Raw genomic sequence first — 69,487 nt, forward strand, 5'->3', positions numbered from 1 at the left:
CTCTGCCTCTCTCCCTGCTCATGCTTTCTCTTCTCTCTCTCTGTATCTCTGTGTCTCAAATGAATAAATAAAATCCTTTAAAAAAATAAATAAAAAAAATCATAAAAGGCTTAAAACACACATTTCTCCAAAGAAGATATGTGAATAACTAATAAGCACCTGAAAATATTTTCAACATTCAGTCTATAGGGGGAAATGAAACTCACAAGGAAACACCGCTGCACAGCCGCTATAATGTCTGTCATCAAACAGACAACCTCTAGGATGTGTCAGTGAGAACAGGGAGAAACAAACACTTTTTTAAAAATTGGAACATAATTAACATACAGTGTTATATTAGTTTCAGGTGTACAATATAATAATATGACAATTCCATGAATTCCTTAGTGCTCATTGCAATGATCGCTCTTAATCCAATTTATTGATTTCCCCTATCCCCCCACCCACCTCCCATCTGGCAACCACCAGTTTGTTCTCTGTATGTAAGAGTCTGGTTTTGTCTCTTTTTTTCCTATTCCTTCTTTTGTTTTGTTTCTTACATTCCACACACAAGTGAAATCATATGGTAATTGTTTTCCTCTCTCTGTCATATTTCACTAGTATTATAACCTGTCAGTCCATCCTTGTTGTTGCAAATGGAAAAATCTCATTCTTTTTTATGGCTGAGTGACATTCCATCTTATATATATACAAAGGGAAACCAAGCTCACACGTGGTACAGCAACTTTGGAGAACAAAGAACTTTGACAATTAAAAGTTAAACAGAAACTCACCAAAAGACCCAATGAATCCTCTGCTAGGAACCTATCTAAGAAAAATAAAAACAGATGTCCCCACAAAGACTTGCATATCAAAAGTCATAACAAGATGGCGGAGGAGTAGGAGACCTGGATTTCGCCTGGTCTCAGGAATTCAGCTGAATAGGGATCAAACCATTCTGAACACCTACGAACTGAATAGGAGATTGAAGAGAAGAATAGCAACAACTCTCTGAACAGAAAAGCGACCACTTATTGGAAGGTAGGATGTGCGGAGAAGTGAATCCGAGGCGATATTCAGGAGGATAGACGCGCGGAAGGGGGCCTCTGTCGACCGCTTCTGGCAAGTGATAGAGCAGCGGAACACAAAATCGGAACTTTTAGAAGTTGGCTCCACTGAGGGACGTCGTTCCAGTGGCTAAGCTGAGGGTGGAAACCTCATGGGACAGTGTGGTCTCAGGACCCTCAGGGTCACAGAAAGACCGGGGGTGCCTGAGGGCGGCAGAACTCCCAGGTATCGGAGCTGGGAAGCCGGCTGCAGAGACGGAGCCGAGGCGCGGGCTCGCAGCTCGGGGTTGCCATAAACTGTGATCGGCGACACAGTCGGGCCACTGCTCCTCCAGCAGGGACCCAACAAGCGGCAGAGCTGGGGAGACTCCCCTTCCTCCCCCGGAAGGAGCGGCGCGGGAGCACACCGCAGGGATCTGCTGGGTTTGGAGACTCCACACGGGTCGGGTGCCAGAGATAGAAACACTCGGTCACAGACCGGGTGAGCACGGAGTGCGGCCAGAGACTGGGGAGATGGGAGTGATTGCTTTTCTCTGGGGGCGCACTGAGGAGTGGGGCCCTGAGTTCTCAGCTCCTCCGGGCGGAGATTGGGAGGCCACCATTTTCACTCTAGTCCTCCAAAGCTGTACCGAGAGCTTGCAGGGAACAAAAGCTCCCTAGAGCAAACCCGAGCAGATTGCTTAGCCTGGACCAACACAGGCAGGGCAATTCTGCTTCCAGCAAAGACATTTGGGAACCATGGCAACAGGCCCCTCCCCCAGAAGATCAGCATGAACAGCCAGCAAGCCAAGACCAAGTTTACCGATCAAGGAGAACGGGAGAACTCCAGCGCTAGGGGAATACTGCACATAGAATGCATGGCGTTTTTACCATGATTCATTAGTTTTTCAAAGTTAATTTTTTAACTGTTTTTTTTGAATTTTTTTCCCTTTTTCAACCAACATCTTATCAATCCTTTTAAAAAAACATTTTTATTTTTCATTTTTAGAGTCATATTTTATCCCTTCATAGTAGTTACCCTTATTTTTGGCATATTATATAAGTTGTTCTCTCTTCAAAATTTTGAGATACAGTTTCTTCTAACAGATCAAAATATACCCTAAATCACTAGTATACGACTTTGTTTTAGTCTCCTGCCTGATCAGTCTCTCCTTTTTTTTTCTTTTTTTAAAATCTTCTTTCTTTTTTCAAACAACTTCTTATCTTATCAATTCCTTTTATAAAATCTATTATAATTTTCATCTTTACAGTCATCTTCCATCCCTTCATTGTATCAACCCTTATTTTGTACATATATGTCTTTCTTCCTTTAAATTTTAGGAGGCACTTTCTTTTAACAGACCAAAATACGCCCAAAATCTAGTGTGTGGCACTGATCTATGCACTAGCCTGATCATATATGATCATATTCTGTTCTTTTTGTTTTGTTCTCTTTTTGTTTGTTTTTATCTTTTTCTTTTTCTTTCTTTTTTTCTCTTTCTTTTTTCTTTCTTTCATTTTCTTTTCCCTTGGTTTCAGGTCTTTTCTGATTTGCATAGAGTATATTTGCTGGGGATGTTGTTAACCTGTAAGCATTTTGTTCTCTCATTCATCTCTTCTCCTCTGGACAAAATGACAAGACAAAAAAAAATCACCTCAGCTAAAAGAACAAGAGGTAGTACCATCTGCTAGGGAACTACTCAATACGGACATTAGTACAGATGTCGAACATAGAATTCAGAATCATGACTTTAAAGATACTAGCTGGGCTTGAAAAAAGCGTGGAAGTTATTAGAGAAACGCTTTCTGGAGAAACAAAAGAACTAAAATCTAACCAAGTCAAAATCAAAAAGGCTATTAATGAGGTGCAATCAAAAATGGGGGCACTAACTGCTAGGATAAATGAGGCAGAAGAGAGAATCAGTGATATAGAAGACCAGATGATGGAAAATAAAGAGGCTGAGAAAAAGAGATAAACAACTACAGGATCATGAGGGCAGAATTCGAGAGATAAGCAATACAATGAGACGAAACAACATTAGAATAATTGGGATCCCAGAAGAAGAAGAAAGAGAGAGGGGGCAGAAGGTATATTGGAGCAAATTATAGCAGAGAACTTCCCTAATGTGATGAAGGAAACAGGCATCAAAATCCAGGAGGCACAGAGAACCCCTCTCAAAATCAATAAAAATAGGTCAACACCACGACATCTAATAGTAAAACTTATGTGTCTCAGAGAAAAAGAGAAAATCCTGAAAGCAGCTCAGGCGAAGAGATATGTAACCTACAACGGTAGAAACATTAGATTGGCAACAGACCTATCCAGAGACCTGGCAGGCCAGAAAGGACAGGCATGATATCTTCAGAGCACTAACAAGAAAAATATGCAGCCAAGAATACTATATCCAGCTAGGCTGTCATTGAAAATAGAAGGAGAGATAAAAAGCTTCCAGGACAAACAAAAACTAAAGGAATTTGCAAACATAAAACCAGCCCTCCAAGAAATCTTGAAAGGGGTCCTCTAAGCAAAGAGAGAGCCTAAAAGCAGCACAGACCACAAAGGAACACAGACAGCATACAGTAACAGTCACCTTACAGGCAATACAATGGCACTAAATTCCTATCTTTCAATAGTTACCCTGAATGTAAATGGGCTAAATGCCCCAATCAAAAGACACAGGCTATCAGATTGGATTAAAAAACAAGACCCATCAATATGCTGTCTGCAAGAGACTCATTTTAGACCCAAAGACACCCCCAGATTCAAAGTGAGGGGGTGGAAAACCATTTACCATGCTAATGGACACCAAAAGAAAGCTGGGGTGGCAATCCTTATATCAGACAAATTAGATTTTAAAACAAAGATTGTAATAAAAGATGAAGAAGGACACTATATCCTACTTAAAGGGTCTATCCAACAAGAAGATCTAACAATTGTAAATATCTATGCCCCGAACATGGGAGCAGCCAATTATATAAGGCAATTAATAACAAAAGCAAAGAAACACATTGACAACAATACCATAATAGTGGGGGACTTTAACACCCCCCTGACTGAAATGGACAGATCATCTAAGCAAAAGATCAACAAGGAAATAAAGACTTTAAATGAAACACTGGACCAAATGGACTTCACAGATATATTCAGAACATTCCATCCCAGAGCAACAGATTACACATTCTTCTCTAGTGCCCATGGAACGTTCTCCAGAAGAGATCACATCCTAGGTCACAAATCAAGTCTCAACCGGTACCAAAAGATTGGGATTATTCCCTGTATATTTTCAGACCACAGTGCTTTGAAACTAGAACTCAATCACAAGAGGAAAGTTGGAAAGAACTCAAATACATGGAGGCTAAAGAGCATCCTACTAAAGAATGAATGGGTCAACCAGGAAATTAAAGGAGAATTAAAAAAATTCCTGGAAACCAATGAAAATGAAAACACAACTGTTCAAAATCTTTGGGATACACCAAAGGCAGTCCTGAGAGGAATGTATATAGCAATACAAGCCTTTCTCAAGAAACAAGAAAGGTCTCATACACAACCTAACCGTACCCCTAAAGGAGGTGGAGATAAAACAGCAAATAAAGCCTAAACCCAGCAGGAGAAGAGAAAGAATAAAGATCAGAGCAGAAATCAATGAAATAGAAACCAAAAGAACAGTAGAACAAATCAACGAAACTAGGAGTTGGTTCTTTGAAAGAATTAACAAGATTGATTAACCCCTGGCCAGACGTATCAAAAAGAAAAGAGAAATGACTCAAATCAACAAAATCATGAATGAAAGAGGAGAGATCACAACCAACACCAAAGAAATACAAACAATTATAAGAACATATTATGAGCAACTCTATGCCATAATGGAAGAAATGGGTGCATTCCTAGAGATGTATCAACTACCAAAATTGACCCAGGAAGAAATAGAAAACCTGAACAGACCGACAACCACTAAGGAAATTGAAGCAGTCATCAAAAATCTCCCAAGAAACAAAAGCTCAGGGCCAGATGGCTTCCCAGGGGAATTCTATCAGACATTTCAAGAAGAATTAATACCTATTATCCTGAAACTGTTCCAAAAATAGAAATGGAAGGAAAACTTCCAAACTCATTTTATGAGGCCATCATTACCTTGATCCCCAAACCAGACAAAGACCCCATCAAAAAGGAGAAGTACAGACCAATATCCTTGATAAACATGGATGCAAATATTCTCACCAAAATACTAGCCAATAGGATCCAACAGTCCATTAAAAGGATTATTCACCATGACCATGTGGGATTTATCCCTGGGCTGCAAGGTTGGTTCAACATCCGCAAATCAATCAACGTGATACAATACATTAACAAAAGAAAGAACAAGAATCATAGGATCCTCTCAATAGATGCAGAAAAAGCATTTGACAAAGTACAGCATCCTTTCTTGATCAAAACTCTTCGGAGTATAGGGATAGAGGATACAAACCTCAATATCATAAAAGCCATCTATGAGAAACCTACAGCGAATATCATTCTCAATGTGGTTTTGATGGGGTCTTTGTCTGGTTTGGGGATCAAGGTAATGATGGCCTCATAAAACGAGTTTGGAAGTTTTCCTTCCATTGAGAGCTTTCCCCCTAAGGTCAGGAACGCGTCAGGGATGTCCACTATCACCACTGCTATTCAACATAGTATTAGAAGTCCTAGCCACAGCAATCAGACAACAAAAAGAAATCCAAGGCATCCAAATCGGCAAGGAGGAAGTCAAATTCTCACTCTTTGCAGATGATATGATACTGTATGTGGAAAACCCAAAAGACTCCACCCCAAAACTGCTAGAACTCATACAGGAATTCAGTAAAGTGGCAGGATATAAAATCAATGCACAGAAATCAGTGGCATTCCTATACACCAACAACAAGGCAGAAGAGAGACAAATCAAGGAGTCGATCCCATTCACAATTGCACCCAAAACCATTAGATACCTAGGAATAAATTTAACCAAAGAGGCAAAGGATCTGTACTCAGAAAACTATAAAATACTCATGAAAGAAATTGAGGAAGACACAAAGAAATGGAAAAATGTTCCATGCTCATGGATCGGAAGAACAAACATTTTGAAGATGTCAATGCTACCTAGAGCAATCTACACATTGAATGCAATCCCCATCAAAATACCATCACTTTTTTCAAAGAAATGGACCAAATAATCCTAAAATTTGTATGGAACCAGAAGAGACCCTGAATAGCCAGAGGAATATTGAAAAAGAAAAGCAAAGCTGGTGGCATCACAATTCCAGACTTCCAGCTCTATTACAAAGCTGTCATCATGAAGACGGTATGGTACTGACACAAAAACAGACACATAGATCAATGGAACAGAATAGAGAGCCCAGAAATGGACCCTCAACTCTATGGTCAACTAATCTTTGACAAAGCAGGAAAGAATGTCCAATGAAAAACAGACAGGCTCTTCAACAAATGGTGTTGGGAAAATCAGACAGCCACATGAAGAAGAATGAAACTGGACCATTTCCTTACACCACACACAAAAATAGACTCCAAATGGTTGAAAGACCTAAACGTGAGACAGGAGTCCATCAACATCCTAAAGGAGAACACAGGTAGCAACCTCTTCGACCTCAACCGCAGCCACTTCTTCCTAGAAACATCGCCAAAGGCAAGGGAAGCAAGGGCAAAAATGAACTATTGGGATTTCATCAAGATAAAAAGCTTTTGCACCGCAAAAAAACAGTCCACAAAACCAAAAGACAACCGACAGAATGGGAGAACATATTTGCAAATGACATATGAGATAAAGGGCTAGTATCCAAAATCTATAAAGAAGTTATCAAACTCAACACCCAAAGAACAAATAATCCAATCAAGAAATGGGCAGAAGACATGAACAGACATCTTTCCAAAGAAGACATCCAAATGGCCAACAGACACATGAAAAAGTGCTCAACATCCCTCGGCATCAGGGAAATCCAAATCAAAACCTCAATGAGATACCACCTCACACCAGTCAGAATGGCTAAAATTAACAAGTCAGGAAACGACAGATGTTGGCGGGGATGTGGAGAAAGGGGAGCCCTCCCACACTGTTTTTGGGAATGCAAGCTGCTGCAACCACTCTGGAAAACAGTATGGAGGTTCCTCAAACAGTTGAAAATAGAGCTACCATAAAATGCAGCAATTGCACTACTGGGTATTTACCCCAAAGATACAAATGTAGGGATCCGAAGGGGTACATGCACCCCAATGTTTATAGCAGCAATGTCCACAATAGTCCAACTGTGGAAAGAGCCAAGATGTCCATCGACAGATGAATGGATAAAGCAGAGGTGGTATATATATACAATGGAATATTATGCAGCCATCAAAAGGAATGAAATCTTGCCATTTGCAAGGACCTGGATGGAACTGGAGGATGTTATGCTGAGTGAAATAAGTCAATTCGAGAAAGACATGTATCATATGACCTCACTGATATGAGGAATCCTTAATCTCAGGAAGCAAACTGAGGGTTGCTGGAGTGGTGGGGAGTGGGAGGGATGGGGTGGCTGGGTGATAGACATTGGGGAGGGTATATGCCATGGTGAGCGCTGTGAATTGTGCAAGACTGTTGAATCACAGATCTGTACTTCTGAAACAAATAATGCAATATATGTTAAGAAAAAAAAAAGAAGAAGATAGCAGGAGGGGAAGAATGAAGGGGAGTAAGTCAGAGGGGGAGACGAACCATGAGACACGATGGACTCTGAAAAACAAACTGAGGGTTCTAGAAGGGAGGGGGGTGGGGGGATGGGTTAGCCTGGTGATGGGTATTAAAGAGGGCACATTCTGCGTGGAGCACTGGGTGTTATGCACAAACAATGAATCATGGAACACTACATCAAAAACTAATGATGTAATGTATGGTGATTAACATAAAAATAAAAAAATTAAAAAAGTTATAACATAATTAGTCATAATAGAAAACATTGGCAACAATTCCAATGTCCATCCATTGGTGAATAAACAAAATGCTCTCATCCATGCAAGGGAATAGTATTCAGCAACACAAAGGGACAAACTACTTACAATACAACATGAATGACCCTCAAACACTTTACACTAAGTACAATAAGCCAAATGTAAAAAATGACACATTGTATGATTTAATTTCTATTAATTGTCCAGAAAGGGCACATTTACCAAACATAAATCCAGTCAGTGGTTTATCTAGGACTGGAAGTAGGAGCAGGGATTAACTGCAAGTAAAGAATCTTTTCTGGATGATAAAATTGCTCTAAAATTGTATTGTGATGTTAGTTTAAAAAGAATAAATTTACTAAAAACCAGGCAATCACACATTTACAATGGATGACTTTTATGGTATGTAAATTACAACTCCCTAAAGCTGTTTTTTTTTTTTTTAAATCAGGGTTAAAACATCCTCAGCAGTGATGTCTCCATACTTTTCTAACTTTTTATTAAAAATTAGAAAAATTATATTTCAAATCTACTGACTATATATATGGTGACTCTATATATAGAAGAGATTAAAGAGTTCTAATAATAATTGCATGGGGCCCCAGGAGTTAGCCAGACAGTCCCAGGCAAACTAGCATGTGGGTTGGTTACTTTTAGAAGGTGTCAAATTCCAATTTCAGTGCCTTCATCTACGTTTATTAGCACATATTATATGATGCAATTATGTGATGCAATTGAACTACTAATCATGTTAAGTCTTTCTGTGATTTAAAAGGTGACAAACTACCTTTTCCTCAGCATCACGACTGGTTCACTTCAGCTGTCTGACCACACATAACACCTTCAGCCCAATTGTCTGACAGAGGACTGTGCTTCCCCGTTCCTTTCACTGAATACACGGGGAAGCAGGACACGGTTAGACCAACACGCAAACCTGCAAAACACACCACCTTTATATCCTTTCAAAGTACATCTACCAAAAGGAGCTAATTTTCCAAATCTCTAAGATACTAAATTTCAAGCCTATCCTTTACAAGAAAAAGTGCTAAGATTTTAATTGTTGGTGCCTTTGATGTCTTTCTTTCTCTCTTCTCACCCATTCCTTCCACAGCTATACATCTACTCTGTGCCGGCTCTGCACTAGGTGCTGGAGAAAGAAAGTCAGGAGAAGGCAAGCAGCCCCCAGACGCCCTCTCCTCCACCAGGGGCCCATCAGCGCTGGATCCGTCCCAGGGCAGCAGGAGCACAGACTCCTGTTCTGTTTCATTTGTAGCCACTGCCCGAATGAGCCAGCTGTGCTTTAGAGTCGAATCTTACGTTCTAGGCACATTGATTCCATTAATAGTTTTTAATTTTAATTCTTCCCTAACTGGAATGTTCAGATAGTGAAAATATAATGCAATAAAGTAAGTCACTTTGAACACTCTTTCTCTGCCTGCTACTTACCTGCATTTTGTCTTGAACAAAGCAGTACCCAGCACAACACCCTGACAACGTTCTAGTTTTAGTTCAGCTCCATGATCCAAAGAAATGGTAATGCTCCCAACCACCACTAGGTGGGGGTAAAAGTCAGAGGCAGGAAGCCAATGGCTTCAGAACTGAAGCTTGATGAAGGATGTCTAAGTGGTATTCTTCCTGTATTATTAACCTGCTGGTCTGAACTTCTAAATAAATACATGCCTCTGAGAAATTATACTAGATTAGAAAGATAAAATCTATCAAAAACATGAACTAACATGTGAACTTCCTTTTTTGCAAAAAAACAAATCCTGACATACAATAAAACTTCCAGGAAATAACCCTCATAGTGAGGTAATCAAGAGTTTAACACTTATTTGAGTTTCTGCTGGCTGAGAAATATATTTTCTGCTAATTCATATCTATATTTCATCAGATTCTATGCTTTCATGGTTTAACCTACTTTTAGGTCCGATACCAATAGTCCAGAATATCAAATTACTTGGAGTTCCCCTGATTCGCTGTCCCGTTGCCATGTCTCTGATCACTCACATGAGTCTTTCTGCCTGGAATCTGCTCTACTATCTTATAGTGGGTGTGTTTATAAAATAATGCAGTCTCTAACTCAGTCTGCAATCCCAGTGGTAGAAACAGGCCAGGTCAGGGCTGAGGGCAGTGCAGCCAGGACAGACGACAGGGTTGGGGGAGAGTCCTTTAGAAATGCAGAGAACACCCTCCCAGCAGCCAGAGGGTGGGGGTGCGGTGGGAGAAGCCTTCTCTCCTGTGAGTGGAGAGTAGGACTGCAGAGCAACAGTGTGAAGGATAGGAAAGCAAGCTGAGCAATGGCTTGAGGGTTTGGGCATGCAATGTTTTCAGCAAAGCTAAGAGACACAAGGATACAGTACTGGGAGGTTGGAAAACTGGGTTAGGTTGGTGAAAATGGTGCTTGCTGCCAGACTAAGGACCATGAATTCCTTAATCCTTTCTGCCACTAAAGGCTTTTGGGCAGGAGAAGATGGTGATCAATGTTGTGTTTCTATTAATACTGAAAGGCTGCACATGGATTAGCCGTGAGCATGGACTCCAGCACTGAGCCAGGGTTCAAATCCTAGCTCCACCTCTTACTCTTTGTACCACCTTGCACAAATTATTCCCTTCTCTGTGCTTCCATCTGCTCACCTCTGAAACAAGAATAATGAGACTTTCACCTCCTAGAGTGGATTCAGGAACCCCTGGAACAATGCAAGTGTTCTATGTCACATGGCTCTCTGGTCGGGCTGGGAGAGGCTGACTGAGGCAGGGACACAGGAGGCTGGTGCAGGAACCACAGTAGGAAATGCTGAATAGAGGGTGGAAGAGACAGGAGGTGGTACAATGCATGAAACCCAGGAGGCAGGAATACAGAGGATGGAAATGGCAGGGTGAACGATGGGATGGGACCCTGAGAAAGGGAGGGTCTCCAGGGAGACTCTGGTCTCTGTCATAGGCAACCAGGTGGACAGAGATCCCTCCTCACACAGGGGGGTCCTGGAGGACAGTCAGGTGAGGGGGTGGCAGGTAATAAGAGAGCATCAAGACCCTTCCCCTGCTCTGCCTGTCTTCTGAGATGCACATCGCACGTCACAGGGTCTGTGCCCCTCGGGTACATTTATTTTATACTCTGGGTCTCACCACAGGTCCCACAGCAAGACCACGTCTCAGTTACTGTCGTATCCTCGGTGTCTGCTGTGTTCAATGTCTGCTCAGTGTTTTCAGAAATAGATTAGGGATGGCTGAGCTTTTGAATGATGAACAAAACACATTTGACAATCTTTTTTTTTTTTTTTTTTACCTGCTTCAGATTCAGGACCCAGATAAAACTGAGCAAAAAGAGGTACTTTGACAGTGTTTCAACCAAAAACTGTTGTGCTAATAAACTACAAACCAGTGCTATAAGGACATATTCCAACTAGTTTAAAAATTTCTGGCTACACATATGATTCTTTGACTCAGTATTAATGGCTTCTTTCCCTGGGGAATACTTTCCTCCCTGCAGAAATCAACAACATCATCAAAACCAAAGCCCAAAAGAAACAGAAAAAACCCTGATCAGGTCAGACAAATGGTGTAAAGTATGCATTTTGTTAGAGAAATATCAATTCTGAAGCATAATAAATGGATAGCACTAAATAAATGTAAAAAGTGTTAAGATGGTGAAGAAATATTTACTCAATAAAAAGGTTCCTGCCCAAAAGGAGGGAACTACAAGAGGACAGAAAAGAGGAGGAAGCCTGATGTGAGAGCTCAGCACACTCACACATGATGAGAGGTACCATCACAGTGAGGCTCAGGACCCCGGGGGAGGTAACAGGAGAGAAGCTGGAGGAAGCACCAACCTCATCCCAGGAGCCAGGTGCTCTGGGTGTTTCATCCATCTTGTGTTCTGCTTTTTTAGTGCCTTTGAATTTGACTGAATCACATAAGCATTCAAGCCTCAGTCACATTAATAGGTGATATGCTTTTAACCAAGCTCAATTTGATGTTGACACATAATTACGGAAGCAACTTCCATTAGCTCTCTCTGCCGCTGCTCCAGGATAGGTTTTCAGAGAAGAACAGAGGGAACAGATTAGAAGACCTATCTTGATCTGATTCAGGTGATTTTTTTTTAATTTTTTTGTTGTTATGTTAATCACCATATATTACATCATTAGTTTTTGATGCAGTGTTCCATGATTCATTGTTTGTTCATAACACCCAGTGCTCCATGCAGAACGTGCCCTCTTTAATACCCATCACCAGGCTAACCCATCCCCCTCCCCCCCTCCCCTCTAGAACCCTCAGTTTGTTTTTCAGAGTCCATCATCTCTCATGGTTCGTCTCCCCCTCTCTGATTCAGGTGATTTACAATTACTCTTGAATAATAATTCTGTACTTAGATATTTCTGCTCTGTAAATGAGACTACCCAATATAAAACCATTTAGAAAGTAATTTTCCTCCACTCTTCCTTGAGGTTATAATCACACTTAGCTTCTCTAGGACATAAGACCTTCTGTTCCTATTAGGCAGGGCAAACCGAGCCAAACGCTGACAGAGCATAATCACAGCATGTGTTGAAAAGGCCTGGATCTCTGCATTGACTCTTGATCATGTCACCAACAAGGGGGCGGGGATGGCTCCTAGGCATCCATTCAGGCCATTATGCAGAGAAGAATTACCCAATAATGAACCATGCAGCTCAGTCCATCATGGGGCTTCCTAGTCAATGTCCAGGGGTCTCAAAGCCCACAGGTGATGATAGCCCCCTGGCAGGGCTCAGGATCCCACAGAGCTAGGAATCCCTCTGCTCCTCACAGGAATGGGGGGAAGCCTGAGGTGACTGAGCATTTGTCTGGCTGGCTGTCTCCCTCCGCCCGCCCTCCATGTTCCTCCCTCACTCACAACTCGTCCCACTCCAGGCACCACCTGTGCTGATGGTGGCTGCTCAAAGCCACCGCCTGCTCTGTTGTGGCCACGGGAGACCCTGGAGGGTCTCTGACTCTTAGAGTTGCTGTCTCAGCTCAGTCTGACTGGTTTCCATCTCTCTGTCCCTGAGGAACCAGGCTGTTCAGATACACAAAGTGCACAGGGTCCCAGGACTGTGATCCCAGGGACAGAGAGGTGCTGGCTGTTTCTGGTGTTGGAATATGCTTTTCCCCAGGGCTCACGCTATCTTCTAGAGAAGCCTGGCCTGACAGCTCGAGAGAGGAGCCATGTTCTCTCCCCATCCTCTCCTCCACTTGCTCTGGATTTCTGCTGGGCCCTCTGAAGGATGGAGACCTGAGATCCCCCTCACCCCCGAGTGGGGCTCCGTTCCAATCAGCACTTCCAGGGTCTTCCTTCTAGCTCGGTCCCTAGCCAGTCTCAGGAGCCTAACCTGGGGAGACACTTACTGGTTCCTCTTTTGCCTCTTGAGGTGACACTTTGAGAACCAGGAACCACATCTCCATCCAGGCGAGGGGGCACGGAATGATGGGGAGCACACAGCCTAAAGCCCCTGAGAGAAAAGCTGAAAGGACTGATGTGACCAGGAGAGGGAAATGCAGTTTCCGGGAGCTCACACTGGAAAACAAGGCTTCTCCATTATAGACAGTGATGGTACAGAACACGTGGGAGGCTGGACGTGTGACAGGATCACTTTGGGAGTAAAAGGCACTGGTCACTGCTGTCGTCAGCTGACAGACACATAATCCAGCCCCATTCGAATTAGACATTTTACTTGGGGAAGACATCTGCCCCCAAAGACACCTGTCTGAGCCAGAAGCTCCCAATGCCTGGAAAAGCTCAGCCAGGCCCGGCTCCTGCCCACATCACTCTGTCTCCGGTCCCTGAACGCGCACTGGGCCATCGTGGGCTTCTCCGTGGCTCCCGATCCCTCCCTGGCTGCTGGTGCTCTCCCTCCTCCCAGGGTCTAGCAGGCTAGTGTCCTGGGAACCTAAGTTTTGTCCCCCACTAGGTGCAACATGCAAAGGCCCTCTCCCCACAGAAGGGACCCCTGAAATGCAGAGGCGGGGCTCCCCCTAGTGGTTGGGAACCCAGAGATCATCCCACAGGACCTTGTCCCTCATCCCCCAACTAGGGTTCCTAGCAACATGACACCTGCCCAGAGTGATGCCAACAGGAGCCTGACTGACAGAATGGGGTTAGGGGACATCGGGTGTGAAGCTGTGTAAGTATTAACACAGCTGCAGAGTCAGTATTGGTTAGCAAATCACCACACACACACACACACACACACACACACACACACATATACACACACATGCCCTGTAGTCAGAGTGAGCTTCCTGGAAGAGGAGGCATTTAACATTCTGATACTCATTAAGTTTACAGGCTGACATGAGGTGCAATATAGTACTAACATACATGTATCACTAAAACCCTGACAACCTTCATAATCAGTAATTCCTTTTCATACCAGCCACATTTTTGGTCAATATTTTTCTGACATTTTATATTTACAGGTATATAACATTAATAGATCATATAGAAAAGTCCAGTCACTGCCCCAATGTCTATACAGGAGAATTTTTAATATCTTTCACTGGATTACTCTTTTTTCCCTCCATAACTCTGTACTCAATGTAAGCTCATCAGGAAGGAACATCATTAGCGTTCTCCACTCGTTCACTTCACCAGTGCCCACTCGCGTTTCTTACAGAATTCAGTGTCAAATCAATACAACTCACTTCTTCATTTCCCCAGTAACTGATAAAGTCTCTACCACCCTGCTCTGCGTTCTGAATCTGCTGCAGGGATCGTATGTACACGTGCAAGGAGCAAATAAAGGAGAGACTGAGAGATGGATGAATTCACAGAAGTCAAGACACACTAATTGCAGGATTAGCCTGGACTCAAATCTCAAACTGAATATCACAAGAAATGAGAGAACACTTTCACGGTACTGGAGAGGGACAGGTTTTCTTAAACAGGACTCCAAAGTAGGCAAAGTATGTGCCAACAAGAGATTGACTACAAAGCTGAGAATCCCTAGTTAATGAAAGGCCTTTGCACAAAGTTTAGACAATTGATAGAATAGCTGAGGATATTTGTAACAACTAAAACTCAGAATGGATAAATATCTAAGAGACATAAATTCTTCCAAGTTACAAGTGATTAAAAATGATTACTACCATCTTAATTAATTTTTAATAATTTAATGTTTGTCATTGTATATTTGTATTTATATTTAATATTAATCAATTACTGTTAATAGTATAGAAAATGAATAACAATCTTTATTAGCTGGAAATGTTCCTAAGTGTTCTGCATGTTGTTCATTATTTAATCTTCATAACCCTTTGAGGTAGTTGCTGACTTTTCCTGTCTGCAGATGAGGAGCTGAGAAATAGCGGTAGGAGCACTGACTCCAGGGCTCACAAGCAGGACATGGGGGGCCTGGAAACAGTGCAGGAACCTGGCTCTGCTGTGCACTATAGCCTCTGTGAGCCAGCCTCCCCTTTGCTGCACCTAAAGAAGCTCTTCTCTGAGGGAGACACTTCATGGACACCAGGTATAAACAGAGACCCTCAGCTTCCTCATCATCAGACAGGAGCCCAGAACCTCCTCAAACAATGTGATGCTGTGTGGGAGCCATCAGGTTGGTAAGAAATTTGCTGTCAGATAACACAGGATGGGCAGTGTTTATGGAGAACGTGGATGTGTATTTCCTGGGACCAGCAACCCTGGGATGAGATTCCCGGGGAAATGCTTACTTCCAGCATGCAGAGCTCCTGAGCTGTCAGTGACAGCCTTGCTGGTGAAGCCAGCCTAGGCAGCAGTACGTGTGTCTGTCACGGTCAGTGGATGAATTAATGCAGTGGCTGTAGCCAGGGGCACCAGGAGGAGCACCAAGGAGCGGCAAACTGGAGGACAGACAGATGGACAGACACGGATTGACAGGAATGCTATGCCATTTATATAAACATAAATATGCATTATTCACAAGCAAATCTCTGTAGTTTTCACAGGTACATAAGACACCAAACATATCAGTCAATTCTCTCATTTGAGGCTGGGAATTTGGGGCCATGCAAGGAGGAGCTACTTACCTAAAACTACCAAACACACTGCATAGACAGTTGGGATAACAGATTTTCTGCCTAGTATTTTTGGGCCCTTGGACTCAGTAAGCTGAGTCTTTGATGGGATAGACTTCCCTCACCTGGGCTCCAACACAGAGGACTATAAGGCGTGTGTCATACCTGCAATAGCCAGCAGGGGGAGGTAGAAGTCAGAGTAAGGAACAAGTAAAATACCAGTTTTTAAGCAGAAGCTCATTATTGAAAACAAATGGAAAATCTAATAAGATCACAATTTGCATTCAAAGCAACAACTCAGAGAGGAGAGAAATTAATCCTGAATCAAAAACATCCAAGCAGGTTACATAGGACACAGACTTCGAGAGTCTGATTGACTTGAAGTTCTTGGTGTGCTCTTTCTTAGCTGGACAATCTCAAGTAAATTACTCAACCTTCCTAAGCCCTCATCTCATTTGCAAAATGGAATGAATAATCCCTGCTTTATGATACTTGCAGGGAAGGAATCGATATGTACAATGTTTTACATTCAATAAGGTGTATTTGACATTATTAATGGATCAATGATTACTGTTACGACCTTAAAAAAAATTAGTCTCTCTAAAAGACAAGCAACTATTAATTCACCAGTGCTAGAAGAATCTCTACTACGTTCTGAGGTCTAGCACCATTACCTGAATGACTGCTCTTCAAGAACAGCTTATGCCCCTTGCTTGCTGGCATGTGAGAGATATTCTCGAGTTCTGCAACCTTTCTGAAATTTTCCTCATGACCCCTTACTCTTTAGAGCTTAAAAATCACTCTCTCTTTATATCTGTTGAATTATATATATATATGGAATGGATGATGTGACAGGTTTTGGACTTTGTTAGACTTGCATTTTAATCAAGGCTCCATTACTTACGTGACTGTGCACAGATGAAATATTTTAAGATTCCAACTAGCTTCTGTCAAATATGGTTGTTATAACTGTGTTGACATGTTATTTGAGGAAAAAATTGTTATAAGAATCACATCATACTTCAGACTGACTGATAGTATTTATTTACAAAGCAACCAACTTGGTCCAATCCCTGGCCCATGGTGGATGGTGTCCCAGGGTGAGCATTATTATTCCCATTTACAGGGCCTTTCCCAAAGACACACATACTCCAAGTGGCAGGGCTTGGACTGGAGTGGTCATTCTGTCCTTGTCAATGTAATAAATCCTCCCAGAGTTAGGAGGTATCATTCAGACTCTTCCAAGTGTCCCATTTGGCAGCTACGTACTGAGAAGGACCTCTCGCCTCAGCGTACCATTGATCAGATGACATCGTTGGCTGCGCAGAGAGCTGGGCTCCCAGGTTCGGCCCCCTGACTGGACCATTCTTGAGGCCAGCAGGTCTGAGAGGCTGGCAGGAACGTGGAGTCGGTCTGAACCCAGCGTTCCCTGCAGACCGTGAGCACCTGGCAGCCTCAGAGCCTGTGGCAAAAGCAGGCAGATGGGAAGCTTTGGCTGAGGGTTCTGCAGTAGATTTCTCTTATTACCTTTTTTGTTTTAAGGACTCTCTTTCTGTTTTAGTGTGATGACAATTTTATATTTTCTTAATTTTGAAACTGCAAGTCTTCGGTACCAGCAAGTATTTCCGGGCCTGTAAGACTCTCTTTTCCACTTAACATTTTAGCACAGCTGCCCTAGACACCTGCTGAGGGTCTGAATGATGGCCCTGGAATATTCTTTTAGCAGAATATTCTAGTCACCACCTCACCAACTCAGCACAATCTCAAAGCCTGCATTTTGGGACACTTGAGCCTTGAATCTTGGTTATAGTTCATCATAACCAAGAGTTGGAGCTCAGGAACTGGGTCTGGTAGCAGGTGCAAAGGACCCAAACCTCCCTGCCCCAGCCAAGTACCCTTCCTTACCATCCCCACTGCCTTCTCCCTCCAGGCTGACGGGCTATCATTAGCATAACTAATTGCCATAACTATACCCAGGAGGCCCTGGTATACTTGGGACAACAGAAAAGAAACCTTCATTTCAGTTGGAAGTCAATGATACCTTTACTTCTGGAAACTTCATTTCAGATGCATTCCTCAGCTGACCCTTCCTGAGGCCCTGCCTTTACAATTTCTGAGGATCTGACACTGGAACTGCAGGCCCCCTGGTCTGCACTGGCCCCTGGCTCAATGCAGGCTTCTTCCTCTGGCCACACACACACACACACACACACACACACCTGATTTTCCATAACTGTAATATTCTCTATAATTCTACACTATGTGGAACCCAGAAATCATTTGCAACCGGTCCAATTTTGAGGTGAAACACCAATCCCCAACATTTCTTGAGCTTTTTCTATGCATCTGGGACAGGACACATGCGTTGCTCACACTTCCTGTTTACTCTGCAGGCAACTTTTTTTTTTTAAAGATTTTATTTATTTGTCAGAGAGAAAGAGAGCACAAGCAGGGGGAGCTGCAGGCAGAGAGAGAAGCTGGCTCCCCGCTGAGCAAGGAGCCTGATGCGGGACTGGATCCCAGGACCCTGAGATCATGACCTGAGCTGAAGGCAAAGGCTTAACCAACTGTGCCACCACGGCATCCCCTGCATGCGACCTAATTAGGTCCCTTTGACATATGAGGAAAAGGAGAACTTGCTTGCCAAGACTACACAGCTATCATGTCATGTTAGGGCATTTACATCTTCTGATGAGACCTCTGGGAGAAATGCTCCAGTGCTAGCTCAGGGGGCCTGCTGCCTTTTCAGCAGGGATTTCTGCTCTGTGCTTGTCCCTGCTTCCGGAGCAGCCTGCACACCCATTGCTCTGTCGGTACCAAGTGGCCCAAATTTGAGGCTTGAGATTTGTCTCCAGCCAGACCTGGCTCACATCCTCATCACCTAATTTGCCTTAAGCATGCTGCCTTGGAAGCGTTACTTAAAATACCAACCAGGCTTTCCCCATTTCTAAATTGAGGGTAGTAGCATTCATCCCACAGGGTGATCTTCAGGATGTGATCAAACAATGAGCAGAAACCAATTAGTGTTGTGCTCAGGTGTAGTTGATGTTCAATCAAGGATTGCTGTTATTGGTGGTGCTCTCCTTGCACTAACATCCGTCATTGTTTCTTAGCCCCCTAACCATGGATGTTCCCTCCCCTCCTTGTGGTCAGACCTGTCCCTGCCCTCTGGCCCCTCCCTCCCTTTCTCCTGCCTCTCTCTCACCAGTACCTGCAGGTGCCTCAGGGAAACAGAGGCTCAGATCCTAACTGCCCTCTGCCACCACCCAGGTGGTCTCCTCCCAGGAGGTGCATCCAGGAGGTCACCCTGGGTTTCTTTCCACCGGGTGGGAAGCAGAATCATGCTGGGTCCCCTCGTCCTCCTGCGCTCTCTCCTGTTTCCCAGTAAGTCCTGACTTGCTCCCCTGTGCAGGGTACCAGGGACACCCCAAGGCTCCTGGCCATTCCTGTCTCACCACTGTTCCCTTCTCCCTCTCTCAGGTGGTGAAGCAGGGCTCAAGCTGGATCAGCCTGCTTTGGTAGTGGAGCGCTTGGGCAGTTCACCGTCCCTGCATTGGGAAGCTGACACCTGGGTCAGCTACATCCACTGGTAGCTCCACCAGGAGGGTAGTGCCCCCAAGAGGCTCCTCTACCTAGACATGTCCAGATCCTATGTGCAGAGGGATTTTGTCCTGAAAGCAAACAAAGTAAGTGCCAAGAAGGGCAGGGAGAGCAACAGCTGTACTCTGTCGGTGCTGAAGCTGGAGAAGAGCGATGAGGGCGTGTACTACTGCGCTTCCTGGGAAGCGCACAGCCCTGTGCTCTCACCAGGTCCCTGAGCAAAAAGGTCTCTGTCTCCCAGGGCATTTCATGCCCTGCACCTTCCACCGGCTCTAGTTCCCTGGGGTCAGCCCTCAGCACCCCGGACTCTAGCTAACGCCCCCTCCGCGGTCCACTGCACAGAACCCTGCAGGCTAAGGAGCCTCTGGCGCAGACCCAGGTTGCTGTCCAGCCTGGAGGGACTTTTCTTTTTCTTTCTTTCTTTCTTTTTTTTTCTGAGAGCAAAGATATTTAGTATTTATTATTACTGCCTTTGGAAAATACATTGACTTTCAAAAACATATGTAAATCATCCATAGTAACCAGTAATAAATTTGAGTAATAGTCAAAAATTTATCACTTGTGGTTGAATCTCTACAAAGCTACTATTTTTGTTTGTTTAATGGACTTTTCAAAAGAGAATTCCTAGGTTTACAGAAAAATTATACAGAGAGTACATAGAGTTCCAACAATTCCTCATATAGTTGGAATCATACAGGCTGCATCCATTTCAGACTGGCTTCTTTCAATTAGCAATATGATTTTAAGGTTCCTCCATGTCTTTTCATGGACTGATAGCTCATTTCTTCTTATTGCTGAATAATATTTAATGGTATGGATGTGCCACAGTTTATCTGGTCACTTATTGAAGACATCTTGGCTGCTGCCAACTTCTGCTGATTATTAATAAAGCTGCTATAAACATTCATGTGCACATTTTTGTATGGACATAAGTTTTTTTAAACAATTTTTATTTAAATTCAATTAATTTAACGTATAAGGTATTATTGGTTTCAGAGGTAGGGGTCAGTGATTCATCAGTCTTATATAATACCCAGTGCTCATTACATCACATGCCCTCCTTAATGTCCATCAACCAGTTACCCCATCCTTCCACCCCCTCCACCACAGAAACCCTCAGTTTGTCTCCTGAGAGTAAGAGTCTGTTATGGTTTGTCTCCCTCTCTGATTTCATCTTGTTTTATTTTTCCCTCACTTGCCCTATGATACTCTGTGTTGTTTCTTAAATGCCACATATGAATGAGATCATATGATAATTGTCTTTCTCTGATTGACTTATTTCGCTTAGCATAATACCCTCTAGTTCCATCCATGTCTTTGCAAATGGCAAGATTTCATTTTTCTGATGGCTGTGTAATATTCCATTATATATATATATGTATATATATATATATACCACATCTTCTTTATCCATTCATCTGTCCATGGACATCTGAGCTCTTTCCATAATTTGGCTATTGTGGACATTGCTGCTATAAACATTGGGGTGCAGGTGCCCCTTCGGATCACTACATTTGTATCTTTGGGGTAAATATCCAGTGGTGCAATGGCTGGGTTGTAGGGTAGTTCTATTTTCAACTTTTTGAGGAACCTCCCCAGTTTTCCAGAATGGTTGCACCAGCTTGCATTTCCACCAACAGTGTAGGAGAGTTCCCCTTTCTCTGCATCCTCGCCAACATCTGTCATTTCCTGACTTGTGAATTTTAGCCATTCTGACTGTGTGAAGTGGTATCACACTGTGGTTTTGATTTCTACTTCCCTGATGCCAAGCGATGTTGAGCACTTTTTCATGTCTGTTGGCCATTTGGATGTCTTCTTTGGAGAAATGTCTGTTCATGTCTTCTGCCCATTTCTTGAATGGATTATTTGTTCTTTGGGTGTTGAGTTTGATAAGTTCTTTATAGATTTTGGATACTAGCCCTCTGATATACCATTTGCAAATATCTTCTTCCATTCGGGCGGTTGTCTTTCTGTTTTGTCAACCATTTCCTTTGCTGTGCAAAAGCTATTTCTCTTGGAGGGACTTTTCCAAAGATTGTTCAGGGCAGTGTTTCTGAAGCATTGGGAACAGAATCTCTGCTGTTCAATGCAGTAGCCATGAGCCATAGCCACATGTGGCTATTGAGCACTTGAAATGTAGCTAGTCCACTAGTCCAAGCTGAGATGGGTTGCTTATGTAACATACAAGTCATATTCTGGAGACTATAAAAAAAAGATGAAATATCTTAGTAATTTCTATATTGATTACCACTGAAACACTATTCTAGATATCTCGCAATAAATAAAAATAATCCTAGCATTGTATTTGTTTCTTTAATTTTTTAAAAAATGCAACAGTTAGAAAATGTGTCTCAAATTGTGATTTATATTTATTTCTACCAAACAGAGCTGTGACAGACTGGCGATTGAAGATTCTGGCCATGGCCAATGAAGAATGTGGGAATAAAATATTGTGTAAATCATTCCAGAGAGAGATTTACCATAAAATGATTGAAAACTGAGATTGGAAGTCAACTCCTGATTCAGTTTCTAAGTTGCTGCCCCACCCACTGCTAGTTACTTTGCAGGGGAGAGCCAGTGAGCAGAAGCACAGAAAAGAGTAGGGCTAACTTCTCAGCACCCTCATGCACTTGCATGCCTAGCACTCAACTCCTGTGGGTAGGAAATGATCCTCAGGCAGGTTGAGGATGAGACCCAGGGCCCTCAGTGCCCCACTTCTTTAATGTTACTCCATATAGGATTTGGGGGCCAGATTCCCTGGACCTCTAATCTCTCCTCTATAAAATGAGGTGATTTAACTGCCACAATTATGGGACTGATTTCTGTAATAAAGAAAAATTATCCCAATAAGATATTACTGATCCTCCAGCCCTAAGCAGGAAAACCCCTGCTGCCAAATGTGGGGAAGAAGAAAAAGCTCTCCGAGGAGGTCTAAGCTGAATTAATTGTATTTTCAATTGAAAATTCAAATTTTATGTACAACTTAATAGTATTGGTAAACATGATTACTGAAAGGAAAGTCCAAATCACCTGTAGGAAATTGGTCCCTCAGATTCATTAACTCCTCATCTGTCTCCCTGAGCTTCTGTTTTTGCAGTAGGAGGTTTATATTTAACACATGACTGCTTGTGAAAAAGCCCAACAGCCCTACCCTCTACTGAAGGCTGGGTCAAGGCTAAGACTTCCAGCATGTGCAGGAAGGGGTGGGGAAGGAGAGGCAGAAACTTACCTTTGCTCTGTTTTCGGGATGTTCCTTCATATGTCTTCCCCATTTCCTAATACAAATGAACCCTTTCCTCTCAGTGCCTGACTCCACAGAAAAGTGACTCTAAGACCTGACTTAATAGTTTGGTTAGAGAGAAATTAACTAAATATGAAGACACTGTCATGAGAAGTCATCCCAAGTCAATGAAAATCTCAGTTTTCAACATGGGTCCATAATGCCTTTGAGTTACAGACTTAGAGGACAGTGGCCTTGTGCACGGAGCAAACCACCTCTATGTAGAGGGAACAACAAGTCATATTTGGAGTCATTTTCTCCTCCTGCCCTTCTCTTGTGGATAAGGTGAACTTCACCAAAGACACTTTGGCCACACACAGTAAAGCCAAACCAGCCAGAGGCCAACCAGCCCTCCTGTCCTCAAGTAAATGTTTGCTAATTAAATAGTTATTTAAATGGCTGATTCTAACAATACTGAAAGCAACTTGTCAGAATGTACAGGACCAAGTACAGTGGTGACTCCATTAACGTCTGTTGAAGTGAGATTGGTATTTTTACTAGAGGGGCTCACATTACCTCATGGGTGGGGGATTTTGCATAGATGGATGCTTGAAATATCCTGATGATTTGGACTCAACTCATTTATTTCATTCCTGAGGTGGGTGAGACACAATGATTTTGAGTAATAAAGGCAACATTATATTATGAAATTAATGCTGAAAAAGGTCTAAGAACATATCAAAAAATCAGTTTTCATAGTTATATTATCCATTTCCAACTGATCACACACACTAGTACTGTGGGAAAAGTCATGTTTGTTACATCAGAGTCATCTTCTAAAAATTACAATTCTAAAAATTTCTGGGAACACCTGGAAATCTATGCTGACTGTTTTGTGTTGGGTGTTCTTTATGCTCCACCCCCGGAATGGGTTCAGGGACACCGTCTGGGGTAGAGGAAATTTGGAGAGGTCACTTCTAAACATTGGGATCAGGAGAGTTTTTACTATATCATTTCCATACCCTTATTGTCTCATAGAAAACTTGTATGGCTTTTGATTTTTATTTTAAAATTTATTGTTTAAAAAATTCACATGTTAATATTAAAACACTTGCATATTATTGAGGACTTGGACACACCATATGAAGTCTGATGGTTAGAAATGTGTGTAATAGCCTCTGTCTTGACCACTATTTCTCCCCTCTTCTCCAACAACCTTTGCTTCTTTTGCAAAACAAAATCTTGTTTTCTCTGCTGATTCATATTGACTCCATCTGCCAAGTTAGAGACCAGGTTCATGCTTGGAGAGCTCAGAGTAGCTTCTTGGTCTGAGTGGGTCTTTTCCCCAGTGAAGGACAGAGAGGGGCACAAATACTGAGTCTTCCTATTAACACTGTACTTAATTCCCTTGGTTTCTTTACATCTCTTTTGTCCACATGCAGATGAGGGAATGAGATAATCTCAAGCAGAATTGCACACAACCATAGTTTTGTTCAAGTAGGTTGTTTGGCACTTTTACTGCCTGAAAACATGATCTGCTACCATTCATAGAAGGTTGATAGAAAATTAGCCTCACATGTTCATCCGGAGATTGGGAAGAAAAACCGTGGGGGCACAGATTTCTCCTTCAGGCAAAGAACAAGCATGGATGCTTAGGTGCACAAAGGGTGGAATCTGTGAAATCTTCTGTTTCCTCCTCAGGATCAATGCACCACTTTTCTCCCCATTGCTATGTGCTCCAAGAACTTAACCCCTGTGGATTACAATAATGGGAACCTTTGCTCTAATTTCCAAAGGAAAGTTGGCTAATAGAAATTGAAGCTCAAAGTACCAACACCATGTTACCTGACAGAAGCATTTCTTCTAGATTTCCAAGCCTGTGGATTTAGAGCCTGGGAAAAAAGAAACAAATTCCTCCAGTGGGTTGATTGGTATAAAAGGGAATGGCCTCTCCCACATGCCCCTCTTTGTTCCTGAGCATGAAGCTCTGGGTATGGCAGGAGTTGTCACTGTATGTTGGCCCCTGTGAGGATGCAAGCCCCCTTCAGGGAGGGAACCCTAAGCTCACTCTCTCCCACTTCCCAGTCTCTTGCTGCTGCTTCCATTGGCTGCTCCCAAACAGCAACCAGAGAATAAGGAAAACCATCTCTGTAGTCCCTAAAGGCCCACCTCATAATGCCCAGGGCATGGTAAAGAGAGGTAGTTGTCCGTGTGAAGGAGCAAAAGAATGAAATCAAGCAGACAGTCAAATAAGGCAGTTATATTTGCCCCCCAAATAAATAAAACAAGTTGCAGAGTTGGGAGATTTTATCTAGTTCCTTTCATTTCTCTTTCCACAAAACCACTCTAACAGAACAGGATGTGCTCTGTTCCTTCATGAACAAAACATGAAGCTGGACAAGTGTTGAGAGATTATCAGTAACGTCTGTGCTTTTCTAGTTTATTAACTTAGAAGAGGGGGGCATGTAGATTATTTCTAATGCTTTTGTTCTTTCATTATATCAGGGATCTCAGGTATTTGTCACATTATTAAGTAAGTCACCATCACCTAAGTAGAATAAAATAAAGAGATCTCTGTGTTGATAAATGATCATAGGGCTTTATGAATCAGTATTATGATGAATCTAGTTCTGTGTTCTTGATTTTAATACAAAAAACAAGGGTGTAGTAGTGAACCAATCTTAACTCTTATGAAGAGAAAATAGAGACTTTCTTGTGCCACTTTGATAAAGTCAACTAAACTCCAGCCTCTCACATTTGTTATAATTGATTTATCTTTTTTGTCATTTCTTCATCTACCCTTCTGACACCTATGAGTCAAGATTTGACTGTTTCAATCACAAACTGATCATTCTTATCTACTGTAAATTCTGTTGCCTTTATTTTTTTAACTTCTAAATTGAAGTTACGGAGTGGTTGCCAAACCTCTGTAGTTATATTCTGAAAGAGGTAGAATTAGTATTTGTAGTTCATAGGTCAACAGATTTCTATGATTGCTTTCCTTTCGTCGAGGAAAAAGAATTAAGTTCTTTTGAAATTTAATAAACATAATGTTCTGATAAGATTTTAGTAATAGTAACTTTTACTGAGAACTCCTTATGTACTAGGTAGGCATTGTATTAAGCACTTTATATACTTCTTGTTATGTAATGCCTCAGTATCAGAGGAAATGGAGTCTGATGGTTATCAATGTACCCCTACAGATATCACTAACCCTGCCCTAAATCTCTGGTTTGACATAATTTCCCATTGACTTGCATTTGTATTTAGAGACTGTATGTTGAAATGGTCTGATTATCTCAGACATAAGGTGCTCAGAGATTTTCAATAACTGTGAAAAGCTCAATCTGAAGGTGCTAGTAGTGAACAAATTGGAATTCATATCCATTTAGCTGCCAGATAATATGCTAGATGTTGAGTCTGTCAAGGAAATCATGTGATCACCATAAAAATCCTGCAAATACACCTATTTTATGGAAGAAAGAATCGATGCTTAGACAAGAACAGAAGCTGCAGGGTGAAAACTTTACATCCTAAGGCGTGGTGTGAATCAGTAGTGGTGGGTTCAGAGCTGGTTATTGCACAAGATAGTTCTGATGAAGAGGCCGAATCCTAAAGACCAGCAGGACAAAGGGCTGGAAGAAGGTGGGAGGAAGACTTAAGAACTAACTCTCCTCCCATGTGTAGTGATGTCATCATGAGAATGAGCAGGAGACAGACAGAGAAACAAAGGATGAAGAATGTGCCAAAGGAGATTGTCCTAACTTGAAAGAGGCTGTTCCAACCCAGAGGAAATTATTTTCAATTGGTAAGTTTAGCATCTCCCTCCAATATCAGAATGCAGAAAGGATACATATATAAGTTATCAACATTAATGACGCTTTCCTCCTCGGCAACTCACCCAGAGTTGTAGCCTCCGTTGTTCTAACCAGTGTGCCTTGCTCAAGGGTGCCTATGGGAGAGGGCACAGTGGGGACCAAAATCCATCCCATTCCCACCCCTCTCTATACCCTGGGCAGGGCTAGTCGGCCTGGAGAAAAAGTGCCTTTTTCTAATTATTCTGCCAAGGCCGTGCACTTTTTTATTGTTAAAAAGGAGATTTCTGTGCTATAGATCCTCTGTTCAGGAGGTAGTAACTACATAGAGTTATAGAGACAAGATATGGGGTATTTAGAAAACAATCTGTGAATCTTCCTGAATCTAAAGAAGATAAACTAATCTAGAAAAAGGAACCAATGAAAATACTTTTGTTTGATCTAGGAACCAAATTTTATAATTCAAATCCTTGAGAGAAACTGACAGTCATGAGAAATGCAGTAAAACAGCAACAACAACAAAAGCTGGTGTTTGCATAGATCCTGGGAGCTCCAGACTGTGCAGTCAGAGGAGGTCAGTTGGAGCAACTCCAGAGTTGTCTTCTGTGGAGCAGAGATGCTGTCATCCACCCCATTGACTGGTGTGAGGACTATGAGATGAGAAATCCAAGACGCTTAGCATCCAGGCTGGTGGAGGACTCAACATTATTATCAATACTTCTTTTAAATTTTACATCTCTCTCTACTCCTTACTATGAAATAATTGGGACAATTAATTTAGAAAAGTCTTCCTTGAGGCACATTTGCAATATTTTCATCTGCACCAGATATACCTGTGTCCATGTCTCTGTCAGTTTCTGTCTCCATCTCTGTCTCTATCTACACATCTGTCTATGTCACTTTCTCCACCTCTGTCTCTATCATCTGTGTCTGTATTCATTTACTCCTGTCAAACTATCCTGAAATAGACTGGTGTGATTGTTTTTGCCACAACCTGATCAATATTCTCCAGAAAAATCAGAAACCTCATTAGAAATTGAGTGGAATGGTGGCCCACATTTCCTTCCTGACACCATCAGTCACACACACTGATCTGGTCCTCTGGCCATCAGGGTTCTCAGGTCTCCACCTTGTCCATGGAGGCAAAGCCTGAATAGACAAGATGGCCAGTTACAAGCAACCATCTATCACTTTTCTTTGAGATAATAAGTTCATTCCTCCATCTCTTCAAATTATGGGGGAACCCTAAGAAATTAATTAATGCCTTCTCTAAATATTTTGAGGAAAATTCTGTTTTGTTCTGTCTCTGTCTCTCTTTCCAGTTAATAGTCAAAATGACACAACCAGAAATATCTATATCCATAGTAGAAAAAAAGGGATAATTACATTTATATACCATATTCAACATTGCACCTGCCACCTTAGTCATTTATTGGTACCAACAAAAATGAATCAGGCTTTGGGTACCTGATACATATTTGGTCTCTTATAACACCTGTTCAGAGGCAATAAGATGAGAACAATAAATAGGCAGCACTGAGATATCCTGTCTCCTCTACTGCAATTGTTTTTATACAGTCCACAGAACACAGTAGATGAAACCACGTGCAAATGTACAAAATATTAGAGGAGCAAGACAGTCAGCCCAAAGAACTTCTCTTCAGTTCTGGACTTTATCCTTTCCACATGGGCAACCTCAGCCCTAGTCCCAGCCTCAGCCTCAGCCTCCACTCTGTGCTCCCTGACAGGTACCTCAGTCCTAAAATCAAGGGGAAAAAAGCATACAGTCACCAGCTATGCCTGCAGGATGTCAGCCTTCCTGCTCCAACTTCCCATTGACCTGATGGTCTCCTGATGAGAGCTTCTGTCTGGGGTTGTTGAGAACAGCCTGAGTCAGGAACCATCAGTTCTTTGTCCTGAGAGAGTTCTAGGGAGTATGGATGGTACAGGCTGCATAACAAGGGACTTGAAATGGAGGGAGGGCGGGTGACTGTGATCATAGACCTGACTGTGAGGGTCAGGTGCAGTGCCAAATGAAGGAAGATGAACACAAGTGCTGCTGGGATACAAGTGCTCCCAAGGAGGACCTATGTCTCTGGTGTCTGTGACCTTGCCAGGGTCTGCACATGACTCATCTCTAGTGCAGCCTCTGTACACCCTTGCTGAATTGATGGGTGAATCAATGAATCTCAGGAAGCATTATTGAGGAAGCACATTTAGAGTATTTCCTGTAATGAATCCTAAGTATGCATTCTAGAACCTTGATAGAAATATATACACAGACACCTCTGTAAATACATACATACATACATATGTATTTATACGCTTATACATATTTTTATTACATAGTGGTATATAATATATTATGTTATAAAAAGTACATATGGAAGAAATAAAATATCTCATTTAAGAATGTGCGTTCTAGACATAGATCCTCTGGTTCAAATTATTGTTCAGCTACTTACTCATATCAGACCTTTGATAAAATTCCTGGTGTGTCAAAAGCCCCCCTTTTCTCATCTGAAAGATAGAAACAATAATAAAGCCTCCCACTTAGTAGGCTTTGTGAAGATTAAATGAGATAATAGAACCAACATGTTTGTAGCACAGCACCTAACATGTAGAAATGCCTACAATATTGTGAGCTATTAATGTTATAAAAAATATAGAAAATAAAATCTCTATTTTTGAAAGTGTTAAAAATGATGAATAAAAGATAAATTCTGCCTTTGTTTACTTCCCTGTTTGAATAATTAACGAAGAGAAAACACATTTTTTCGTGAATGTGTCTGAAGTGGCCATTTTTCTCCCTTCTTGGCTCCTAGCATCTGAAACCCTCATCTATGTCCAGGGAATTCCCCACTTTATGAGTCTTAGTGGAAAAATGAATTCATTCCCAGTATAGGAAGAGAAAACGTCAAATACTGTTTCTCAGACTTCCTTGAGGTAAAGTCACGTAGAAAGTGTGGATTCCCCCAATTAGACACATTCACACAACTGCCACCTCTTCATACAACACATACACAGAGACGCATAGATGCACAAACACAGGCACACCCACTCATATAGGTACACACATGTGAACAAACACATGTGCACAGAAACACACATGTGCAGGTACATGCTCACACACACACAGGATCTGGAAGGAAATGCCTGGCAGCAGTGGTGGAGCAGGGGACCTCCCTCCAGAGTGGCTGTGGATACCTCCTCTTTGTCTTCTTGTTTTTCTCATCCCCAGGAAGCACCTTCCCACAGAGGAAGAGTCAGTCCTCTTATGCATAGGCCATTGGCCTTCTGGTCTACTGGCCTCCACCTCCTCAACATACAACTGCCCAGTGTGGATCACTTCAGAAATGGTATTTATTGGAAGACAGGGAAAACAGGGCAGCTGCCTCAGGAGGAAAATCCAGCCATTCTGACTTCTTCCTCTCTTTTCTCCTCAGGAAGGACCCAAACCAGAGTTCATATCAGCTCCATATGGTATGTGACAGAGTCACACATAAGTTTTAGGCAGAACTGTTTCAAGTTTTATTACAGGCAAACATTTAGAGAAAACCATATGGAAATCATAAAAGGCAAAAAAAAAAAAGCTTTGCTGAAGAAAGGATGGAGGAAAAAAGGAATGTGGAAAAATAGATGCAGAAAAATAAAATACTAATAATATGTGACTGGTTTTCAAGGTACTACTTCAGAATGGTCACCAAAGTTTTTCACGATGAAAGTTGGTGTAAATAATAATGGGTGACAATTTGGGGATGTTAAGTTTGTGAAATGATAGTAGAAATAATATGTAATCAAAAATTTACTATATTCCAGAACCTGGGGTAGCAGTTACAAGACAGAAATACTCTCAGTTATTTAATGTACACTAACTTCTGCGATAGGATTGTTATCACATCTATTTTCAGATGAGGATTTTGAGACAGAAAGAGATTAAGAAATTTGCACAGTTTCAGGCAGCTCCTGAGTGACAAAGATAAACAGTTCATAGTTTCAGACATGAAAAAATGCTTCAGTGACATGGTGAGTTGCTCTGAATATGAAGTGAACTGAAACAAGAAGAATACAAAACCCTGTGCATATGCACCTGTGACTCATAAATGTATTTGTAGTCCACAAAGTAATATTTATGTCCATGTATCTGCAAAGAAGAAATCTAGAACTCCACACACCATAATGGAGAGAGTTTCAGCTTGGTGAGACGTTCATGGGGATTTTTATTATCATCTTTATCCTTTTTCTCTAAGTTTCTTCAAGGATGATGTTTACCCACAGGTCCTACTTAGCAGCACTGTGACTTTCTTTGAGTCACATCTCACTCCTCTCTACCTCATTGTCCTAATGTATGAAATGAAACTACCAGCATCCATATCATGTGATTGCTGTGAAGATGGAAAAGGTGAAGAATGTTTAGGAAAAAAAAACCCTAACAATAAAAAATACTCTTAAATATTAGCTCATTTTTTTAGAGGGGCAGAGGGAGAGAGAGAATCTTAAGCATGCTAAGCATGCTCCACGCTCAGCACAAACCCAGTGTGAGGCTTAATCCCAGGGCCCTGTGATCAAGACCTGAGCTGTAATCAAGAGTCAGACACTTAACTGACTGAGGTACCCAGGCACCCCAAATATTAGCTCTTCTGAAAGTATTTATCAAACACGCAATATTTTAAAAGACTGAAGGAATCACAGACCCTCTGAAACAAATAATACATTATACGTTAAAAAAAAGAAGATAGTAGGAAGGGGAAAATGAAGGGTGGGCAAATTGGAGGAGAAGTTGAACCATGAGAGACTATGGACTCTGAGAAACAAACTGAGGGTTCTAGAGGGAAAGGGGGTGGGGGGATGGATTAGCCCAGTGATGGATATTAAGGAGGGCACATACTGCATGGAGCACTGGGTGTTATATGCAAACAATGAATCATAGAACACTACATCAAAAACTAATGATGTAATGTAAGGTGACTAACACAACATAATAAAATAGAATTAATAAAAAAATCAATGAGCTCAAAAAAATATTATACTGAGAAAAAGTGTTGATAAAATAGCTCCTGGCAAGTAGAAACCATTCTCATTTCCACAGAAATCAAGACTAAACCACTAAACAAACCACTTCTTCACTGCAGGACAATACAAGGAACAAGACATTGTTCCCCACAGTGTAGACAGAACTGATATTGAACATTAACTGACACAAATCATTACAATGTGCCACAGGACCTGAGTGATTAGGTGTCTTCAGAGAATAAGTAAAATGCCAGTAAATTATCCATTGACTTTTCAATATAAAACAATGAAAAGTCTATTTCTAAAAGTAGAATCTACAGTGCAATTCTTGTGGGAATATAGATATCTCCTTACAACTTACCTATATGAACTACTCACCTTAATGATAAATTCCCCTACTAACATCAACATATTCATTCACTATATCACCTACTTGAAGGCCCCACAGGCTACTGTTCAACTTTGAGATCTACTGGTGAAAAGAGGGATTTGCAGGCAAGGCACATACAAGAGATGGAATTATATGTTATCCTTCATTCTTCTTCTTCCAACTCAGTTGGGCTCATGCTCTTTGATTGTCATTTTAACCCACACTGTTGATGACCATGACAGTTTCTTAATGGGGGGACCATTGTCTTCTTAAACCTGAACAGAACCTTCCTAGTCCCTTATATTTTTTAATGGAAGAAAATTGGAGGCCAGAACCTGAATGGAACACATGAATGGGGAAGATGAGCCCTTTCCAAAAGGAATGAATGAAAAGTGTGGATTTTGCTTCTTAAGAAAGGAATATCATCAGAAAGGATGAATACCCACCATTTGCAACGACAGGGATAGAACTGTAGGGGATTATGGTAAGTGAAATAAGTCAAGCAGAGAAAGACAATTATCATATGGTTTCACTCATATGTGGAACATAAGGAATAGCACAGAGGACCACAGCGGAAGGGAGAGAAAACTGAATGGGAAGAAATCAGCGAGGGAGAAAAACCATGAGAGACTCTGGACTCCAGGAAACAAACTGAGGGCGGTGGAGGAATGGGGTAACCAGGTGATGGCTATTAAGGAGGGCACATGTTGTGATGAGCACTGGGTATTAAATGCAACTAATGAATCACTGAACACTACATCTAAAACTAATGATGTACTATATGCTGTCTAACTGAACATAAAAAAAAAGAAATCTTTGCTACATTACTATTTTGCTTCTTAAAATATCTTTGTTAAATGTGTTTTTTTATGTCACATATGGAAGAGCAATGTACCTTCATAATATAGTGTGTTCAGATAACAGCTCTCAGGAGACAAAAGTTATATCAGCTTTTCAATAGGAGCTCTAGAAAAATTAGTGAAAAATTTACTAATAAGCAAATGGAAAGAGGCAAATAATTTATGCTGCATTCAAAAGATGGAATATTATAAAGCCATTAAAAAGGCATTTGAAGATGGATTAATAAAAGTGAAAATGTTTACATAAAAAAAAAGCTACCTAAAGTTCATACTCGTACACTAAATCTCAATTACAGAAATGTCTCTCCTGGTGGAAGAAAGAAAATCAATAGAAATATTTAAGTTTTGGGGGCACCTGGGTGGCTCAGGCATTAAGCGTCTGCCTTCGGCTCAGGTCATGGTCCCAGGCTCCTGGGATGGAGCCTCACATCAGGCTCCCTGCTCGGCGGGAAGCCTGTTTCTCCCTCTCCCACTCCCTCTGCTTGTGTTCCCTCTCTCATTGTGTCTCTCTCTGGTAAATAAATAAAATCTTTAAAAATATATTTAAGTTTTAAGATACCATTTTGCCTGACAGAGATGATAGGTTTTTCTTCCTCATTCATTTGCTGATTTTATACATTTAAAAGAAAAGTAAGAACAAGAATTTTTACAATGAAAATATTTCACAAGCTCACTTTTTCTTCTTTTCCGATAATAATAATAAAAATACAACTTGAAAACTTTAGAAAGGACATAATATTACTATGAACAAAATATAATTTATGTTTATTATCAGGTACATATTATTTATCACATACACATACTTTATGTTCATTCTCATTTTTAGATTGAAAATACAACTTTCTCAATTTTGAAAGATATTTATTTCAGCAATTATTTATGTGGTTAACAAGACAAAAAGAGATTAAATACCTTAGTCCACAGCCAAAGAGGTAAGAAGTATAGGAGGGTGCTGATTTTCATAGACCATCAATAATGATTTTCACAAGACTAGCGAAGCAAGACGGCGGAGGAGTAGGAGACCTGGATTTCATCTGGTCTCAGGAATTCAGCTGAATAGGGATCAAACCATTCTGAACACCTACGAACTCAATAGGAGATTGAAGAAGAGAGTAGCAACAACTCTCTGAACAGAGAAGCGACCACTTACTGGAAGGTAGGATGTGTGGAGAAGTGAGTCCGAGGTGATATTCAGGAGGATAGACGGTGGGGGAGGGGGCCTCCACCGCTTCTGGCAAGTGATAGAACCGCGGAGCACAAAATCGGAACTTTTAGAAGTGGGCACCACTGAGGGACATCACTCCAGTGGCTAAGTGGGAGGTGGAAATCTTGCAGGACAGTGTGGTCTCAGGACCCTCAGGGTCACAGAAGGACTGGGGGTGCCTGAGTGCAGCAGAGCTCCCAGGTATCGGAGCGGGGAAGCCAGCTGCAGAGACGGAGCCGAGGCATGGGCTCTCAGCTTGGGGTTGCCATAAACTGTGATCCATGGCCCAGTCGGGCCACTGCTCCTCCAGCAGGGATGCAACAAGCAACAGAGCCGGGGAGACTCCCCTTCCTCCCCTGGGAGTAGTGGCATGGGAGCGTACCACAGGGATCTGCTGGGTTTGGAGACTCCACACGGGGTTGGGTGCCAGAGATAGAAACGTTTGGTCACAGGCCAGGTGAGCACGGAGTGCGGCTGGAGACCTGAGAGACGGGAGTGATTGACTGTTTTTCTCTGGGGGCGCACTGAGGAGCAGGGCCCCGAGTTCTCAGCTCCTCCAGGTAGAGATTGGGAGGCCACCATTTTCACTCTCATCCTCCAAAGCTGTACTGAGAGCTTGCAGGGAAAAAAGCTCCCAAGACCAAACCTGAGCATATTGCTTAGCCTGGACTCACAAGGGCGGGGCAATTCCGTTCCCGGCAAAGACATTTGGGAACCACGGCAACAGGCCCCTCCCCCAGAAGATCAGCACGAACAGCCAGCCAAGACCAAGTTTACCGATCAAAGAGAAAGGGAGAACTCCAGCGCTAGGGGAACACTGCGCATAGAATTCATGGCTTTTTTACCATGATTCATTAGTTTTTCAAAGTTAATTTTTTTAACTGTTTTTTTTTAATTTTTCTCTTTCCCTTTTTCAAACAACATCTTATCGATCCCTTTAAAAAAACATTTTTATTTTTCATTTTTAGAGTCATATTCTATCCCTTCATAGTAGTTACCCTTATTTTTGGCATATATATATAAGTTGTTCACTCTTTAAAATTTTGAGATACAGTTTCCTCTAACAAATCAAAATATAACCTAAATCTCTAGTGTATGCCTTTGTTCTAGTCTCCTGCCTGATCATATTCTCTCCCTTTTTTTTTAAATCTTCTTCTTTCTTTTTTCAAACAACTTATCAATTCCTTTTATAAATTCTTTTAGAATTTTCATCTTTACAGTCATCTTCCATCCCTTCATTGTATCAACCCTTATTCTGTACATATATAAGTCTTTCTTTCTTTACAATTTTAGGAGGCACTCTTCTAAAAGACCAAAATACACCCAAAATCTAGTGTGTGGCACTGATCTATACACTAGCCTGATTATATTTGATCATATTCTGTTTTTTCTTTGTTTTGTTCTGTTTTTGTTTGTTTTTATCTTTTTCTTTTTTTTCTATCTTTTTCCTTTCTTTCCCTTTCTTTTCCCCTGGTTTCAGGTCTTTTCTGATTTGTTTAGAGTATATTTTCTGAGGACGTTGTTACCCTGTTAGCATTTTGTTCTCTCATCTATTCTCCTCTGGACAAAATGACAAGATGGAAAAAATCACCTCAGCAAAAAGAACAAGAGATAGTACCATCTGCCAGGGACCTACTTGATATGGACATTAGTACAATGTCGGACTTAGAGTTCATAATCATGATTTTAAAGGCACTAGCTGGGCTTGAAAAAAGCATGGAAGTTATTAGAGACACCCTTCCTGGAGAAATAAAAGAACTAAAATCTAACCAAATCAAAATCAAAAAGGCTATTAATGAGGTGCAATAACAAATGGGTGCACTAACTGCTAGGATGAATGAGGCAGAAGAGAGAAACAGTGATATAGAAGATGAAATGATGGAAAATAAAGACGCTGAAAAAAAGAGAGATAAACAACTACTGGATCACAAGGGCAGAATTAGAGATAAGTGATAGAATAAGATGAAACAACATTAGAATAATTGGGATCCCAGAAGAAGAAAGAGAGAGAGGGGCAGAAGGTATATTGGAACAAATTATAGCAGAGAACTTCCCTAATGTGAGGAAGGAAACAGGCATCAAAATCCAGGAGGCACAGAGAACCCCTCTCAAAATCAATAAAAATAGGTCAACACCCCGACATCTAATAGTAAAACTTACGAGTCTCAGAGACAAAGAGAAAATCTTGAAAGCAGCTCGGGAGAAGAGATATGTAACCTATAAAGGTAGAAACATTAGACTGGCAACAGACCTATCCACAGAGACCTGGCAGGCCAGAAAGGACAGGCATGATATTATCAGAGCACTAAATGAGAAAAATATGCAGCCAAGAATACTATATCCACCTAGGCTGTCATTGAAAATAGAAGGAGAGATAAAACGCTTCCAGAACAAACAACACCGAAAGGAATTTGCAAACACGAAACCAGCCCTCCAAGAAATATTGAAAGGGGTCCTCTAAGCAAAGAGAGAGCCTAAAAGCAGCACAGACCAGAAAGGAACAGAGACAATATACAGTAACAGTCACCTTACAGGCAATACAATGGCACTAAATTCCTATCTTTCAATAGTTACCCTGAATGTAAATGGGCTAAGTGCCCCAATCAAAAGACACAGACCAACAGATTGGATTAAAAAACAAGACCCATCAATATGCTGTCTGCAAGAGACTCATTTTAGACCCAAAGACCGCCCACATTGAAAGTGAAGGGGTGGAAAACCATTTACCATGCTAATAGACACCAAAAGAAAGCTAGGGTGGCAATCCTTATATCAGACAAATTAGATTTTAGATCAAAGACTGTAATAAGAGATGAAGAAGGACACTATATCCTACTTAAAGGGTCTATCCAACAAGAAGATCTAACAATTGTAAATATCTATGCCCCTAACATGGGGGCAGCCAATTATATAAGGCAATTAATAACAAAAGCGAAGAAACATATTGACAACAATACAATAATAGTGGGGGACTTTAACACCCCCCTGACTGAAATGGACAGATCATTTAAGCAAAAGATCAACAAGGAAATAAAAATTTTAAATGACCCATGGGACCAAATGGACGTCACAGACATATTCAGAACATTCCATGCCAAAACAATGGAAAACACATTCTTCTCTAGTGCCATGGAACATTCTCCAGAACATATCACATCCTAGGTCACAAATCAGGTCTCAACTGCTACCAAAAGATTGGGATTATTCCCTGCATATTTTCAGACCACAATGCTTTGAAACTGGAACTCCAATCACAAGAGGAAAGTCGGAAAGAACTCAAATACATGGAGGCTAAAGAGCATCCTACTAAAGAATGAATGGGTCAACCAGGAAATTAAAGAAGAATTAAAAAAATTCATGGAAACCAATGAAAATGAAAACACAACTGTTCAAAATCTTTGGTATGCAGCAAAGGCAGTCCTCAAGGAAAGTATAGAGCAATACAAGCCTTTCTCAAGAAACAAGAAGGGTCTCAAATATACAACCTAACCCTACACCTAAAGGAGCTCGAGAGAAAAGAGCAAGTAAAGCCTAAACCCAGCAGGAGAAGAGAAATAATAAAGATCAGAGCGAAATCAATGAAATAGAAACCAAAAGAACAGTAGAACAGATCAACGAAACTAGGAGCTGGTTCTTTGAAAGAATTAACAAGATTGATCAACCCCTAGCCAGACTTATCAAAAAGAAAAGAGAAAGGACCCAAATCAACAAAATCATGAATGAAAGAGGAGAGATCACAACCAACACCAAAGACATACAATCAATTATAAGAACATATTATGAGCAACTCTATGCCAGCAAATTAGATAACCTGGAAGAAATGGGTGCATTCCTAGAGATGTATCAACTACCAAAATTGACCCAGGAAGAAGTAGAAAACCTGAACAGACCTACAACCGCTAAGGAAATTGAAGCAGTCATCAAAAATCTCCCAAGAAACAAAAGCCCAGGGCTAGATGGCTTCCCAGGGGAATTCTATGAGACATTTAAAGAAGAATTAATACCTATTCTCCTGAAACAGTTCCAAAAAATAGAAATGGAAGGAAAACTTCCAAACTCATTTTATGAGGCCAGCATTACCTTGATCCCAAAACCAGACAAAGACCCCATCAAAAAGGAGAATTACAGACCAATATCCTTGATGAACATGGATGCAAAAATTCTCACCAAAATACTGGCCAATAGGATCCAACAGTACATTAAAAGGATTATTCGGGTGCCTCGGTGGCTCAGTCGTTAAGCGTCTGCTTTTGGCTCAGGTCATGATCCCAGAGTCCTGGGATCGAGTCCTGCGTTGGGCTCCCTGCTCAGCAGGAGGCCTGCTTTTCCCTCTCCCACTCCCCCTGCTTGTGTTCCCTCTCTCGCTTTGTCTCTGTCAAATAAATAAATAAAATCTTTAAAAAAAAAAAAGGATTATTCACCACGACCAAGTGGGATTTATCCCTGGGCTGCAAGGCTGGTTCAACAACCGCAAATCAATCAACGTGATACAATACATTAACAAAAGAAAGAACAAGAATCATATGATCCAATCATAGATTGAATAAGATAGAATAAGATATAAGAATAAGATAGAATAAGAATCATAGATGCAGAAAAAGCATTTGACAAAGTACAGCATCCTTTCTTGAGCAAAACTCTTCAGAGTATAGGGATAGAGGGTACATACCTCAATATCATAAAAGCCATCTGTGAAAAACCTACAGCGAATATCATTCTTAATGGGGAAAGGCTGAGAGCTTTTCCCCTAAGGTCAGGAACGCAGCAGGGATGTCCACTCTCACCACTGCTATTCAACATAGTATTAGAAGTCCTAGCCACGGCCATCAGACAACAAAAAGAAATCAAAGGCATCCAAATCGGCAAAGAGGAAGTCAAACTCTCACTCTTTGCAGATGATATGATACTGTATGTGGAAAACCCAAAAGACTCCACCCCAAAACTGCTAGAACTCATACAGGAATTCAGTCAAGTAGCAGGCTATAAAATCAATGCACAGAAATCAGTGGCATTCCTATACACCAACAACAAGACAGAAGAGAGACAAATCAAGGAGTCGATCCCATTTACAGTTGCACCCAAAACCATAAGGTACCTAGGAATAAATTTAACCAAAGAGGCAAAGGATCTGTACTCAGAAAACTATAAAATACTCATGAAAGAAATTGAAGAAGACACAAAGAGATGGAAAAACGTTCCATGCTCATGGATCGGAAGAACAAACATTGTGAAGATGTCAATGCTATCTAGAGCAATCTACACATTCAATGCAATCCCCATCAAAATACCATCACTTTTTTCAAAGAAATGGACCAAATAATCCTAAAATTTGTATGGAACCAGAAGAGACCCTGAATAGCCAGAGGAATACTGAAAAAGAAAAGCAAAGCTGGCGGCATCACAATTCCGGACTTCCAGCTCTATTACAAAGCAGTCATCATCAAGACAGTATGGTACTGGCACAAAAACAGACACATAGATCAATGGAACAGAATCGAGAGCCCAGAAATGGACCCTCAACTCTATGGTCAACTTATCTTTGACAAAGCAGGAAAGAATGTCCAATGGCAAAAAGACAGTCTCTTCAACAAATGGTGTTGGGAAAATTGGACAGCCACATGCAGAAGAATGAAACTGGACCATTTGCTTACACCACACACAAAAATAGACTCCAAATGGTTGAAAGACCTAAACTTGAGACAGGAGTCCATCCAAATCCTAAAGGAGAACACAGGTAGCAACCTCTTCGATCTCAGCCGCAGCAACTTCTTCCTAGAAACATCGCCAAAGGCACGGGAAGCCAGGGCAAAAATGAACTATTGGGATTTCATCAAGATAAAAAGCTTTTGCACAGCAAAAGAAACAGTCCACAAAACCAAAAGACAACCAACAGATGGGAGAAAATATTTGCAAATGACAGATCAGATAAAGGGCTAGTATCCAAAATCTATAAAGAACTTATCAAACTCAACACCCAAAGAACAAATAATGCAATCAAGAAATGGGCAGAAGACATGAACAGACATCTTTCCAAAGAAGACATCCAAATGGCCAACAGACACATGAAAAAGTGCTCAACATCGCTCGGCATCAGGGAAATCCAAATCAAAATCTCAATGAGATACCACCTCACACCCGTCAGAATGGCTAAAATTAACAAGTCAGGGAACAACAGATGTTGGCGGGGATGTGGAGAAAGGGGAACCCTCCTACACTGTTGGTGGGAATGCAAGCTGGTACAACCACTCTGGAAAACAGTATGGAGGTTCCTCAAACAGTTGAAATTAGAGCTACCATTCGATCCAGCAATTGCACTACTGGGTATTTACCCCAAAGATACAAATGTAGGGACCCGAAGGGGTACGTGCACCCCAATGTTTATAGCAGCAATGTCCACAATAGCCAAACTGTGGAAAGAGCCAAGATGTCTATCGACAGATGAATGGATAAAGCAGAGGTGGTATATATACACAATGGAATATTATGCAGCCATCAAAAGGAATGAGATCTTGCCATTTGCAACGACGTGGATGGACCTGGAGGGTGTTATGCTTAGTGAAATAAGTCAATCAGAGAAAGACATGTATCATATGACCTCACTGATATGAGGAATTCTTAATCTCAGGAAACAAACTGAGTGTTACTGGAGTGGTTGGGGGTGGGAGGGATGGGGTGGCTGGGTGATAGACATTGGGGTGTGTATGTGCTACGGTGAGCGCTGTGAATTGTGCAAGACTGTTGAATCACAGATCTGTACTTCTGAAACAAATAACGCAACATATTTTAAGAAAAAAGAAAAAAAGAAGTTAACAGGAGAGGAAGAATGAAGGGGAATAAGTCAGAGGGGGAGACAAACCACGAGAGATGATGGACTCTGATAAACAAACGGAGGGTTCTAGAGGGGAGGGGGGTGGGGGGATGGGTTAGCCTGGTGATGGGTATTAAAGAGGGCACATTCTGCATGGAGCACTGGGTGTTATGAACAAACAATGAATCATGGAACACTATATCAAAAACTAACGATGTACTATATGGTGATTAACATAACAATAAAAAAATTTAAAAACAAGTTTTTCTTTTTGGCATTTTTAAGTTTCGTATGTACTTAAATCTTAATCCTTTATCTTAATTGATATCATGTCTGACACTAACAAGTTGGGCTTCACACTGATATATAGTAGAAAAACAATTAAAATTTTAAATTTTATTTAGAAAATAATTTGGAATATAGTTAGGGATACAGTTAGTACTTTTAAATATATTTAGAAATGTCATAAATTTGAATTTCATATTAACATGAGAAATAGTTTTAAGTGTTTTTTAATAAAAATGAGAAGAAATAGAGGAATTTTGAATCAATATTAATATGCAGATCTGAAATACCGTACGTAATTGAAAATATCATTGCATTTAGTTAGTTTATATAGAATTCATACTGCTTCATAGTCATCAAATATATACAACTCAGGCAATTTACCTGAAAATTTTTTTGATTATGAACATTATAAATGTATTGGGACAATTTATTTTGTAAAACGGTTTCTGTTTTATAAAATAATGAAATGACTGTGGCCATAAAAAACACTTAATAAGTTTTAAAAAGAATGTTGTGTAGCATCTGGTGGCTCTCGATTAAGCATCTGGTCATGATCTCAGGGTAGTAGGATTGAGCCTTGAGCTCCATTTTGGGCTCCAGGCCGAGCATGGAGCCTGCTCAGGATTCTTACTCTCCTTCTTGTTTTGCCTCTCCCCCACCATTCTCTCTCTCTCTCTCTCTCTCTAAAATAAATAAATAAAATCCTAACGGTGCCTGGGTGGCTCAGTCTTTAAGCATCTGCCTTTGGCTCAGGTCATGATCTCAGGGTCCTGGGATCGAGTCCCATATTGGGCTCCCTGCTCAGCGGGAAGCCTGCTTCTCCCTCTCCCACCCCTCCTGCTTGTGTTCCCTCTATTGCTGTGTCTGTCTCTGTCAAATAAATAAAATCTTTAAAAAAAAAGGGAAAGGTAAAAAAAATGTAATATAATTCCATAAAATATAGGCATTGATCATATATAATCAATAATACTATTTAATGCTCAGTTAACTATCACATTGAGAAAGTTATGGGAGTTCAAGGTACCTTCTATTCTGAAAAGAATGAAACTTCAGGGCTCTAGCTAAGTAAAAGTGACAGGAGGTAAGCATATCTTGCCATCCTGATTTTTCCAAGCTCATGATTTGATTTTCAAGTTCCTTACTATGATGAATCAGAAGTATTCCTATGAAAAACTGAACTTTTTAAGATGAAAACTAGATTATTTAATGTATTGACTAGAGGCAAAAACTATGTAAATACCATGTACTCTGAAAAATAAATCTTGCTTTATATAACATGTTTTTTAAATTAAAGACAAAATATATATGGTTGAAGAAATATACTGTGTGTTGGGTGCCTGGGTGGCTCAGTTGGTTAAGTGACTGCCTTCGGCTCAGGTCATGATCCTGGAGTCCCAGGATCGAGTTCCGCATCGGGCTCCCTGCTGAGCAGGGAGTCTGCTTCTCCCTCTGACCCTCTTCCCTCTCGTGCTCTCTATCTCTCATTCTCTCTCTCTCAAATAAATAAATAAAATCTTTAAAAAAAACAAAAAGAAATATACTGTGTGTTATCTTATAATCAGTAAAATACTATTTGCACTATAAGAAAGACATACAAACTTAAAACAAGTGCATTATGACCTAATATTTATTTATACCATGAATAAAAAACTCATCATTGTTTGCTTACTCATTTAGTATAAAAATCAGGACCTTTGGTGCACAGGCAAAAATTCTGAAGAATTTTTTTTACCTTTCTTCTCAAAGGAGAAATTATTTTTTTCTTAGGAAATGGCCCATGAAATTATTATTCTAACGCCAAACACCTGGAAAGAGAAAATTAGTAAACAATTTGTGTTTCAGTTGGAACTCAAATTGGAAAGAATTCTATTTATAATTTGAATCATTAATTAATAATAATGTATAACCAAGGAATATTCTAGCCTTCAAGTGACATGCCCTTGAAAACCATGATGTTTCATTATATAATTTGACATTATATCTGATGATACAACTTTATTTAGCAGGTGAAATGAAAGAAAATTGAGTGGTACTACAAGTTTAGCAGGCTTGTAGGGCAGGTTCAGATTTGGGGAGAGATGATAAGGGTCAAATATAGTGTCTTCTTAGTCAAGGTATCTTCAAATGAAATTTCAATATAAAATGTACTTTTAGTGAACATTTCCTGAAGCAAAACAAAATTCTGACCACTGCATTACTTGATTAGGTTACTATATGAAAATTTCTGAAAATAATCAAATTTTTTTAAATAGAAGTTTTGGAAATATGGCCATTTTTTTTCTAAATTTCAGGCATTGTAAATAATTTGGAAGTACAGCATTAAACATTGCCCTACTCAAAATCATGCAGTGGTTCAGATGTGAGAACGAGATGTTCCATAGAATCAGAAATCAAGGAGAAGAATTCCAGTATCAGAAATGGGCATGGGATCCCTATTTGTAAATAAAAGGTCAACTTGATAGATTCCCACTCAAACAAGTGAGGGTATATTGTTTAAAAAAATTCCATGATTTGATCCAGGGCTTTTCACTTAATAGCTGTGACTTTGGGCAAGTTACAAAACCTCTAGACCCTCTTTTCCCAAGGAAATTAAGAAAATAAGCACCTCATAACCTTCTGTGGATGAAAAACCACAGTAAGCACTAATTCTATAGCAATTTTCTTTCCTTTTATTATGTACTGGGTGTTTCCAAACCCCACAATGTTTGCGTTTCTTTAATTACATTTTTAAAGATTTTATTTATTTATTTGACACAGAGAGAGAGAGAGCACAAGTAGGTAGCGAGGCAGGCAGAGTGAGAGGGAGAGGAAGGCTCCCGGCTGAGCAGAGAGACTGATGCAGGGCTCCATCCCAGGACCCTGGAATCATGACCTGATTTGAAGGCAGATGTTTAACTGACTGAGCCACCCAGGCACCCTCCAATTACGGTTTAATTGTTATTCCATTTTCTCCAACAGATACAAGTCCTGATGAAGACATTTCCCCCAAGCCCACCATTTTTCTTCCTTCAGTTGCTGAAATAAAAATCCATAAGGCTGGAACATACCTTTGTCTTCTTGAGGATTTTTTCCCTGACATTATCAAGATAGATTGGCAAGAAGAGGATGGCAAAACAATTCTGAAATCCCAGCAGGGAGACACTATGAAGAAGACTAAGGACACATACATGAAATTCAGCTGGCTGACTGTGACTGAAGCATCAATGGATAAAGAACACAAATGTATCATCAACCACGAGAGTGGTAAAACAAAACTTAATCAAGAGATTCTTTTTCCTTCAATAAACAAAGGTATGTGTATATAAACATGAATATAACCTCCCAGAACCCTTTTTTTTAAAGGGAACACCTTACCTTTTCTGTCAAGTATTAATGAAAACAAACAGATAGAAAATTTTCGCTAATGTTGCCTTTAATGAAAGCATAAATGTTCTGCTATTTCCCCACAGAATTAAACTACTATGGGCTTTGAGGGCACTTGGGTGGCTCACTTGGTTGAGCATGACCCTCATTCAATTCAGGTCATGATCTCAGGGTCTTGAGATCAAGCCCAGTGTCAGGCTCCATGCTCAGCAGGGAGTCTGCTTGAGGTTCTCTCCCTCTGGTCCTCCCCCCTGTGCTCTCTCTCTCTTGAAATAAATATTAAATCTTTTTTAAAAAAAATAGTATGGCCTATGGAACATACAGAGAAAAAAAGAAAGACAAATTCAGTTAGCCTTTCTCACCTCAGTTTCATCATCCAAAATATTAATGTCACATTGATTTTTTTATAGTCATTTCATGGATTAAATGAAACAATACACATGAGAGCACCTAACAACTTCGCATACAAGAAATGCTCAAACAGAGTCCACTTTTGATGGTTTTACTTGGTCAGGAAATAAGAACAATTATATATCTTTCAAGAATGTTCTTCTGAACATATAGTCCTCACTTCAATCTTGCTCTACTCAAAATATGACCCATAAACAATGAGTTATAGAGGACAAAATTTTGTTCATTTGATGAAGCTGAATCATAGCTCAATCAGAATAGTAATTTGGCTACTGAGGTCTTAGTATGGTCTTGAGTTTTTCAGATTTGAATTTTATATACCAGCAAAAGGTGAAGTTTAGTAAGTAAAGACAGGGTGAGGCTCGCATGTATAAAGGTTCTTTGATTCTATACAATGAATGTATTTTTTACCTTTGGTAAATCTGCTTAGCAAACATTATTGCAGTCCTGGTGTGTGCCAGGCCTGGTATGGGTGCAGGATGATCTACGGTCCCAAGGAGGATCACTACGGGTAGAGAGAATATAATTTTCCTAATCACTCAGGGTCACTCATGATTCAGGCATAATTCAGGAATGGTGTCCAAAGGAGCCCCATTGGTGTAGACGCTGGAAATATTTAGACAGTGTGGGCAGATAGCCGAATGTGTCCTGACCCCGCTTTGATACAATAACTCACTAGACTCAGAAGTCAAGTCCTGACATTAATATCACAGACTAAGGCCCCAGAGGGCCCATAAGAAAGAACCAGTTTGTACTTTTCTCTGTGGTTCACAAGCACTTTTTAAGCAGTGGGGGAAAAAACACATAAGAAGATGTGTGAAGAGCTTTCTATATACAAGTTTACATTTCCGAAGTATATCTTTATCTTCTTGGAGCACTGAAAAAAAAAAAAAACCCACACCCAAAATGGCAACACTTAGTTTAAGGCTCCAAGTCACTAAACCAAGACTTAATCCCTGACATGAGTACAATTTCAACCCCCCAGAAGAGTAACCTTGGGAATTTCCTGGTCAGCACCAAGAAATTTCTTGATTGACACCTTTCCTTCTCCTTGGGAGGGTGACCTTACCTAAAACAATGGATTCTGCTCCCTCTCTATTGTTAAAACCTTTTCCTTTCCTGTAATCCTTTTGATCTCCCCTCTACTTGCTAGATGGGATGTTGTGTGATTCATTAATTGATTGATTAATAGCGCCATTAGATCTTTAACATTTACTTGGTTGAATTTTTGTTCTTTAACAGGTTTGATGGCAGTGATGGAATCCGAAGTGGACTCCCAGGGGCCTTCAGAGACAAAGCAAAACACAGAGGTGGTAACTGAGAGCCCTTTGAGTTCACAATCTTTCTCACCTGTTCCAAGGGCTGTGGGTGAGTTCTTGGTTCTAAACTTCATTCTCTTTGTGTTCAAACTCCTAATTGAGTTTGCTTTGCAGGGCAGGCCAACTTGGGCCGGCAGAGTGTTATGCAAGTATTAAGTTGAGCTAGCATGTTTGTCTGGAGCTCTGATGAGCTGGTATATTTGCCCAGAGTCCAGCTGAATTGGCAGAAGGGTCGGCCCACAGCCAAGCCCCTAACCTTTCAGACCAAGTTCCCCAGGTGGAAACCTCAGCAAGTTTCCAGAATTGTTGGTGGTGCACACAGAGTCTTCCTGTGGTCAGGACTCAGTAACATCTCTTACTGTCCATACACTAATGTGCACATAATTATTAGTCTTCAGTGTACATAAGCTAACAGAGGAAGGTGGGAAAAGCCACAAAAATTGGTGGGCATGAGTCAAGTATTTAGAGACTGTAAGGACATTTGCTACCTCAAGAACGCTCTCCTAATAGTACGAGTTGGTCAGGAAATGGGTTGTATCAGCACTAGGTCACCCATCAACCTCAAGAATACTTCTGTGCAAGGAGCTACACTGTAAAACACAAATTTTCAATACCAAACACGTCCTTTTTAGGCTCCGAGAAGCCCAAAGTCTTAACTAATGGGATCCTTAAATTCTAAAGAGATTAGCTCACCACTTTCTGATATACCTGTTTATTTTTCTTTTTTAATTTTTAAATTTTATTTATTTTCTCATACACCTGTTTATTTATCACCAAAAACTATAGTCCCAGATTACAGATAGGTAGCAAAATCGCAAAATTTTTATTTTTGAAGATTTTATTTTATTTATTTGTGCAAGAGTGAGAAAACAAGTTGGGGAGACAGGTAGAGGGAAAAGCAAATTTTCTGCTGAGTAGGGAGCCTGATGTGGGGCTCGATCCCAGCACCCCGGGATCAGGACCTGAGCTGAAGGCAGACGCTTAACTGACTGAGGTACCCAGGTGAGCACGAAATTGCAAAATCTTAAGTTTCTTTTGAGTCTTGAGGAACTGGCTTGGTAAAAATCATCAGGTTAGAGACCCCAAAGTACAAAACAGTTTACCATCAACGTCTAACCTCTCAGGTCCATAATCCTGGAAAAGCTGTTTACTCTCCAGAGGCTTCAAGCTTCCTCCCTCTGGACTTTTTGTACACCTGCAGGACTTCTTCATTCCACTGCCAGTTAGTATGTGTTGTCAATATGCCCTTGTCATTGTTTATATGTTTTTGGGTGTGTTAAAGCCTTCCTTGCCAAGAGGCTTATGCCCTCACTGTGGCAAAGACACTGTTAAAAATGGGTTTCCCCTTTGGGGCACACCTTCTATGATCTCCAGTGACCAAAGCTCCTACTTCACAGGGAAAATCATAGGAACCTTTAGGAAAACCTTACAAACTTCCTGGAATTGTCTCGGTGTACAACCTTCTGCGGATCCTTTGTGTGGCCTGCTAGTCTGACCAGCTAGCGTAATTCTGCAGTTTCTGATGCTCAAGTCTGTCATCACCAGGTATAAGAAACCTTCTTAGAGCACAATTAAAAGGGTCCTCTCAGTCACAGCTTGCAGCCTGGTGATTAGGTATTTTGCACACATCATCAGAGGAAGACAGCCCTCAAACTTCCCAGTAGAAGACACACCTTATTAGTGCCCCTGCTCTAAAACTAGATGTTGAACTTTGTACACATCCCACAGCTACAGAAGTCTCCACCTGACACCTGGTCCTGCCCAGACACTGGAGTTTCTGAATCAAATTGAGAGAAAGAGAAGTAGCTGACATCCAAACAGACTGATTTCACCTAAACAGGGGTTCAAGACTTCATACTTTAACTAAATATGAAATCCTTTCTCCCTTTTTTCTTTTAATTTGGCAATAGCCTGTATCTCCCTGGTCATTGCCAAGGGGGCTAACCCTTGGAATTTAGAGCAAGATTTTATTTCAGGCTATGAGAAAATCTAACCCTGGTCCTAAATTTTCTCAAGGTAAGTAAGACATCTCATTGGTTGACTCCCCTAAAGATATATCCTAAGTTAGTAGGGCTACCAAGAAGCCACCAGGATTCACTTCTTTGGCTGGCCCTACTTCCCTGGTTAGGGATAATTGGAAATGAGGTATGATCAAGACTTTCTCCTCCATTCTAATATTGTTGCAGAATCCCTCCTAAAGCAATGGGTACCCAACAAAAATCCTCAGACTCTGGCCAAAGCAGTTCTTGAAAGTAAGAATAGCCCTTGATTATGACTCAGCTGAACATGGCTGGATCTGTGCTGTAGGCAACACCATGTGCTATACCCAGATGAACACTATTGGGGAAGTTAAAACCCGGTAAGATCAGATCAGGGTGCCAGCCACTTGGTTTAACAGAGTGACTCCTTCAGCAGGGTCTTTCTTATTTATTTGATTTTAGTTGCTTTGAGTCTTGGGACCAGAGCATCAAATAGCACTCCAAACATGGGGAATTATCCTCTTTATAGGCATCATAGCAATCTGCCTGGTGCTTTATGTTCTCTCAAAAGCTTGGCATGCAAATTCAAAGCCAGTAATCTCCAAGCAAATGATCTTTTTAAGACTGGAACATCACAAAGAATGAAAAGAATGACCAACTCAAAAATTGTAAAGCTGAAGTGGTAACCTGGGAACATCACAAAGGTTAAGTAAAAAGGTCAAGGCCTATGACTATCACCCAGAAGAACAACAAATACTGTGAGAACTTCAGAGCAGTTGCTGAGAATGGCGTTAATGCCTTCAATTTAGAAACCATCTCTCAGTTAAGCTGAGAGTCTGATCAAAAGGCAGGGTTGTTAAAAAGGAAAACCACAGGCTCAAAATGTACTCACTTAGCTTAAGGCCACAAGTCATTAAAATCTTCATACCTACCTAAATGCAATTTCAACACCCAGAATTGCAACCTTTAACCAATGGACATGGGAATTTCCTGGTCAACACTAGGAAATTTACTGATTGACCCCATACATTCCCCGGAGGAGGATGACCTTGCCTAAACCAATGGATTCCTTGCTGATAATTTCTTTTTCACTCCCTCTCTATCTTGAAAAACTTCTTTCCTGTAAACCTATGGAGTTCCCCTCTACTTCCTAGATAGGATGATGCTTGATTGATAAATACAACCAATTAGATCTTTAAAATTTACTCAGTTGATTTTTTTTTTATTTCGCAGATTCTTAGTTTGTCCAATGATCAAATTAGGGTTAAACATTTACCTTTGCTTTCACCTGAACTGTGATGAAGAGCAGATGAAATCATGTCAGTGAAAATGCTTGCTATTGAAAACATAACATGACAAATGTATTCCTATACTTATTGTACTTATTTATATCCTTTCTTAAAACTAACTAAAGTAAGATTATACAGACAGCCCTAATTTTGGGGGGTTCTTGTTTTTTAATTTAAATTCAGTTAATTATCATATAGTGTATTATTGATTTCAGAGGTAGAGTTCAGTGATTCATCAATTGTATATAACACCCAGTGCTCATTCCATCCTATGCCCTCCTTAATGTCCATCACCCAGTTACCCAATCCCCTCACACCCTCCCCTCCAGCAACCCTCAGTTTGTTTCCTATGATTAATCGTCTCTTATGGTTTGTCTCCCTCTCTGATTTCGTCTTGTTTTATTTTTCCCATCTTATTTTATTTTTCCTGTGTTTGTTTCTTTTACTAACCAGAATCATGCTGTGTGTATTGTTCTTTGATATGTTTGTTGGAGATGTTTTCAGCCTAGCACTCTCCTTTTATCCATTATATATTCCACAGAATTAGTGTCACTTTTGGGGTTGCTTTATTCTGCTGCCCACTTTTGTACACAATCTTGAGCACAGGGGCTGGAATTTGAGAGGAAGAGTGTCAGTTTGAGCCTTTGTCAATCTGAGGTCAGGGTGTGTTGACTTGGCATTGAGCAGGTGGCAAGCCATGCATGCTGACTCAGGTGAATTTGGGACCCATAGACTGATGGCATCGTGTGTGATGGGGACGTGGTTGGTTTTGCTTTTAACTTTTGTTTTTCTGGGAACCTCTATCTCTCCTTCTATTCTGAATGAAAGCCTTGTTGGATAGAATATTCTTGGCTGTAGATGTTTTCCTTTTAGCACCTTGAACGTATCATGCCACTTTCTTCTGGCTGCAAAGTTTCTGCTGAAAAACCCACAATAGCCTTATGGGGTTTCCCTTGTATATAACTGCTTTCCTTTCTCTTGCTGCTTTTAAAATTCTCTCTTTATCACACTTTTGGCCATCTTATTTACTTTGTGTCTTGGTGAAGACCTTTTTAGATTGGTTTTGTTGGGGGCTCTCTGTGCCTCCTGGATCTGGATTTCTCTTTCCTTCCCCAGATTCAGGAAGTTTTCAGCTATTATTTCTTCGAATAAATCTTCTGCCCCCTTTTCTCACTCTTCTCCTTCTGGGATCCCTATCATGCGACTGTTATGCTTGACAGTGTTGCTGAGTTCCCTGGGTCTATTCTTATTTGCATATTTTCCCCCTCTTACCTGCTCAACTTAATTACTTTCCATTACTCTGTCCTCCAGGTTGCTGATCTATTCTTTTTTTTTTTTTTAAGATTTTATTTATTTATTTGAGAGAGAGAGAATGAGAGATAGAGAGCACGAGAGGGAAGAGGGTCAGAGGGAGAAGCAAACTCCCTGCCGAGCAGGGAGCCCGATGTGGGACTCGATCCCGGGACTCCAGGATCATGACCTGAGCCGAAGGCAGTCGCTTAACCAACTGAGCCACCCAGGCGCCCGCTGATCTATTCTTCTACTTCCTCTCATTTGTTGTTTATTTTGGGTGGTCCATTTTTATTTTCATTTAGTGAATCCATTATCTCTATCTGATCCTTTTTTAGATCTCCTATCTCTTTGTGGAGGGTCTCATGGAGGTGCTGAACTCCTTTCTCAATTCTAGGGAGTATCTTTATGAGCATTACTTTTAAATTCACTATCAGACATATTACTTATCTCCATTTTGTTTAGGTCTCTTGCTATGATTTTATTCCACTCTTTCATTTGAGACATATTCCTCTGTCTCCCATTTTGTCTATTGCTGTGTCTGTTTCTATGTGTTAGGAAAGTCAGCTATGTCTCCTGCACTTGAAGTAGTGGCTTTATGAAGAAGAGGTCCTGTAGTGCCCCGCAATGCAATGTCTCCTTTTCACCATAAAATGGTGCTTCAGGGATGTCTCTATGTATGTTGCTACAGGGGTGTCCTACTGTTGTGGCTGGGATGTGTTTGCCTTCAGTCCAGTCTGCAATGGCTCTCTTCATGTTGTGGGCAGTATGGGCCTGTGGTGTTAGTGAGCTGGTCTGGGGCCACCTTGGGCTTGAGTTGAGTCAGACCAGGTGTTTGCCAGAGATGAAGTAGCACCAAACTGCAGGGCACTTTCCCTGTGTTGTCCCCTGAGGAGCTTTTATTGGTGGGTGGGGCCTGCAGTCAGACCATCTGCCTGACACCAGCCCACTGCTGGGGCCACAGTCAGACTGGTCTGTGATTATCTTCCCTTCTTCCTGGAGCAAGACTCCCCACTTTGGAGTGGTGTTGACCCTTGTCTGAGCTGCTTGCACACTGCCAGGCTTATGGCACTGCTTTGATGGGATCTTGCCAAGAATAATCAGAGGGGGTAGATCTGCTTTGCTGTGGCTTCTTGTCTAAATCAGGCTGCAGAGGGTCCAGGCAGCCCTAATTTTTTATTTCTACAACTAATAGGAAACAAACGAGCAAGGCATAAATTTAATGTAACCTTTGGGTTGAAGTATCTTGTTTAGGTTTTGAATTTCTAGTGTGCAGAAAAAGTAAAAATTATAATAAGTTCCATGGTGATAATTCTCGTTTATGATGTGTTTTGCTTGGCACTTACTTCTGAAAGGAATGTCTCCCAAGGTCTTGTACCAACAAGGCTAATGAGGGCATTTCTGTTAATGCAATTCTACAGCAGATTTCTAGTGCTGATTCATGAAAGTTTTTTGTTGCTTTTGTTTTTGAAAAGCTTGTATATATGTGTGCATATACATGAATGGACAGAACAGTGAGTGATTCTGAAGAGAGATAAAATTCATCTTGTCCACATTTTTGACAAACCTTGACTGAGAAAGGGCACCTAGGACACACATAGAAGTTTTATTATGACTATTGTTACTTTTCTGTCTTTACATCAATGATATAAGAGATATTTATTTATCTTTTTAAAAGCCTTTTACTTCCAGTTAGTAAACATACAGTGTTGTATTAGTTTCAGGTTCAAATGTGATGAATAAAGTCAGTGTATGGCAAAAAAAGAGATGTTTAATGTACTTTCAAGTCATCTCTTGAGGATATTTTAACATTTATCATAATTATAGTAACATTTTCCTTCTTGGGATTTACCCAAAATCTATACCTCCACCCATTTCTTCAAGAGCAGACCAAAATAAGATTGTGTGGAATGCATAAAATTGCACACCAGAACCATGTTGATGTGGATAAGGACAATGGGCCAGAAAAAGCTAAACCAATAGGGCCTTGCAACTCTTTCTTTCTGCATCCAATGGTCAATGATCATTTTAAGGATTTTTGTCTTTGTATGTATGTTGGGTGCATTTTTTGTTGTTGTTCTGTTTTATTTTTCTGCACTGTAGATAAATACAACTCTCACCTCAGGTTTTATGTATTCAGATGCCTATCAGTGTGACTTGGCCTATCATTCTATCCCTGCAAACAAGGGCACTGAATTGATGAGCTTTTAGGGGTGTATGGGTGGCTCAGTTGGTTAAGCACCTGCCTTTGGCTCAGGTCATGATCCCAGGGTTATGGGATCGAGCCCCATGTTGGGCTCCCTGTTTAGCAGAGAATCTGCTTCTCCCCCTCTCCCTCTGCCCCTTCCCCCTGCCTGTGCTCTCTCTCTCAAATAAATGAATAAAATATTTTTTTAAAAAAAAGAAATGCTGAGCTTCTGTAATAAGAAGGTCATTTGCTAAGGCTAATTAAAATATTTGGAAGACATGATGTCTGACCATCCACAAAGGTGGAGTTATGTTTGATTTCTATGGGTTGTTTTACAAGGTGTTTTCCACATGCTCTAGGCTCATCTAAACCCCCACAACCATCCACTGAGTGCTGGCTCTTCCAATCACTGGTATGATTCTCGGCAAGGTACATAGATTCTCTAAATCTTATTTCCTTCTAGGTAAGATGGAGTCCTCCAAATTCAGCCCATGTCAGTGTAACTGGGGAATCATATGACAAAATACATGTGAACCTTTCACATAGTGCCTGGCATGGTAATAATCACTCAGTAGGTATTGGCTTTCATTAGTATTGTTGTCATGTCTGCAAATACTACCACTCCAGAAAATCATGTGTGGAATTTGGGGATACTGAAGCGTGTGTGATTTGAAAGGCAGGGCTACTTTCTTTTGCTTAGATAGGAAATTGATCTAAACCAGATTCCTTCCAACATGTAAGATTCTGCTGTGGATTCTGGGGTTGGATGAATTCATTTTGGTAGCAACCTTTCAGGTTAGCAATGGTTGGTGAGGACTATACAGCAGCCACTGTTTCTGGTTATTTTTCCATTTAACAAGTATTTATTGAACACCTACTTTGCAGAAGCCACTGTGCTAGGAGCTATGAGCACAGAAGGAAAACAAGATTGTCTTAAGCATTTACCCTCCAGTTGTGGGGGGAAAAAAAGAAAAATGCATCATTCATGAATTTCAACATCTTCATGTGCAGAAATACAATATATGAAATGATTTACTGAATTACACAGAATCAGACCAACCATTTCTGGAATTGTGAGGCTCATATTAGTAATGGTTCTCCTCTCTGTTTACTAATTGTTATCTATCTATCCATCTATACACAACACAGACATATGTTAAAGAATAGATATGAACAATTGAATAATACTTGCTCTCATTTCTTTTAGAGCTCACTGCTGTTAACTCCGCAAAAGCTTCTCTGAATGATGAAAACGGTAAGTTTTTGTCTACATTTATGTTATGCTATAGCATTTTTCCATCTGATCAGTGTAACCATTGAACTTCCCTGGCTTCAGGGAGAAACCTCAGAATGACTGGATTTTGCAAAATAGACTGAATGATATTGTAAGTCAATACATCATTTCTCAGGAGTCATCTTCACACAGTAAATGTTGGTTTGGGTGTGAGAGGACTATAAGTTAGGGGTGCAGTGGGTACTCTGAATTCTTTCAACAATGGACTTCATTCACTTCTGTGGCCTTTGTTTCTACTGACTGAGGAAAACATGATATCAAGTTGCTTCGAGATTTAAAAAAAAATTTTGTTCTTGCTGGTGGTTAATAACATGAGCTGACACTGAGAGATTCTTGTACAGAAGGTGTTGTGCTGCACTGTGAGGACATTTTGTTTAATTCTCTTAATACTCACTGTGAAGGATTTTATTCCCACTTTATATCAGGTCAATGAACTGAAATTATTTAAGTGCCCATGCCACACAGCGAGATCTATGGCTTCATCCCAGATTATCTGAATCAAGAATTCATATACTTACTTAGTTTTATTCTTCCTGAAATCCCAAAGCCAAGGCCCTGAGACAGATCCACACATGGGGAAGGGTGTGAGTGCTGGGTCTCAAGTGCCACAGACTGGACTTAAACTCCACACTTTTAATTATCAGTTGCATGAATATGGGTAAATTATTTACATTTTATGAACCTACCAAAAATGACACAAATACCTATCTCTATTATAGAAGATATAACATGACATATGTGAAATGACTAGCATAGGTATCTCACTTAGCTGCTGCATCATAAGTACTAGCTCCTAGCTCTTTCTCCCCACATATGAACAAAGGTAATGATGAAGAGCAATGGTTCTGCCCTGCTGATCCACCTTCCATATTTAATATCAAGGGTCTTCTGGACTCTAATCATCATTGTCATCATCATCTTCATCATCATCCAACTTTATAGTTTTGCTTAATCATTTTTATGTCTTGGTTATTTATTGCATGTGGAGGTGAAGAATTAAAGAACAGTTGAGAAAGTATTCTTAAATGCCATGTTGGTGGGATTGAAACCTGGATTCTAGTACTTACTAATTGCACAAAATCAGTCAAATGGCTTCCCTCTCTGTCCTCAATTTATTTGTAAAATGAGAATGAAAATAATAATCTCATAGGTTATTGAAAAATTAAATAAGGCTTAAGCTTTGCATGCAAAGTTCTCCAAATAAGTGACATTTAGTTTGTACTTATTCTCACTTAAAGACATGGTAAGGATGAAGAAATGCTAAAAGCTATTTATCACCAATGCCTTTTTCCTATTGGATTCATTCATTATAAACACAACCTTACTTTTTAATACTTTGGAAACTTCTGGGTGAATTTCACAGTCTTTTGACTCACTTGACCTGCAAACTGGGTTCTGAGTTGTCTTGGTGGTGGTGGTGGTGGTGGTGGTGGTGGTAATAGTGGTATAGAGGTTTACTATCCAGTTGTGCTGGTGTGAGGCTGTCACTTCAATTAGGTCATCAGAAGTGTATATAGTCACCTTTCGCCCATTAATAAGTCCTAGCCTCTCAAAACAACACATGAAATTAATAAAATGTTTCTTTTAGACACCCTGCAGCTGCAACTCAAGAACACTTCTGCCTACTACACCTACCTCCTCCTCCTTGTGAACAGCCTGGTCTACTCCACCATCATGGCCATCTGTCTGCTTGGGAGACCAGTATTCTGTGGCAATGGGAAGAATTCCTAACACATGGTGGCACCAAGGTTCCACTTCTTCCCGTTGGCTATTGTCCCTAAAAGTGTCTGCTGAGGATCTAGTGGGACTTCTTTTGGAGATTGGGTATTTCATTTCACATGTGTCTTTTTCTACTTGTCATTATTGCAGAACAGGTTTAAAAAACTGCTGGGCAAACGGAAACTTTCACTCTGCAGCAAGAACAAATGTTGCCATGACTCAGGGGCGGGGCCAGGGGGCCACACGGGGCTTCAGGACCACCCTCTCTCTTTATTGTCCACCACCTTCTCAGCCACCCAGTCTCCATGCCTCTGAGTACAGCCAAAATGCAGCTTCTAGTCACATCCCCGAGGTTCTTTAACAAGATAACTGCCTTGAAGCTTTTTATTTTACATACCTGGAAGTCACTATCCTTGCTACCTGAAGTTTGTAGTGTTTTCCATAATAGACAAAATAAAAGCAATCAAAAGTCTACTTTGGCCTCTGTGTACTTTCATTTGGTGCAATCTAACTGAAAGTCCAAGGTAAGGGACAGCATGACAACTGAGCCAACCAATTTAGCATTGGTTGTAATAATGGTCAATTCCACATTTCTAATTCTTTACTTGAGATAGTCCTTATGATGCCTTCTTTGGGGCACCAGCCCCCCGGGAGCCACAGCCAGTGAAGGTGCCCACGTTATTTCTCCTTCAAAGGTCAACAGATTCAACATTTGGTTGAAGATGTTCTGGTAGTGAGAATATAACTTGTCACATGACTGGCAGGTGTGCTCAGACTTATCCCAGTGTGTCGCAGGCACCATGTTTCCTGATCTCACAAGAACCCCAGGAGAGCTGCACTAACACTGGAAAGATAGGGTGTTGGAGGGGTTAAGTGCTTGGACTCTGAATCCCATGTGCCTGTGTTTAAATCTTCGTTCTATAGCTACTTGAACTCTCTATGACATAATTTCATCTGTAAAATGGAGTTACAGTGATTAGTCTCCTGGAGCTGGTGGATGAGATGAAGTAATTTTGTTGGGTACATGAGAGTCCCCAACAGCACTAGCATCTACTGTTGGCAGCTCTAATTAAGAAATAATAGAAATACACATGCACACACACTACAAGTTGGGCTCTCATTTACATGTATGTGTATATTTCTACAAACATGGGTGTAAAACAAAATGTTCAGTGTGTGGTAAGTTGGTGAAAAAAGTAGTGACTGTTTATTTTTCTATTTTTGCTAATGAATGCATTTAAATATATACCTTTTATATATTAGAGTTCAAACAATGTCTCATTTAAAATTGGGAAGGATTTTTGGTTTATTTACAATCAGCTGCAGTTCCTTTGAAACAGGCGCTTTTGGACACCAAGTAGAAGTTCCCATGTGGAAACAACATAAGAACCACCAGATACAAAAAAGAGAAATTTAATTTCGGTCTACTCCTTGATTCTCAAGAATGTGATCAGACATCTTAGGACAAATGCCTGAGCTTCTACTGAGAGATCTGGAACTGTTACTGCACATGGAAAGCACGGAGGCACAGAGGGGAACTAGCAAATGACCTAAAGCTGTGTGGGCTGATGTCACTGCTGGGGCTCCTAGGCAGTGTCTCCCATGGCTTCCAACTCCTTACCACCTTCCTTCCCCAACTGGACCTGGACTGCCCTGGACTGGGAGGTGCAGACAGGGGGAAGGTGGTGGTGCAGGAGACAGTGTGGGGGGCAGGAGGGCACTGGTGTGGTGATGGTGTTTATTTTCTCAGGCTTTTTTTTTGACGGGCTCTGTCAAATGTGGTTGATTTGTGAAAATGCTTGAAGTCAAACCGGCCCCTGCTGGTTGGGGCTGTGCAAACAGTGGCTCGGGTGTTGTAAGATGAAATAAGCACAGTTAAACCACAGCCAACTAGCTCATTTCCAAAAGGCCACAGCTAATGGAAATAAAATACCTGCCTGCACACTCATGCTCCTGCTGTCAGACGTACTCTCAGGTTGTGGGTGAGGGGGTCCCCTACTTTATACCGAATTCATTCCAGTACCTGCTATGTGAGTTGGGATTGTATGACCAGGACTGTTGAGACACTGCACCTTCAGTTCATTCTGATGACACTGTTCTGAAAGAAACAGCACTCAGACTTCTTGTAGCACTAGGTGATCCCTGATATTTCACAAGGATCTGCGATTTTCCATAGCAGGTGATTTACTGAGACTCTGACTTTCTGTCTCATTTTGTCAGTGTGGGCATGGTGACACGAGACCCATGACCATGAAGCTATTAGCACAAGTAGACTATAGATTTCACAAGGGCAGGTGCTTCTTTCCTCAAAGAACGCAGGTATATGGAGGCCCTGAGTTCAACTGTGTAATTGAATGTCATAGACTGAGTCATCTTCTTCTCTCTATGGGGACAAGCGACTGTAGAGTCAGGCTGAGCAAGGTTCAATAAGAGACATGCACATCGGATAAATGTGCTAGGGGTGGAGCAGAGGAGGGCTGTTCAGTAATGTGAGCACAAAGAGCACGTGTCCTCACCCCTACCCCACCCAAGTACTGTAGAGAGATTGTGACCAGTCAAGGACCCAATCTGTCCAGTCCTTGCGAAGATCACTACTTCAGGCTTTCACAGTCTGATTTCACAGCACATTCTCACCATAGACTTCAACCTCTTGGTCTGTGCTTGAGAGCCAACTTCTGGGTGAGCTTTGGCTTCCATGAGCATGGGCCTCATGCTACAGGTTCAGCCCAGTATGTGTAGGAAAGAGCTTTCTCAGGGTAAATTATAAGCTCACCTCTTGCTTAGACATCATCTACAGGCCTGGTGTATATGTGACTCCCCTCCTGACACAGGATATTCTCACTGTGATCACACCACTGAGTTCTCGAGATTTTGGTGCCAAGGCCAGAATCTGCAGACCCTCCTCGCCCCTTTCTCCACCTTAAGAAACTCTTTCTGGTGAAGCCTCGGTCTCCCACAGCCCTTCTGATGGTACTTCTGTCATTTGGTCCATTCTCAGAACAGCACAGATGGAGCTGATCTGACCTGCACAAATGTACATTTGACCATGTCATTACAATCTGTAATTTTTCTTCAGGAAATATGTCCAAGGAAATAATACTTGTTTTCCATTAGGTATATTTTTTTCTCTAAAATCAGAAAAAAAAACCCTAAATGTCTGAAAGTAGAAGAAAAGTTAAATAATTATTATATTTCCCCCAAATATTTTGCATCCTCTTAAAATTATATTTATGTAGTATACAACAATACAGTAAATGCTCATGCTATCATGCAAAAGCAAATATGTAGGGGCACCTGGGTGGCTAAGTCATAAAGCATCTGCCTTCAGCTCAGGTCATGATCCCAGGGTCCTGGAATCAAGCCCCACATTGGGCTCCCTGCTCCGCGGGAAGTCTGCTTCTCCCTCTCCCACTCCCCCTGCTGTGTTCCCTCTCTTGCTGTGTCTCTCTCTGTCAAATAAATAAATAAAATTTTTAAAAAAGCAAATATGTAATGAAAAACTGTATATCCCATAGGACCATATTTATTAAAATAAAAACCTAAATATATATTTGCAAATCAGAAAGACAAGAAGAATATAGCCAGATGACTTTAATCATTTCTGGATATTCCAAAATTTCTATAGCAAGCTGACTTTATTACCTTTACATTATAAATTTTTAAAACAAGGTATAAATAATATTGGCCATATGGCCACAGTTACGTGAATATACAAACACAAAATGAGGAAGAGACAAATTAAACTGTCAACAGTGATGTGGTTGCAGAGTTTGAAGGACAGGTACTGTGACTCTTGTTCTATGCACATTTTTACAAAAAGCATGTGTTACTCTCACATTCAGGGAAAAAACATAAAAAAGAGTAGCCATGGGAAGACCAAGGTATCAGGTGAGGGATAGAGCCTACTCACACACAAAGGAAGCAGCCTGCCTCACAGTTGCTTTCCTCTTGTCAGATAATTAACCTCACATAGGACATTTTCTACTCCTGGAAATGTCTGCCTGCATTATAGCCAAGAACCTATCTGGTACGGGAGAAAAAAAAGAAGAGAATCCTATGAAAAGATTGTGTTCCACATCTTAACCTCATAAGCGTCACACAGTTCAGGTGAAGTCTGTGGTAACATAAGTAGATAAAGGTATTGCTGTTGGGAGGCTTCACCCACCAGCCTATTAAACTGCTATAGAGACACTGGGGCAAGTTAAATGCCTTCTCACTTGGAAATGAATCTGAGGAAGATGGTCATACCATGTCTTCCTGTTTCTGGGCTTCCTTTCTAGCTAATGCCATTTGAGCCACAAGGAGCTGACATGTCTTGGAATTATTTGGGAGTCCTAAATAAAGCCAAACATTTGATTAAAACATAATAATATGTATAGTTTGCATAATTTAAGAAGTGAATGTTAACAGGGCCCTCTGGCTATAGTGAACCAATCTTCTCAGGGACACCAACCATAAAACTGGACTAGATCAACAAAACTAACTATTTCAGTGGTTAGAAATATCCAAATGTTGCAACAACTGAAAATTGTTTATGCTTAAAAAGCTGCAGAATTCAGGGAACAACAACAGTGCGGTGTTTTTTGCCTACAGTGGCTCCCATTTTTCCCCCTCCCAACACCCAGCATCATAGGCATAAAGGTTCTTCCAAGAGAGGACAGGCCATGAGGACTGGCAGCAAAGTTACAAAATGTATGGGGCTGAGTTAATTCGGGGTGGGGAGTGATGTGAAAGTGAGCTGACAAGCTGTGTCGTGTGCAAGCAGAAAGGCCAGGGGCTGGTCTGAGGTTGTGGTCATAGCAGCAGCAAGCACGTGCTTGGCTGAAACTGTGTGCATGCTTAGCGGAGACTCAAAAGTCAAACACTGCAGTTGACCTGGAAGTGATTGGCATATAGAGGAGCCATGAAAAGACTCAGAAAAAGTATAAGCTGGAAAGACTTATACTTTAGTACATACAGTTTATGAGCTAATTGTGTAAAATATGAATGTACTATCCAAAACCTATAACAAAACCATTTGGCAGAGGCGGTCTTTTTTTTTTTAAGATTTTATTTATTTATTCATGAGAGACAGAGGGAGAGAGAGAGAGAGAGAGAGAAGCAGAGGGAGAAGCAGGCTCCCAAGGAGCAGGGAGCCCGATGCGGGACTCGATCCCAGGACCCTGGGATCATGACCTGAGCCGAAGGCAGACGCTTAACCATCTGAGCCACCCAGGTGCCCTGGCAGAGGCGAAGTCTTAATCAAGCTGCTGGGACACATCCCTAAGTAATCTTAGTGAACATGAAGCTATGCAGACACAGGGTGATTCCCAGGAAGCTAAGCTGAAAAATGAAATAATTAAAAAAGAAAACAGGAGAGTCACGAACAGCCACAAACCATGGGAGATATAATATCACACATTTTATCCCAGCTACATTCTTAGCACACATACAGAATGAAAGCAACCTTCTGGGGGAAAGTCATAATCTAGAGTTACTACAATATATTTTCAACAAAATATTTTTCAATAAAAATAACAAGATAGGCAAAGAATCACAAAAGTATGACTATTATTAGGGGGAGGAAAAAACCCTACAACTCAATTTAAACTGTCCTTGAGGTGTGCAGACACTCTCTTTAGCAGACAAATACTTTGAAGTGGCTATAACAAATGTGTTCAAAAAGTATAGAAAACCATTTTTTAAAATACTAAAGGAAAATATTACAACAAAACGTCAAGACAGATATTCTAATGAAGGATATTAAAATTACAAAACACAACATATATTTAAAAAATAAAATCTAGAATAGAAAAAAATTTTAAGCTCCAGTGAAATATTCACTAGAGGGCTTCAAGAGAGTGTTCCAGTTGGCAGAACAAACAATCTCAATACAGGGGAACTTCTTCAACCTGATAAAGTGCATCTGTGAAAACCCACAGTACTTAATGTTGAAAGACTGAATGCTTTTCCCATAAGACAAGAACCAAGACAGGGATGTTTGCTCTTGACAATTCTATTTAACATGGTGTTAAAGATTCTAGACAGTGCAACAAGAAAAAATGTAAAGATCTCTAGCATATTGAAAAGGAAAAGTAAAAATGTCTTCATCCACAGATGACATCATCCTGTATGTAGATAATTCCATAGAGTCTATGTACAAACAAAACCAAAAGAAGAACTCATAAACACGGTCACTATCATCACAAGGTACACATTCAATGTACAAAATATCAGTTGTATTTTTACATACTAACATGAACAACTTGAAATTGAAATTTAGGAAACAATTCCATTTATAATAGAACCAAAAAGAATAAAACATTTAGGAATTAATTTAACAAAAGAAGAGTGGGGTGCCTGGGTGGCTCATTCGGTTAAACATCTGCCTTCAGCTTGGTCATGATCTCAGGGTCCTGGGATTGAGCCCTGCATTGAGCTCCTTTCTCAGCGGGGAGCCTGCTTCTCCTTCTCCCTCTGCTTGCCACTCCCCCTTCTTGTGCTCTCTCTCTGTGTCAAATAAATAAATAAAATCTTTAAAAACAAAACAAAAGAAGAGCAAATCTTGTATGTTGAATATTATAAAACAGTACAGAGAAAAATTAAAGGATATCTGAATAAATGCAGAGATAGTCCATTGCCTTGGATTAGAAGATTCAATATTGCCATGATCGCAATTCTTACCAAATTCATTAAAGATTCAATGCAGCAGGATTTGTGGGCACAAATTAATAAGCTTGCAGTAAAATTAATGTGAAAACCCAAAACACCTAGAACAGACAAAATAATGTTGAAAAAGAACAAGTTGGAGAACTGATGTGGTCACCCTGTAGAAGCTGTGGAGTGAAAGGTGCACCCCAAATTTGATTTGGATGATGAGACTGATGTTGCTGCACACACAGAGGGTGTGGAAAGCTTTATCACTGACACATGAGGTCCTGGGGACAGCAGGGTGGGCCTTTGAAGCAAGGCCTTACTGCACCTGATTTCAAAGCTGCAGAAAGATTAAGTTACAGTAATAAGGTTAGTGTGCTGTTGGTGCAAAGAAACAAAGAGGTCACTGGAAGAGAACTGAGCATCCAGAAATAATCTCTTGTGTTTATGGCCAACTGGATTTTGATAAATGTGCTGAGTTAATTGAGTGCAAGATGGACTAGTCTTTTCAACAAATGATTCAGCTACAGCTGGATAACTGAAGAAAGAAGAATGAACTTAATACCTTACCTCCTCCATACATGAAAATTAATTCATGATGGACCATAAACTTAATGTTAGAGCTAACACTATAAAATCTCCTAGAAAAAACATAGTAGAGAATCTTTGTGATACAGGATTAAGGCAAGGAATTCTTAGATATGACTCCAAACACATTATCCGTCAAAGAATACATTTTGATAAACTGGACTTCATCAAAACTCAAAACATGTGTTTCAAAAGGCTCTATGAAGAAAATGAAATGACTATAGCCCGAGAAAAAATGTGTGCATCTTATAAAGGACTTTTATCTAGAATGTATAAAGAACTCCCACAAATCAACAAGACTGAACATAACTTTAAAAAAGCTATGAAGGGCTTAAAATACACATTTCTCCAAAGAAGATGAATTACTAATAAGCACATGAAAATATTTTCAACATTCAGTTCCTAGGGGTAAATGAAAACCACAAGGAGTTACCACTGCACACCTGCTACAATGTCTATCATCAAACAGACAACCTCTACCATGTGGGAATAAGGAAAAGCAAGCTTTTTTTTAAAAAATTAAAGTATAAATAACATACAGTATTATATTAGTTTCAGGTGTACAATATAATAATTCAACAGTTCAATGAATTACTCAGTGCTCAACACAATGACTGCCCTTAATCCCCTTTACCTATTTTCCCCACCCACCTCCCCTCTGGCAACCACCGGGTTGTTCTTGGTATGTAAGAGTGTTTTTTCTTTGTCTCTTCTTTTGTTTCTTACATTCCACACATGAGTGAAATCATATGATAATTGTCTGTCTCTGTCTGATTTATTTCACTCAGCATGATACCCTCTCAGTCCATCCATGTTTCTGCAAATGGAAAAATCTCATTCTCTTTTATGACTAACATTCCATCATATATATATATATATATATATATATATACACACACACACACACACACACACACACCAAGGGGAAACCAAGTCTCACACTCAGCTGGAGGGGATGTAAAATGGTTCAGCAATTTTGGAGAACAAAGAACTTTGACAATTACTTAAAAAATTAAACAGAAACTGACCAAAAGACCCAGTGAATCCTTTGCTAGGAATCTCTCTAAGATAAATAAAAACAAATGTTCCCCCCAAAGACATGCACATCAAAGGTCAGAGTAAGACTAGTCATAATTGCAAAAATTAGCAACAATTCCAATGTCCACCCACTGGTGAATTATCAAAATGCTGTCATCCATGCACTGGAACAGTATTCAGCAATACAAAGGGACAAACCACTTATGCATGCTACAACATGAATGACCCCCAAAAACATTATGCAAAGTGGAAGAAGCCAGATGTAAAAAAAAATCTACACACTGTATGATTTAATTTCTATTAATTGCCCAATAGGGAAAATTTACAAAACAGAAAGCTGATCAGTGGTTTATCTAGGACTGGATTTCGGAACAGGGATTAACTGTAAGTAAAGAAACTTTTTTGGTAAATCAAAAAATTGCTCTAAAATTGTATTGTGATATTGGTTTAATAGTCTAATTAACTAAAAGTCATGCAATTGCAAGTATACAATGGACGAATTTCATGATATGCAAATTATACCTCGCTAAAGCTGTTTATCTTAAATCAAGGTTACTTAGCAGTGATGTCTCCATACTTAACAAAATTTTTACTAAAAATTAGAAAAATAGTGTTGCAACTCTACTGACTACATATAGGGTGACTAATTGATCATTTAAGCAAGAACACTTCAGAAAGATTAAATGTGTTCTGATAATAATTGCATGTGGCCTCAGGAGTTAGCCAGACTGTCTTAGACAAACCAGCATGTGTGTTGGTTACTTTTAGAACTAATCAAATTCAAATTTCAGTGCCTTCATCGAGATTTGCTTAGCATAGGTTATGTTATGTAATTGAGCTATTCTTCATTTTAAGTCAGTCTTCCCATGGCTCAGGAAGTGACAACTACTTTATCCTCAGCATCACAACTGGTTCACTTCAGCTGTCTGACCACACATAACATCTTCAGCCCAATCGTCTGAAAGAGGACTGTGCTTCCTCCTTCCTTCCATTGAATACACGGGGAAGCAGGACATGGTTAGACCAACACGCAAACCTGCAAACACACCACCTTTATATCCTTTAAAAGTACATCTAACAAAAGGTACTAATATTCCAAATCTCTATGATACTAAATTTCAAAGAAATTTACAAGGAAAAATGCTAATATTTTAATTTTAATTGTTGGTGCCTCTGATGTCTTTCTTTCTCTCTTCTCACCCATTCCTTCCACAGCTATACATCTACTCTGTGCCGGCTCTGCACTAGGTGCTGGAGAAAGAAAGTCAGGAGAAGGCAAGCAGCCCCCAGACGCCCTCTCCTCCACCAGGGGCCCATCAGCACTGGATCCGTCCCAGGGCAGCAGGAGCACAGACTCCTGTTCTGCTTCATTTGTAGCCACTGCCCAAATGAGCCAGCTGTGCTTTAGAGTCGAATCTTATGTTCTAGGCATATTGATTCCATTAATAGTTTTTAATTTTAATTCTTTCCTAACTTGAATGTTCAGTGAAAATATAATACAATAAAGTAAGTCACTTTGAACAATCCTTCTCTGCCTGCAACTTACCTGCATTTTGCCTTGAACAAAGCAGTACCCAGAACAACACCCTGACAATGCTCTAGTTCTAGTTCAGCTCATGATCCAATGAAATGGTAATGCTCCAAAACACCACTAGGTGGGGGTAAAAGTCAGAGACAGGAAGCCAATGGTTTCAGAGCTAGAAAGCTTGATGAAGATGCCCTTTAGCAGATGAATGGATAAAGATGTGGTCCATATATACAATGGAATATTACTCAGCCATCAGAAAGGATGAATACCCAACTTTTACATCAACATGGACTGGAGGAGATTATGCTAAGTGAAATAAGTCAAGCAGAGAAAGTTAATTATATGATTTCACTTATTTGTGGAACATAAGGAATAGCAGGGAGAACATTAGGAGAAGGAAGGGAAAAATGAAGGGGGGGGGAATCGGAGGGAGAGATGAACCATGAGAGACTATGGACTCTGAGAAACAACCTGAGGGTTTTAAAGGGGAGGGGTTGGGGGGGTGGGTTAGCCCGGTGATGGGTATTAAGGATGGCACGTACTGCATGCAGCACTGGATGTTATATGAAAACAATGAATCGTGGATCACTACATCAAAAACTAATGATGTATTGTATGGTGACGAACATAACATAATAAAATAAAAAAATAAAAGTTGAAAAAATAAAAGAATGTCTAAGGTGGTATTCCTCCTGTATTATTATCCTGCTGCTCTGAACTTCTAATTAAGTAAATACATTACTACCGAGAAATTTTATTGCTCTAAGAAATTTATTGCTTTTGAATGATGGATGAAAACACAAATGATAATCACGTATTTTATCTGCTTCAGATTCAAGAGGAGAATAAAACTCAGCAAAAAGTGGTATTTTGAAATCTCTTGACTGAAAAGGGTTTTGTTAATAAACTGTGAAACAGTTCTATAAGGACAGGTTTCAACTAGTTTAAAGACTTGCCTGTTACTCAGGGGAATCTTTGACTCAGTATTTATAGCATCTTTCCTTGGGGAATACCTCCCACCCTCAGAAATCAACTACATCATCAAAACCAAAGCACAAAGCAAATCAAAAAACCTGGTCAGGTCAGACAAATGGCCTAAAGTATGCATTTTGTTAGAGAAATGTCAATTGTAAAGTGTAATGAATGGATATCCTTTTATAAATATATAAAGTGTATTCAGATGGTGAAGAAATACTTATTCACTAAAACAGTGCTCACCCAAAATGAGGGAATTACAAGAGGATAGAAACAGGGAGGAAACCCAATGTGAGAGCTCGGCACACTCACACGTGATGAGAGGGACCATCACAGTGAGGCTCAGGGCCCCAGGGGGGTAACACTGGGAGAAGCTGGAGGAAGCAGCAGCCTCAACCCAGGAGCCAGGTGTATATACCACCTGCTACTGAGCCTGAGAACACAGGTTCTCTCGGTGTTTCATTCATCCTGTGTTCTGCTTTTTTAGTGCCTTTGAATTTGACTGAATCACATAAGCATTCAAGCCTCAGTCACATCAATAGGTGATATGCTTACAACCAAGCTCAATTTGATGTTGACACACAATTACAGAAGCAACTTCCATTAGCTCTCTCTGCCAATGCTCCAGGATAGGTTTTCAGAGAAGAACAGAGGGCACAGGATAGAAGACCTATCTTGATCTGATTCCGGTGATTTACAATTTCTCTTTTTTGTATTTTATTATGTTAATCACCATACATTACATCATTAGTTTTTGATGTAGTGTTCCATGATTCATTGTTTGTGCATAACACCCAGTGCTCCATGCAGAATGTGCCCTCTTTAATACCCATCACCAGGCTAACCCATCCCCCACCCCCTCCCCTCTAGAACCCTCAGTTTGTTTCTCAGAGTCCATACTCTCTCATGGTTCATCTCCCCCTCCGATTTCCTCCTCCATTTTTCCTTTTCTACTATCTTCCTTTTTTTTTTTTTAACATATAATGTATTATTTGTTTCAGAGGTACAGGTCTGTGATTCATCTTCAATATTAATTCTGTTCTTGTAGATTTCTGTTCTATAAATGAGGTTACCCAAAATAAAACCATTTATAATTTTCCTCTGCTATAACTTGAGGTTATAATCAGGCTTAACTTTCCTTAGGACATGAGACCTTCTGTTCCTATTAGGCAGGGCAAACCAAGCCAGATGCTGACAGAGCATAATCACAGGATGTGTTGAAAAGGTCTGGGGCTCTGCATTGAGTCTTGATCACATCATCAACAAGAGGGCAGTGGTGGCCCCTGGGCATCCACTTAGGCCATCATGCAGAGAAGAATTAGAGCCCAATAATGAACCATGCAGCTCAGTCCATCATGGGGCTTCCTAGTCAGTATCCAGGGGACTCAAAGCCCACAGGTGATGATAACCCCTGGCAAGGCTCAGGATCCCACAGCGCTAGGAATCCCTCTGCTCCTCACAGGAGGGTGGGGGAAGCCTGAGGTGACTGAGCATTTGTCTGGCTGGCTCTCTCCCTCCTCCCACCCTCCATGTTCCTCCCTCACCCACCTGTCTCCTCCAGGCACCGCCTGTGCTGATAGTGGCCCCTCAAAGCCACTGCCTGCTCTATGATGGCCTTGGGAGACCCTGGAGGGTCTCTGACTCCTAGAGTTGCTGTCTCAGCTCAGCCCGACTGGTTTCCATCTCTCTGTCCCTGAGGAACCAAGCTGTTCAGATACCCAAAGTGCACAGGGTCCCAGGACTGTGATCCCAGGGACAGAGAGGTGCTGGCTGTTTCTGGTGTTGGAATGTGCTTTTCCCCAGGTCTCACACTGTCTTCTAGGGAAGCCTGGCCTGCCAGCTCGAGAGAGGAGCCACGTTCTCTCCCCATCCTCTCCTCCACTTGCTCTGGATTTCTGCTGGGCCTGCTGAAGGATGGAGACCTGAGATCCACCTCACCCCCGAGTGGGGCTCCGTTCCAATCAGCACTTCCAGGGTCTTCCTTCTAGCTCGGTCCCTAGCCAGTCTCAGGAGCCTAACCTGGGGGGACACTTGCGGTTCCTCTTCTGCCTCTTGAGGTGACACTTTGAGATCCAGGAACCACACCTCCATCCAGGCGAAGGGGCACGGAATGATGGGGAGCACACAGCCGAAAGCCCCTGAGAGAAAAGCTGAAAGGACTGATGTGACCAGGAGAGGGAAATGCAGTTTCCGGGAGCTCACACTGGAAAACGAGCCTTCTCCATAATAGACAGTGATGGTACAGAACACGTGGGAGGCTGGACCTGTGACAGGATCACTTGGGAGTAAAAGGCACTAGTCACAGCTGTCGTCAGCTGACAGACACATAATCCAGCCCCATTCGAATTAGACATTTTACTTGGGGAAGACATCTGCCCCCAAAGACACCTGTCTGAGCCAGAAGCTCCCAATGCCTGGAAAAGCTCAGCCAGGCCCGGCTCCTGCCCACATCACTCTGTCTCCGGCCCCTGAACGCGCACTGGGCCATCGTGGGCTTCTCCGTGGCTCCCGATCCCTCCCTGGCTGCTGGTGCTCTCCCTCCTCCCAGGGTCTAGCAGGCTAGTGTCCTGGGAACCTAAGTTTTGTCCCCCACTAGGTGCAACATGCAAAGGCCCTCTCCCCACAGAAGGGACCCCTGAAATGCAGAGGCGGGGCTCCCCCTAGTGGTTGGGAGCCCAGAGATCATCCCACAGGAC

General features: G+C 40.9%; 1 gene segment (V, D, J or C); it reads left to right on the top strand.

Moving 5' to 3' along the window:
- Positions 1-19,637: 19,637 nt before the first annotated feature.
- On the top strand, positions 19,638-56,427 carry LOC114202226 (T cell receptor gamma constant 1-like). The segment is given in 5 exon segments: positions 19,638-19,809; positions 44,136-44,468; positions 46,194-46,319; positions 54,224-54,271; positions 55,899-56,427. Coding segments are annotated over 5 exon segments (822 nt in total).
- Positions 56,428-69,487: the final 13,060 nt, after the last annotated feature.

Source organism: Eumetopias jubatus, unplaced genomic scaffold (genome assembly GCF_037043125.1).
Source record: "Eumetopias jubatus isolate StellerSeaLion01/CBP00866 unplaced genomic scaffold, mEumJub1_p1.0 scaffold_120, whole genome shotgun sequence".
Taxonomy (NCBI): Eukaryota; Metazoa; Chordata; class Mammalia; order Carnivora; family Otariidae; genus Eumetopias; species Eumetopias jubatus.